This window comes from Taudactylus pleione, unplaced genomic scaffold (genome assembly GCF_031769625.1).
Source record: "Taudactylus pleione unplaced genomic scaffold, aTauple2 ptg000189l, whole genome shotgun sequence".
NCBI classification, from domain to species: Eukaryota; Metazoa; Chordata; class Amphibia; order Anura; family Myobatrachidae; genus Taudactylus; species Taudactylus pleione.
Window position 1 is genome coordinate 4,794,808 of NW_028284591.1, and position 72,089 is coordinate 4,866,896.

Sequence of the window (72,089 nt, forward strand, 5' to 3'; positions counted from 1 at the left end):
CTCCCCTTCCATGGAGGCATACCCCGCGTGTCCACTAGCCCACCAGGGATTATAGCGGCAGCGGGAGCCGGCATCCCGGGGGATTAATTGCTAGCCGGGGGAGGAAGCCTTCACTGTCTAGCGGCTCCTCCCCTCAGCTCAGCGCGCCATTCAATGCTACAGTCTGGCGTCGCTGAGCTGCTTCCTCTGCGGGCCACACTTCTTCTGAGGTCTCCAGCAGCCATTATCTCTCGGTGGTGCTGCAGAACTCCTAGGATAGTAGTGAGCCCAGTCCCCCTGCGTACCTGGCCATTTTGGGTGAGTGTACACAGCGCTATAGCCTTCCCAGACACTGAATCTGGGCAGTTGAATGTAGCGACATTGTGCAGTATATTATATGTCATGCTTATGTATGTATATATATTTTTCTGCATTGTATGTGACTTATGCTAGTGCTGACTGTCTGCTTTTTCTCTCACCTGTCAGTGTATATCTATCCCTTTTCTTTGTCTGCCCTAATACAGGTGTACCTGGGGTGGTTCTGAGGCCTCACATATATATACTTGTTAATATTTGTGAGGTTTGTCACATACTGTTGCGTGCTGCACGTTGCCATATTTTAGATGGAACTGTGAGTTGCAAACGCTGATAATGGGTCCCTGCAGCTAATCTTAGCGTCAGTCAGAACCGGTATGGCGCTGCTTAATATTTCCATCAAGATAGTCAAGTATGTCTGACCAGGAGATTGCACACGATACTGCACCCATTATTGCTATCCTGCAAGTCATAGCCTGCAGGTAGTAGTGCGGAGGATTTTAACTCAGAAAGGTTTATGTATGCGGCGCCATCTGGTGCCGGGCCCCTTGCACGACCCCCTTAAAGGGCGGTTTATTTCTCAGGATCCTCTCCTTTGAGGATCGCCGGGCAGGCCCCATTGTCGTCACTCGCTTGGAGTTACTTCACCATACTGCCCTTTTCAACTCGGGGTATCTCGCAATTTCTTGCAATTTACCCCTATGTCACAGACTATCGCTCCCTGCCGGGGTTTTTCACAGTACATGAATTACCTCCGATACCACATCGGTCTGTCGTTCCCCTTGCAGGGAATACCACAACGGCCACCCTGGTGGATGTCGTTTTCTACGAAATACTAAATGGCGTGATATACGCCCTGTGGTTACTTCCCAGTGGCTCTGCCGTGAACTGGATGGTGTATTCGGCTCTTTTCCTCTCACATGGGGGGAGCCGATTTCAAGTATTATTATCCCTGCTTTGGGGCTGGTAGCCAGGTTCATTCTGGATATAGAGAATGTCGATCCTGCACCTGTATCATACATTTCCCGTTTCTGCCCATCGGGTGGATCTCATGGCGGGAGTCTGGCTGTCGCCGGATACGAGGAGTCACAAAGGCCTCCTGTTTCCCATTCCCTGAGGGTCCTCACAAGTAATGGAAATCTCCTTCTGGGGTGGATTTGTATGTTATTCGTCGGGTTACAGGCATTAATCCGCCTCCCATCCCGGCCTGGACGGATTTTACGGATCCGTAGGTGGTAACTTTGCCTGAAATCAATGTACTCGTTTTCAGGGCCTGTTGCCCGTCCTACCATGGCCATCGCATGGTGATGCTTTTGTAACGTTTTTCCCCTCCAACAAGTCTGGGGATCAAATATCTTTTGCCGTTCACATAAAATATGCAGTGGTCATATGTGGGATTACCTACATTGGATGCCGGTCTTCTAACTTTCAGGGTTTTGGCTGCGACTGTATCCGCCGCAATACCCTAAGGCTGCGTTATAGGAAAGCAGAGGTGCAGACTCCTTCCATGGGGAAGATCTTGTTTGGTCCTGACCTTGACAAGATTGTTGCAACCTTGGCAGTATCACTAATGGAGAGATACCGCCTTTAGCTACTCCCACTACTTTCGGACTAACTCTGTTAAGTCTTTTTGTCCTCAGGGTTAGCCTAAAGGCCTGTTTTTTCCTAGGCTGTCGGCCTCCACGGGGGCCACCATATCCAGTACGAGCAGTCCTGGACTTCCGGACGACTCTGCTTCTACGCCTGAGGATAAACCTTCAGCCTGACGGGACAGGTCTACATCTGGGGGATTCCAGAGTGAGGTACTGATTCTCAACGGCCTCTCATTGCTCAGGTGGCCTCCTCACAGGCGTTGTTACACGGGCCCTTCTTCAGACCCGATCAGGGCCTTACAATCCCAGAAAGCTATACAGTCTTTGCGTTAAGCAGAACTATTTCGGCCAGCCTCACTATCTCAGCGAGGGACTGGTTGTTCTACTTTCTTTCTGGGGCAGTGACCGACTGGTCCTCATTTGCCTATACTCTGTCTCAAATCCCTGAATCAGATTCCAAGGGTACCTGGACTCAGGTGGAATCCTCCATGCTCCATCATCCGATGTTTGGAACCTGGGGATTTTATGGTATATCTGAGTGTTCAGGATACGTACCTACGGGTACATACAGAGCCCTCTCATCAGCATGGGTTCAGGTTTGCTGTGCCACAGCAACACTTGTAAGTTTCGGGCTCTGCCTTTTGGGACTATCTTCAACTCCACCGGGGTTTACCAACTTTATGGATTTTCTGACAGTTCACCTGTTCAGTGTATCTGAATGCTCCTTTCTCTGGACGGCCTCCTGCTTTTAGCAGGATCACCAAGGTACTTTACCGCCAGGTCAGGATAACCGTGGCTTCTTCTCGGCACAGATAATTCATCAATGGAGAAAAAGTCCTCCCTGCATCCCTCACAGGGTTTTCGTCATCTGGGAGCACTGCTGGAATCTCAGAATCTGAGAATTTTTCTGGCGTAAGACAAGATCTCCACTCTTCAACTTGGAGTGTGTGGATGTCTACGCAGTCGACATGTCATTACTCTTTGTGATGCGTAGTCTACCAGAGTGTCTACCTTTTGGTAGGGTGGAATGTGCTCAGTTCCATTCCAGGCCTTGCCATAATTGACTCCTCTCCAGATGGATCGAGTTTTTTCCATCGGGTCGCTGTTCGAACGATGATGCTTTATCCGGAGGCGTGTCGGTCTCTGTCCGGGTGGCTATGGCCATCTCGTCCAGGGTATTCTTTGCTACAGACAGTGTCTGGTCTGCATTCGTTTCGGGGCAGTTGGACGTCTGTCGCTTCCACCCTGCCACTTAACTTGTTGGTACTTTAGGCTGTCTTGGGACTTCACTCTGGCCTAACCCATATGTCAGGGTAAACCTGAATAGTTTCAGTCCGACAGTGTCACAACAGTGGCTTCCATCTAGGCAACACTGGTAGTTGGGTGGCAATGACAGGAATGTCATACATTCTGACATAGTCCAAGGGTCTTCTCCTGGCCAACTCTGCAGTGTTCATTCCCGGAGCTCTCCATTGGGAAGCAGGCTTCCTCAGCCGTCACGACGTGCATCCCGGCGACTAGTCTCTTCTCCAAGAGAGGTTTCATCTCCTGGTGCGCAGAGGGGGCCTCCCTGAGGTGATTGATCCTCATGGCCTTCTGACTCTATCACAAATTACCAGTGTTACAGTCCAGCTCTAGGAGTACTGAAGCTACCTTCAGTGACTCTTTGTCAGTGAAGTGGTCCTTCCACTTTGTGTACCTGTGTCGTCTGGTCTCCCTTCTTCCTCGAGGTCTTCGGAAGTTTAATTTGAGATGGAGGGGCTTTCCTTCTGGGGGCTCCAGTTCGTCCCAGACATAACTGGTACTAAGATTTTCGGAGTCTCCTCATCGATGCTCCGTTCCTACTGCTTCACTATCTGGACCTGTTGTCTCAGGGTCCTTGTTTTTCCCTGGACCTGGATCATTTGTCTTTGACTGCACCCCTACTGTGGTCCTAGGGCTTCCCTGGCTCTGTCTTCATTGAGATGTTTAGAGCAGATAGGCCAGACTTTGCTGGGATCTGCCACGGACTGTGGCATACATAATTCTTATGGTATCGTACCTGTCGATACGATCCTCCGGTGTCCAGGATTTCCAGATATTCTGGCATTCCTTCCGGCTGGCTTGGGTTTCACCCTCGGCCTGGCCTTCCTGACAGTGCGGATCTCTACACTGTCGGTATGGTTAAGATATGGAATTGCTCCACTCTGGTATCCAGTTCATCCTTTGGAGTGTTTTCTGGATTATGTCTCCATTTGTCCTCCTTAGGGACTCCTTGGGAGTTAGTAGTGGTTTCTTTGTTCCCTCGGGGACAGTCAATGGAACCGCTGGTTGTGATAGCCATTACATGGTCTATTGTTTAAGCTCTCTCTCTCTCAGGGTGTTTATATCAACCAGGAGAGTGTCTGAATTGGGAGCTTTCTCATGTGGCTCCCTCTTCTGGAGGGCATCATGTCAGGGTGTGAGTTGCTCTCGCCCTGTGTTTCTTCTTAGAGTGGTTTTTAAGATCCATATTATTCTGGAACTTATGGTACGGCCATTCAGTCCCCAGTCCTCTCGGCTGGGGTGGTCTCATTGACTGTGGTCCGGCCTCTTTGGCTTTATGTGATCCATTCGGGTCCCTTATGGAAATTGGACTTCTTATTGGTGGTCTGAGATTTCTGGTTTTCACAGGAAAGGATGGCCGGCCTATAATGAAATGTTGGCTGGATGGCCTCGTATGTCTTCCTCAGGGACCTACCCATGGGTAGGCCTTTCTGTTGTTGATGCTTGTTTTTTCTCGGGCCATGTAACCCTCGTGGGCGGCTCGCTGTGGCGCCTTGGCTGTTTTGCCTTACTAGGTGACCACGTGGTCTTCTGTCCACACCTTTTTAAGGTTCTAGGCATTGGTTTCCTTTGCCTCTCAGGATGCTTCCTTTTTGGCGACGGATTCTCCTCTCAGCACAGGAGCGTCCCCACCCTTGGTTGAACTGCTTTGGGACATCCCCAAGGTCAACCCTGTGGATCCCCTATGGACCCTGAAGTAGAAAACAAGAGATATGGTAAGAACTTACCTTTGTTATCTCTGTTTCTACGAAGTCCATAGGGTCCACAGGGCGCCCGCCCTGACGCACCTGGCTTCATATGGGCTGTGTTACTGGTCAAAGGTAAGTTCTTACCATATCTCTTGTTTTATTAGTTATTTGTAGCACTGTCCAGTCATATACTACATTGTATAAGAATTTTGTACTGTATTTTTGTCATTGGCTACAGTACCGCAGTGAAGCTCCACCTCCTGTCACAAACTAGATTAAGTTATGATTTATGTATTTCTCCATTGGGCATAGTGCTGAAATAAGTGCTACAGTAAGTGAGTACAGGCTTATTCAGCACCTGTGTTACCCACTTAGCACTCCAGCTGACAACACTATTGATGATCGGGAATGTCAAATCATACATCAGAATACTTTGAGGAGGTGCTGCGTCTGGTGTGTCGTTTCGAGCAAAAGGTTGATATTGAATCGGCCTTTCGCTAGCTTCTGTTCCATCCCGATTTCTTCCGTCTCATTCGTTTTCGACTTGCTTACCCTTGGCCTGCGCCTGCGCGGTGTCTTGTGGATTTTTTGAGAAATTACGCACTTTCTTGCGCTGGTGGATACATGCAGGCACGTGCTACAGCATTGCCACCCGTTACTGACACTGACGAGTATGGGAGGAAGCTTACTTTGCAGGGAAGTAATTTCTCCATTAAAGCGCTGGTTCATATTTTTGGTGTGCCCATTGCTCATGATCAGACTGAGGGTCCCTCGACCTGTCTTTTTATATTTCAGCATCAAGATAGATATGGTGGCTGCATATTGCTAGCTGATAGCTGCCAAGGTGCAGTGCCTCATGGAGCTGGTTAGCTGCTGTTTGATGGTAAAGAAGGTGGCACTACGTAAGGTCCAGTTTATACTAAGGTTACTGAGTGTTGGTGTAGCATCATCCATGTAGGTCTGGTGTTTTCAACATCCTAACATAAGCTGCTCTTAATCAAAGACAACCTGGTGGCTGGGATGAGATGACAGTATAGTTTCCCTTTATATGTGCACCTACAGTATACAGCTGATGGCATTAATGACAAGTAAAAGAAAAATGTGTATTACTTTGCACCTGTCAATGCACGGGGAGAGTACACCAGCTGAGATAACAAACAATGTATTGCTGGATATTTAAATGCCTATATGGCAATTTCAAGCGCAGAAGCAATGAGTTTGGGAATGAAATTACGATGGGGTGGGGATGTGAATATATGGGCAATTTGTGCAATGAAATAATAAAGCTTACGCCAATCTACTGGATGTTGGATTGTGGGTCACTATAGGGCAGATGAAGTAGGGGAATTGGTATGTGTCCGGCTGTTCAAATCCCGACAGCGGCTGGCCGACATGGCTGAAACTCCTGATCGTCCCCGTAAGTATCAACTAACCTAACCTAACCCCCCTAACCCTAACCCTCCTTAGGGGTGCCTAACACTAACCTTCCCCCCAGTGACTAACCCTAATCCCTCCTCTAAGTGCCTAAACCTAACCCCCCCTTCCTCGGCGCCTAAACCTAAGTCCCCCGGGGGGGTGCCTAACCCTAAGTCCCCCCTGGGGGTGCCTAACCCCCCCTCCCTCTAGCCTAACCCTAACCTCCCATGGGAGTGCCTAACCCTAAGTCCTCCCCGGGAACCCTAAACCTAACCCCTCTCCCCCCCGCGGCTGTCCGCAGCGGCGCCCGGCATTACTTCGTTCGGGATGCCGGGTGCCGGTCTCCCGGCGTCAGTAAAATGACAGGCGTCTACAATTAGACGCCTGTCATTTAACCCTCGCCGGGATTAAGCAGTCGGGAAGCCGGCTGTCGGGCTTACGTCCGCCGGCTTCCCGACTGCATACTGAAGTAGGATTTAAACTAATAATAATAATAAGAAGAAGAAGAAAAAAATCACATTACGCTTCTGTATACTAAGAGGATGATGCTTTAATTGCACATATGCCTTGTTTGCATCATTGCGGAGCGTACGCCTACTACTCGTACCTACACAAGGATTGATTCCAATCATCATCACCTGTCTTTGGTGCAATAGAGATGTCTGAACACATGCCCATTGTCGCTTCCAGGCAACCCTCCATAGTCCCCAATTCCATCGACACACCCTCATTGTACATTGCCTAAGTACGAACGCCCCATTACAGCCCAGTTATAGTCGTTCAGTCAGTGGATATGTGATTGAAGTGACTCTGCAATGTCTGTACTTGCTTACACTTAGTTAAGGAGCATGCCTTGGGGGCAAACACGCAAGATACCCTCTGAAAATGGGCTTATGTTGCAAACAGTGCACAGAACAGAAGGGAAGATGAATGGTGAAATAGGCAGGCCACGGATAATCACAGCACAATGTCACAATGGCCAATAGTAACATCCACAAACCCACAAATCCCAGGAAGAGTGGATGCTAGGAGGGCTTTAAAGCTGTAGACATTGACCCAGAGGCGTAACTCCCAGAGACACTGGAGGCGCCTGCCTCCCGGCGCCAAGCCCTGTAGGGGCTCCTAGATCTATAGCATGTACAGCAGCACTTGTTTGGTTCACAGAGGCAAACGAGTGTGACCACAGATCTTCCACTGCAGCGGTGCACCTGCTGGTGCTGGGAGCCCCTTTAACACCTTGATAAGAAGTCTACCGCCTGATAACCCTCACCCTATGCTTTAGCAAGCGATGGTGCAGCTGCCACTGCTGCTGGACAGTGAGATGGGATCCGAGACACCTGTCTGATCTCCTATCCCAGTATTTACACACACCATATTTGTTTTCCCTTTCTTTTGGGGGGGGGGGCACCAAACTCTAACTTGCCTTCGGGCGACTAGGATAAATTTATTCCCCTGCATTGACCATTTGTTGATACTTGCTGAGTCGTTTCTTTGCAGCCACTGTGATGGAGCTTAAATTAATTTGGTAAGTCTGCCTGAATTCATTCACTGATTTGCGAATTACAAATTGCTAAAATGTGTCCGAATTTCAGAAATAGTTGAATTGAGTCACCTTCCTCTACTAAGCTCACTAAGAAGACGGACAACTCAGACTAACTCTACGCAATTCAGCCGAGCTGTACGCATTTCACCTCTCTCATAACTCCACCACTTATTAGCTGAACTAGTTACTTATTTTTGTCATTCTGGGCCCGATTCAGAGATTTACGGAACTTTGATGTTTTTGAAAATCTCACTGCACATGTGCAGATCTGGTCCTGAGACATCGGTCGCAGTGCCTCGTAAGCCTCAGCAAGATTGACATGCTGCTGGCGTTTGGGGGTGGGAGCAGGAAGCATTCCAGAAATTAGGGGCTCGTCGGCCCTGTTTCCTGGGCGTGCCAAAGCCAGTGGCTGTGTCCTTGGATGCAGTTTCACTGGCCGGGCAACATGGTTTGCTAGACATACTGAGTAACCTGAGGTTTATCCAGATGTCTGATGGCCACTCAATGGTCATGCACAGGGCCGGATTATAGGGGGGTGAAGGGGGCGGTCGTCCTGGGGCCCCCACTCATAGGGGGCCCCCACACACAGTACTCAACCCCCGGCAACTACTAATAACTAAAAAAATGGAGCACAGCATTTAACTGTCTCCGTTACAGTCCTCGGCAGCTCAGCTGTTCACTTACAGCAGCCGCCGAGGAGCTTCCCTGCAGTTACAGTCTCGTGAGATTATGATGCCAAATCTCGCGAAACTGTAACTGGAGCCCAGGCTGCCTGCAGTGCGTGTCTGATAGAGATGGTGTGAGGCAGAGCAGCTGGCTCGGATGCCTATTGCTAACTCAGCCTCAGCGTTTCACCGGGCTTGGAGTAGAGCGCAGTGAGTCTGTGTGCATGTATAGAAATGTGTGTATATATATATTTGCATTTGAAACCAATTTTATATATACATATATATATGTATATACATACACACTTCATTACTGTATAAATATATATATATATATTTGCATTTAAATTTTTATATATTATATTTGCATTTAAATATATATATATATATATATATATATATATAATACTTCATGTGTGTGTATACACACACATATATATATTAGGGGTGAGCGGGTTCGGATTTCTGAAATCCGAACCCCCCCGAGCCCCCCCGATCCGAGTCCGATCCGAATCAGGCTCGACTTTTCCCGCCTGACTCGGATCTGAAATCGAGGCAAAACGTCATCATCCCGCCTTCCGAGTCTCGCGGGTTTTGGATCCTATATAAGGTACCCACGTCGGCGCCATTTTCTCACTCGGCTGTGGACAGTGAAGAGGGAGGGTGGGAGTTAGGGCTGTGTAGTGTAGTGTAGTGTAGTGCTGCTGTTGTCCACTACTTCAAAGTCCATAGGGGCTGGCTGTGTTGTGCTGTGCTGCTGTTGTTAATAGGGGCTGTGTCCACTACTTCAAAGTCCATAGGGGCTGGCTGGACTGTGTTGTGCAGTCAGTTCTCCATAGGGGCTGTGTCCACTCCAAAGTCCTGTGCAGTGTCCCAGTCCTAAAGAGGTGCTGTAGTGTTGTCCAGGGGGTGCTCTGTCCATCAGGGGTGCTCCCCCCAAGTGCTAAAAAAATAATATATTTTCTGTGTTTGTGAATTGTGTGTGCAGTAGCCGCACGTGCATCAACAAAGTAGTGCCAAGCGTGCGCCTGTGTCATAAGTAAATGGCCGGCTGGCTTGAACGTTAAGGGTGCTGTAACCCCCGAAAGTACACTCCAGTCCAAACCAAAAAAAAAATTATTTTCTGTGTTTGTGAATTGTGTGCGCAGTAGCCGCACGTGCATCAACAAAGTAGTGCCAAGCGTGCGCCTGTGTCATAAGTAAAGGGCCGGCTGGCTTGACCGTTAAGGGTGCTGTAACCCCCGAAAGTACACTCCAGTCCAAACCAAAAAAAAAATTATTTTCTGTGTTTGTGAATTGTGTGCGCAGTAGCCGCACGTGCATCAACAAAGTAGTGCCAAGCGTGCGGCTGTGTCATAAGTATAGGGCCGGCTGGCTTGACCGTTAAGGGTGCTGTAACCCCCGAAAGTACACTCCAGTCCAAACCAAAAAAAAAATTATTTTCTGTGTTTGTGAATTGTGTGCGCAGTAGCCGCACGTGCATCAACAAAGTAGTGCCAAGCGTGCGCCTGTGTCATAAGTAAAGGGCCGGCTGGCTTGACCGTTAAAGGGTGCTGTAACCCCCAAAGTACACTCCAGTCCAAACCAAAAAAAAATTTATTTTCTGTGTTTGTGAATTGTGTGCGCAGTAGCCGCACGTGCATCAACAAAGTAGTGCCAAGCGTGCGCCTGTGTCATAAGTAAAGGGCCGGCTGGCTTGACCGTTAAAGGGTGCTGTAACCCCCGAAAGTACACTCCAGTCCAAACCAAAAAAAAATTATTTTCTGTGTTTGTGAATTGTGTGCGCAGTAGCCGCACGTGCATCAACAAAGTAGTGCCAAGCGTGCGCCTGTGTCATAAGTAAAGGGCCGGCTGGCTTGACCGTTAAGGGTGCTGTAACCCCCGAAAGTACACTCCAGTCCAAACCTAAAAAAAATTTATTTTCTGTGTTTGTGAATTGTGTGCGCAGTAGCCGCACGTGCATCAACAAAGTAGTGCCAAGCGTGCGCCTGTGTCATAAGTAAAGGGCCGGCTGGCTTGACCGTTAAGGGTGCTGTAACCCCCGAAAGTACACTCCAGTCCAAACCAAAAAAAAAATTATTTTCTGTGTTTGTGAATTGTGTGCACTGTGGCTGCACGTGCATCAACAAAGGAGCAGCGCCAAGCGTGCGCCTGTGTCCCATAAGTAAAGAGCCGGCTGGCTCATTTCTTAAAGGGTGGTGTAACACACAAAGTGCACTACTCTCCAGCAAAAATAAAATAATATTTTCTGTGTTTGTGTGCGCTTTAGCCGCACGTATATATATCAATATAACATAAATGGAGGACCAAACTTTCTCCGATAAAAATAAAATAGGGAAAGATCAAGAACCTCTTCCTCCTAGTGCTGTTGCTGCTGCTGGGAGTTGTTCATCATCCCAGAGAGGAAGTAGGAACATCACTACGTTTAGTAAACAATTGACCCTCCAACAGTCCTTAGCGATGAGGATGAAGTACGACAGCAGTCATCCTGAAGCAAAACGTATAACTGAGGCCTTGACTGCTATGTTGGTGTTAGACGTGCGTCCGGTATCCGACATTAGTGCAGTGGGATTTAGACAATTGATGGAGGTAGTGTGTCCTCGGTTCCAAATCCCGTCTAGATTCCACCTGCATCCTCAAAGCAGCAGCGACAAGCGTGCGTCTGTCTGTTAAAGGGTGGTGACACCCTCAAAGTGTGCTACACAAACAATTAAAATATTGTTCTTTTTTTTTCTGTCTTTGTGAATTGTGTGGGCTGTAGCCGCACCTGCATCCTTAAAGCAGCAGCGACAAGCGTGCGTCTGTCTGTTAAAGGGTGGTGACACCCTCAAAGTGTGCTACACAAACAATTAAAATATTGTTCTTTTTTTTTTGGTCTTTGTGAAATGTGTGGGCTGTAGCCGCACCTGCATCCTTAAAGCAGCAGCAACAAGCGTGCCTCTGTCTGTTAAAGGGTGGTGTAACTCTCAAAGTGCTCCAAAAAATAAAAAACTATTTTTTTAATGTGTTTGTGACTTGTGTGCGATGTAGCCGCACCTGCATCTTTAAAGCAGCAGCGACAAGCATGCGTCTGTCTGTTAAAGGGTGGTGACACCCTCAAAGTGTTCTACACAAACAATTAAAATATTGTTCTTTTTTTTTCGGTCTTTGTGAAATGTGTGGGCTGTAGCCGCACCTGCATCCTTAAAGCAGCAGCGACAAGCGTGCGTCTGTCTGTTAAAGGGTGGTGTAACTCTCAAAGTGTTCCAAAAAATAAAAAACTATTTTTTTAATGTGTTTGTGACTTGTGTGCGATGTAGCCACACTTGCATCCTCAAAGCAGCAGCGACAAGCGTGCGTCTGTCTGTTAAAGGGTGGTGACACCCTCAAAGTGTGCTACAGAAACATTTAAAATATTGTTCTTTTTTTTTCTGTCTATGTGAATTGTGTGGGCTGTAGCCGCACCTGCATCCTTAAAGCAGCAGCGACAAGCGTGCGTCTGTCTGTTAAAGGGTGGTGACACCTCAAAGTGTTCTACACAAACAATTAAAATATTGTTCTTTTTTTTTCGGTCTTTGTGAAATGTGTGGGCTGTAGCCGCACCTGCATCCTTAAAGCAGCAGCGACAAGCGTGCGTCTGTCTGTTAAAGGGTGGTGACACCTCAAAGTGTTCTACACAAACAATTAAAATATTCTTCTTCTTTTTTCTGTCTTTGTGAATTGTGTGGGCTGTAGCCGCACTTGCATCCTCAAAGCAGCAGCGACAAGCGTGCGTCTGTCTGTTAAAGGGTGGTGTAACCCTCAAAGTGTGCTCCACAAACAATAAAAATATTCTTTTTTTTTTCTGTCTTTGTGAATTGTGTGGGCTGTAGCCGCACTTGAATCCTCAAAGCAGCAGCGACAAGCGTGCGTCTGTCTGTTAAAGGATTACATCGGTGACAGCATCCAAGTAGGCATGTCAGACAGTCCGTACCTGTACTGGCAGGAAAAAGAAGCAATTTGGAGGTCCCTGTACAAACTGGCTCTATTTTACCTGAGTTGCCCCCCCTCCAGTGTGTACTCTGAAAGAGTGTTTAGTGCAGCCGGGAACCTTGTCAGCGAAAGGCGTAGGAGGTTGCTTCCACAAAATGTGGAGAAGATGATGTTCATAAAATGAATTATCAACTCTTCCAGGGAGACCAGCCTCCAGAACGTACAGAGGGACCTGTGGTTCCAGCAGGGACGAATTAATACTCTGTGAGGATGAGGATGTACACACTGAAGAGGGTGAGGAATCGGTGGATGAGGAGGATGAGGATGACATCTTGCCTCCGTAGAGCCAGTTTGTGCAGGGACACATTAATTGCCAGCTTGTTTTGTGGGGGCCCAAACGAACCAATCATTTCAGCCACAGTTGTGTGGCAGACCCTGGCGCTGAAATGATTGATTTGTTAAAGTGTGCATGTCCTGTTTATACAACATAAGGGTGGGTGGGAGGGCCCAAGGACAATTCCATCTTGCACTTCTTTTTTTTCTTTGCATTATGTACAGTTTGGGGCCTAGTTTTTCTAACTGCCATCCTGTCTGCCACTGCAGTGTCACTCCTAGATGGGTCACGTGTTTGTGCCGCCCACTCGTGTCGCTTAGCATAGTCATCCAGCTACCTCGGTGCAACCTTTTGGACATGAAAACACTATTGTGAGGTGTGAGGTGTTCAGAATAGACTGGAAATGAGTGGAAATTAAGGTTATTGAGGTTAATAATAGCATAGGAGCAGAGAAACCAACAAATTCTGTGATTTTAGCTGTTTTTATGCTTTTTTTAAAAAAAATACAGATCCAAAACACAAAACCCAGAACCCAAAACACGGAAGGGTGGTTTTGGCAAAACCAATCCAGATCCAAAACACGAAGAAAGATCCAGATCCAAAACCAAAACACAAAACACGAAAAGTGGCCGGTGCACACCCCTAATATATATATATATATATATATATATATATATATTTGCACTTGAATTGTATTTATTGCATTTCCTTTAAAATTTAGTACTGTATACTGGGATTGTACGTTCAAATATATATATATATATATATATATATATATGGCTATATATATATATATATATATATATATATATACATAGATATAGATATACACACAAAGACATTATACTTTTTTTATAACATCGCCAATATATTACTTTGATCATTTTATTGATAGGGGCCCCCACCAGTTTGTTGCCCAGGGGCCCCCACAAACCTTAATCCGGCCCTGGTCATGCAGAGGATCCGGTGTTGCATCTTTGGTCACAGCCAGGGGATCAGAGAAGCCAGGAGTGGTTGTCTTTTAACACAAGATGCTTCCTGTTAATTTAGCATATTTATGCACAGGCAGAGCACCAAAGACATAGTGGCTGAGCCCACGGACACCGAGAGAGGGGGGGAATGGGTAGTAATCACGGGCTGGCTGCAGGAACCCGGCGGGGACACGGGTCTGACGCCACCACCCCCTCCCTCTTAACTCACAGCAGCCTAGCACACTGTGTGCTGGGCTGCAGTGGGAGACCTTCTTGGGGGGAACCCTGCACTGGAGTCTAAACTGAGGTACCTGTCAATCATCCCTATTTTTACATCCAATCTGTCTGTGTGGGAAATGAACCAATGATGGCCAGGTTTGACCCACCACCTGTTTACTACAGTGCAAGTTAGACCCCTTAAGAAAGTTTTTTTTATATCTTATACTGTTGATTGTGATTGTATTTAAGTGACAAATATTTTTACCATACCCCATGGAATAAATGTTTTCTGAGAACCCGGAAGCTTACTGCATGATCCATTGAATCCAAAGATACCTTTATAAGCCTGGAATTACAAGTCCCCGTGTGAGTACTGGTACGCATCTACATTGTCTGAAAACTGAGATTTATGTAAGAGAAGGTTGATAATCTTCACAGGAAAGATACCATTATGTACTTTTGCCTCGCACCCTTTAAGCGTAAGTGAGGTGTGTTACTGTATCTGGATTACTGTTTTCAAATCAATTTATATAACCAAATAATAAAGAAAATTCTTGACGGGAAGGTTTATCCTCCTCTAAAGTGAAATATACTGTGATAGGTGCATCTCCCCTCTAAATTCAGTGAGTCAGGGTGCGCTTACCATTTACGCCTTATCAATATAATATTTAGATGAATACAAAATTTGTCCAGGAAAAACTACATATTGTATTATGTACTTTCTCCCATATGTACATGAAGACTCCCATTGGACAACTGAGTGTAAAGTAAAGGCAAAGCATTCGACTAATACGTATAAGTATTTTATTATTTTTGTTTGCACAAAAGGCAGCGCCATTATCCCTTACCACCTTTGTTTATTTTGCAGTGGGAGACTGCTCACTGCTGCTGAGTCTCCTCTGCCTTTGGGGGGGAGCGATAACACTGATTGCACCCCCTGGCCTTGCGCCAGGCTGAGGGGCTCACATCGCTGCCCTCCCTGCATGCAAAAAGTTTTTTGTTCCCTAAGGAGGCGTGGCCACACCTCCCGCGATTAGGCCTCCCTCCCAGGGCCCAAACTGCGCCCCTGGCTGTGCCTTTAGCGTCCACCTCTGAATGAGGCCCTCTATAAATTACACTCAAGTCTGTAATGACAGGTACACTGAGGAAAGAGGCTGTGTCCCAAATTTTGTGCTCACGTTTGTACTATTTTGAATGTTCGGAGGGTCCATAGGTCTGGGGGAGGGTTCGGTGGCTTTTAACAACATATGCACAAGTATATAATATCTGTGGTGTTTGTAGCGACTATTTGTGTATAAAGGCTTTGCGGGGGTAGGGTGTGGTTCGGCTTCCTCCTAGCCTCATCAGATAGCCATCGGTGTGTAATTTATCTGTACTGAGACATCGTGTATTGCCAGAGAACATTCACGAGGCTTCTGTCTCCCCTGATAGAATGTTAGAAGGGGGAGATAGCATTGAGCAGCTCGTTAATCCGCCTGATATATGGGCTGGAGCACTTAACGACTTAACAAAAAAAAATGTAGGCATTTGTTGTGTCTCTTAATTGGAAAACCTCAGCAATTTCTTCCATCATGGCAATGAAACACAATAAGCAACACTAATCAGCTGACTAACAAAAACTACACATGCGTAGAGTTTTGTGTTATACAGCGTCACAGCCAAATATACAAGTGACATTTTAAATAGTGCGGAATCTACGCAGGCTCATGATGGAGAGTAAACGTAATAGGACGGATATAGATGCAATACTCTGTATTTACCTAATGACGCCAAGCATAGGACAATAGACTAGTCACTATTCATGCAGTATCTTATATGTAGCACTAGGCTATAACTATATGACACGTGACTCAACTGTTATTGTTCAGTTGGTTTCGAAGCTCACTAACTTGTGGGGAATGGTTGCATTTCGGAGACAGGGCCTGATTTATTACAGATCACAGTTGCTAATACATATGCAATCGGCCAATTGTTGCGTACTGCGCATTCGGATGCATCACAGCGCGTATGCGAGAACCGGCCACTGTGATCGGGACTGCGATCACAATGACTACGCAGACCCATCACAGAGTGATTGACAGGAAGTGCCATTTGTGGGTGGTGACGGGGGGGTGATCAGCGAAATGCAGGCGTGCCAGTGTGTTTGAACGCCGTTACAGGGCCGTGCATAAATTATCCACTGCGATGCCGTACGCAGCCTGAGGCCTGATAGCGTGAGATGTAGTTAGCAATTTCTGAGTAAGGTCTGACCTTGCAAGTGTGCGCGAGGCTGCGATGGTACTCGATTGCACCGATGGTTTCGCAGTCTTGCTAAACATTACGGATGTGTGTTAGTTCAAGTGGGCATCCCTATGTTGTGCTGCGATGGCATAGCGATCATAATGGATTAGCATATTATCGCAGTTGCATTCGCAGTTGTCCGTAATGAATCAGGCCCACAGTTTCTTATACATGTTACCCACTGGTATTTAAAGTAAAACCACATGAAAATGGAATTGAAAAAAAATATATATTGTATCCATTGGCGTCGCACAGACCTTTCTACAAAAAGAAACTTGTTAAAGGTGATTCCAAAGGAGATTTCAGTATCCATATGCAGCCAGATTAGTGCATCTATCTACAATTTCGCACTTTTGGAGATTGTTCATATTTGGCAATAACAACTTCTAACGGGTAATACCTATAGCTGCCTCTATAGCTGGCAAACCCCAACTTTGAGCACTGATCCACCAGTCAGCTGATCAATACACTGAAACTTTCATTGACAGCACAGAACAGCAGCACTGGCACATTGGGACGGGCTCCCTTGAGATAAGCCGCAGACAAACCGTTGGATGCACATTGGGACGTGCTCCCTTAATACCATCTTTCATGTAAGCCAACATATTGGGACCTGCTCCCCTAAAAAATACTTTGCAGGTGAGCCGTCTATCAGTGGTTACTAAAGGCCCCCATACATGGTGCGATATAGCAGCCGATCCAACGGATTGGTAAGATATCGTTGCTGTATTGTACCATGTGTGGACATGATATCTGCAAGTGCGCACTCCCGTGAGATCGTACATCTCACCTCCAGATCTTACTGCATGTTCACTTGATCTGGGGATGTGATGTACAATCCCATGCAGCGCTATGCGGGTTGGGGAGGGGGATGCTGGCATATCGGGTGGTCAGCCACCCGATCGCTCCATGTGTGGGGACCGCCCGATAAGTCATCCGTCGGAACGCAAGTAGCATTGTAAGGTGCATATCGCATCATGTATGGGGGCCTTAAGGGCTCGGGGCCAGATTCGGAGTTGAACGCTATACCTGTGTTTTCGCAACGAGCAATTATCGCCCGTCTGTGCTATGCATGCATCAAAGTTCATTACCCTACTCACGGGCAGTATTTACTCGCAGTGTGATTGACAATCAGTGAGCGTTTGGGGGAGGTAACAGGGAGTGAGGGGTAAAAACGCAGACATGTGGTGACCTTTTATAGGTGTGTGTCCATGCTGGGTCTGTGATCCCATACTCAAGAAATATGGCTTTGGCGACTAAGTACCCGCAGCCATTCTGCGGGACCATAGGCTTACTCAGGACTGAGACAGCAGAATGATCTGCGAGTGATGCTGCATCTTTGTAAGCAGATGTTTGGCTCTGCAACACAGCATGAGGGTGGCTCAATACAGCCCCGGCGTCTGCGACATTTGCCTATTTTCGCATTGCCATTTGTGTATTACATTTGCAGCAACGGCATTAGCGCACAACTCGCTTTGGCCTCGTGCATTGAAACAGATTCAGCACAGATTCAGATTGACCCTTCACAGAGATCTTTAAATTCAGCTTCTGTTGAGCTGTTTTTCCTGCTTCGCTCCTTGCAGTGTGAGACAACTTCACTTCCTCACAGACAAATTCAGCTGCATTGCAAGTTCCATCCTGGCAGCATAATTGTACTGTTTCACATACAAGAGTATTACTCTTCACTATTAACTTTCTTCAAGGCTTTGCTGTCTACTGTAAAATTGTTTGACCTGGTCACATTCACATCGCTCTGACCACATGGCGACACCACAGACTCATCCATGGAAGTAATCAATATCTCTGAAGGCTTCTGTATATTTTGCATACTATCGCAATTGAACTGCATGCGTAATCGCTATTGCATTTGCAGATGCGATCCGTAATGAATCAGGCCCTACATGTATATATATATATATATATATATATATATATATATATGTACATATATACACTGCATATGTGTGTATATATATATATATATATATATATATATAGTATATATACACAATATATATATTGTTGTGAGGGAGTTGTCTCTCACCTGAATTGCCCACATTCTGGTGTGATAAGCTCCCTCCAAGTGAGTCTGGAGTGAACCCTGTCCAGTTTAGTTTGCAGCAAGGGAGGTATGGAACTCCATGTTTTCACAGTTACACAGGCCCAGCTGCCACTCATCACTGAGCAGCACAGGAAGGGTTTAAAACTCTCAGACACCTGTTGCTCATTGCTCCTGATGCCGGACAAGCTGGCCAGGCGATAAGCCGGGGGTGGTGGTTAGCATTAGGGTGCCAGGACCTGGAAGGCCCACAGATATTGTAACTGCTGACTGTTAAGCACAAGGAGTGCTTGGACATTTACTTTTATGTTTGTTTTCTTATTTTCTGTTATATGCCTGTATGTATCCAGGCCTATGCTCATGTATGCTAAGGTGTAGTGTTTTCTGCTATTAAAAGCCTCTGCTTTACCAAGTACCAGCCTGTCTGGAGTCCTCATTTCTATACCCCGAATACATGTGTGTGGTTATATATATATATATATATATATATATATATATATATATATTAGGGGTGTGCACCGGCCACTTTTCGTGTTTTGGTTTTGGATCTGGATCTTTCTTCGTGTTTTGGATCTGGATTGGTTTTGCCAAAACCACCCTTCCGTGTTTTGGGTTCTGGGTTTTGTGTTTTGGATCTGTATTTTTTTTAAAAAAAGCATAAAAACAGCTAAAATCACAGAATTTGTAGGTTTTTCTGCTCCTATGCTATTATTAACCTCAATAACCTTAATTTCCACTCATTTCCAGTCTATTCTGAACACCTCACACCTCACAATAGTGTTTTTATGTCCAAAAGGTTGCACCGAGGTAGCTGGATGACTATGCTAAGCGACACGAGTGGGCGGCACAAACACGTGACCCATCTAGGCGTGATACTGCAGTGGCAGACAGGATGGCAGTTTGAAAAACTAGGCCCCAAACTGTACATAATGCAAAGAAAAAAAAGAGGTGCAAGATGGAATTGTCCTTGGGCCCTCCCACCCACCCTTATGTTGTATAAACAGGACATGCACACTTTAACAAACCAATCAATTCAGCGCCAGGGTCTGCCACACAACTGTGGCTGAAATGATTGGTTCGTTTGGGCCCCCACAAAACAAGCTGGCAATTAATCTGTCCCTACACAAACTGGCTCTACGGAGGCAAGATGTCATCCTCATCCTCCTCATCCACCGATTCCTCACCCTCTTCAGTGTGTACATCCTCATCCTCACAAAGTATTAACTCGTCCCCACTTGAATCCACCACCACAGGTCCCTCTGTACCTTCTGGAGGCTGGTCTCCCTAGAAGAGCTGATAATTCATTTTGATGAACATCATCTTCTCCACATTCTGTGGAAGCAACCTCCTACGCCTTTCGCTGACAAGCTTCCCGGCTGCACTAAACACTCTTTCGGAGTACACACTGGAGGGGGGGCAACTCAGGTAAAATAGAGCCAGTTTGTACAGGGGCCTCCAAATTGCCTCTTTTTCCTGCCAGTACAGGTATGGACTGTCTGACATGCCTACTTGGATGCTGTCACCAATGTAATCCTCCACCATTCTGTCAATGGTGACAGTATCATATGCAGTGACAGTAGACATGTCAGAAATTGTTGCCAGGTCCTTCAGTCCGGACCAGATGTCCAAACTTGGTCCTGCCTGCCCTGCATCACCGCCAGCGGGTTGCTTAGGATACCTAAGTTTTTTCCTGGCAGCCCCAGTTGCGGGAGAAAATGAAGAAGGAGCTGTTGACGCGTCACGTTCCGCTTCAGCTGATAGTGTGTTCACCAGCAGGTCTTTGCACCTCTGCAGGCTTGTGTCAGCCGGAAAGAGAGACACTACATAGGCTTTAAACCTAGGATCGAGCACGGTGGCCAAAATGTAGTGGTCTGATTTCAACAGATTGACCACCCTGGAATCCTGGCAAAGCAAATGAAGGGCTTCATCCACAAGTCCCACATGCCGAGCGGAATCGCTCCGTTTTAGCTCCTCCTTCACTTTCTCCAGCTGCTTCTGCAAAAGCCTGATGAGGGGAATGACCTGACTCAAGCTGGCAGTGTCTGAACTGACTTCACGTGTGGCAAGTTCGAAGGGCTGGAGAACCTTGCACAACACGGAAATCATTCTCTACTGCACTTGAGTCAGGTGCATACCCCCTCCTTTGCCTATGTCATAGGTGGATGTATTGGCTTGAATGGCCTTTTGCTGCTCCTCCATCCTCTGAAGCATATAGAGGGTTGAGTTCCACCGCGTCACAACCTCTTGCTTCAGGTGATGGCGGGGCAGGTTTAAGAGTGTTTGCTGGCGCTCCAGTCTTCGGCACGCAGTCGCTGAATGGCGAAAGTGGCCAGAAATTTTTCGGGCCACCCAAAGCGTCTCCTGCACGCCCCTGTCGCTTTTCAGAAAATTCTGCACCACCAAGTTTATTGTGTGAGCAAAACATGGGACGTGCTGGAATTTGCCCAGATGTAATGCCCGCACAATATTGGTGGCGTTGTCAGATATCACAAATCCCCAGGAGAGTCTAAGTGGGGTAAGCCACTGGGCGATAATTTCCCTCAGTTTCTCTAAGAGGTTGTCGGCGGTGTGCCTCTTACTGAAACCGGTGATACACAGCGTAGCCTGCCTTGGAACGAGCTGGCGTTTCTGAGAGGCTGCGACTGGTGACGCTGCTGCTGTTGCTGCGTAAGGTGATACATCTACCCAGTGGGCTGTCACAGTCATATAGTCCTTAGTCTGCCCTGTTCCACTTGTCCACATGTCCGTGGTTAAGTGGACATTGGGTACAACGGCATTTTTCAGGACACTGAGGACACGTTTTCTGACGTTTCTGTACAGTCTCGGTATCGCCTGCCTAGTGAAGTGGAATCTAGACGGGATTTGGAACCGGGGACACACTACCTCCATCAATTGTCTAAATCCCACTGCACTAATGGCGGATACCGGACGCACGTCTAACACCAACATAGCAGTCAAGGCCTCAGTTATACGTTTTGCTTCAGGATGACTGCTGTCGTACTTCATCCTCCTCGCTAAGGACTGTTGGAGGGTCAATTGTTTAGTAAAAGTAGTGGTGTTCCTACTTCCTCTCTGGGATGATGAAGGACTCCCAGCAGCAGCAACAGCAGCAGCGGCAGCAGGAGGCGTAGCAATGCAGGATCCTCCGGAGGAATCCCCGATAGGAGAGTCAGTCATGCCAGTGACATGGCCTGCAGGACTACTTCCGATCCTGACTAAGGAGGAAATTGACGAGGAGGGAGTTGACGGTGTGGTTTGCAGGCGCTTGGATACAACAGGACAACGGGATTTAGGTGTCCCTGGACTGCTTACGGTCTTAGCCAAAGTTTCTGAACTTGACAGTAACTTATTATGAACGCGCTGCAGGTGCCGTATAAGGGAGGATGTTCCTAGGTGGTTAACGTCCCTACCCCTACTTATTCCACCTTTACATAAGGTACATATGGCAAGACAGTTGTTGTCCGGATTTGGATAGAAATATTGCCAGACCAAAGAGGTGGAATGTTTGGTCTTCTGCCCAGGCATGACCGTGATGGGCTTTTTCATCCCACGGACAACAACTGTCTCCCCCGGAGCCTGATTTAAACAAACCACATCACCATCAGAATCCTCCTCGCCAACTTCCTCCTCAGCGCCAGCTACACCAGTATCCTCATCCTGTTGTACTTCAACAGTGACATCTTCAATTTGCATATCAGCAAGTGGACTGTGGGTGCTCCTTTCAGCACTTTCAGGGGGTATGCAAATGGTGGAAAGAGCCACCTCTTCCCGTCCAGTGCTGGGAAGGTCAGGCATCGCAACCACCACCACACTTGGACTCTCCTTGGGGATTTGTGATATCTTCTTAGAAAGCACAGTTCTTCACTGTGCTTTTGCCAGCTTAACTCTTTTGATTTTTTTAGTGGGAGGAGGGCTTCCATCGTCATGTGAAGCTGAACCACTAGTCATGAACATACTAGGGATCGACCTTAGCCGTTCCTTGCCACTCCGTGTCTTAAATGGCATATTGGCAAGTTTACGTTTCTCTTCAGCTGATTTAAATGTTTTTTTCAAGGTCATTTTCCTGAACTTTGTCATTTGGGATTGTATGTGCCCTCTATTATGACATTGGGCATCGGCCTTGGCAGACGACGTTGATGGCATGTTATCGTCTATGTCATGACTAGTGGCAGCAGCTTCAGCACTAGGAGGAAGTAGTTCTTGATCTTTCTCTATTTTATTTTTATCGGAGAAAGTTTGGTCCTCCATTTATGTTATATCGATTTGATATATTCGTGCGGCTAAACACAGAAAATATTTTTTTATTTTTGCTGGAGAGTAGTGCACTTTGTGGGTTACACCAGCCTTTAAGAAATGAGCCAGCCGGCTCTTTACTTATGGGACACAGGCGCACGCTTGGCGCTGCTCCTTTGTTGATGCACGTGCGGCTACTGTGCACACAATTCACAAACACAGAAAATAATTTTTTTTTTGGTTTGGACTGGAGTGTACTTTGGGGGTTACAGCACCCTTTAACGGTCAAGCCAGCCGGCCCTTTACTTATGACACAGGCGCACGCTTGGCACTACTTTGTTGATGCACGTGCGGCTACTGCGCACACAATTCACAAACACAGAAAATATTTTTTGTTTTGGTTTGGACTGGAGTGTACTTTGGGAGTTACAGCACCCTTTAACGGTCAAGCCAGCTGGCCCTTTACTTATGACACAGGCGCACGCTTGGCACTACTTTGTTGATGCACGTGCGGCTACTGCGCACACAATTCACAAACACAGAAAATATTTTTTTTTTGGTTTGGACTGGAGTGTACTTTGGGGGTTACAGCACCCTTTAACGGTCAAGCCAGCCGGCCCTCTACTTATGACACAGGCACACGCTTGGCACTACTTTGTTGATGCACGTGCGGCTACTGCGCACACAATTCACAAACACACAAAAAATATTATTTTTTTAGCACTTGGGGGGAGCACCCCTGATGGACAGAGCACCCCTTGGACAACACTACAGCACCCCTTTAGGACTGGGACACTGCACAGGACTTTGGAGTGGACACAGCCCCTATGGAGAACTGACTGCACAACACAGTCCAGCCAGCCCCTATGGACTTTGAAGTAGTGGACACAGCCCCTATTAACAACAGCAGCACAGCACAACACAGCCAGCCCCTATGGACTTTGAAGTAGTGGACAACAGCAGCACAGCGCAGCACAGCACAGCACAACACTACTCTGCACTACACTACACTACACTACACAGCCCAGCCAGCCCTAACTCCCACCCTCCCTCTTCACTGTCCACAGCCGAGTGAGAAAATGGCGCCGACGCAGGTACCTTATATAGGATCCAAAACCCGCGAGACTCGGAAGGCGGGATGATGACGTTTTGCCTCGATTTCAGATCCGAGTCAGGCGGGAAAAGTCGAGCCTGACTCGGATCTGCCTCGGATCGGGGGGGCTCGGGGGGGTTCGGATTTCAGAAATCTGAACCTGCTCACCCCTAATATATATATATATATATATATATATAATTTTACAATTATTTCATTGGGATAGGTCTAGAGAAGATTGCCCTGTTACCTGATTGCAGAGCTCAGTTGAATTACAGACAGCTGCCCAGCTGCCCAGATAAGCAAAGCACTTCAGAAGAAAAGGGCTACAAAGTAGATTAATGTAGGTTCTTCCACCATGGTTGTCTCCTCAATAGATAAAGTCATTAGCATCCCATCTTTGGTAGGGTTGTGTATGGAAATATTGGATATATCCAGTCTACTGTGGCTACAGGAAGACACATCATTGACTTTAGGAGAGGGGTAATTGTTGGGTTAAGGTTGGATGAGATAGAGTGGTGGAAACTGCTGAACATGATGATGTTTCATGTGGAACAGTGGATTTGGTGTTACTGGCATGCTGGCATGGAAGTCTGAGGGAAACACAGGGACTGTCATGCTTCTGGGTCTGGTGTAATGGGTTTACATGGCTAGGATTGAAACAATCATTAACAGGACCATAAAGTCTAACAAAGTTCTCCTTAGGCAGCCCTGCAAGGGGTATGGACTCAGCTGTGCCCAGCACACAGCTTGGCACCCCCTGAATTGGTTCCGAGTATGATATTACAATGTAGACAGCAAGCCAGGTCCTGTAACAAAGAAGGAATTCCAAAGCCAAAGGGTTATTACAGAAATAAGCCTGGGTCAAAATGTAGGGATCAGGATATGCCAGTGGTTAATGCAGGAAAAAGGTCATGGACAAGTCAGGTCAATAATAATGATCTGATACACTGGAGGCTACTAGTGTGAAGGCTATTACTCTGGCAACTACCTGTAGCCAGTGTAAAGGTTAAATAGGCAGCCTGATAAGAACAGCCCACCTCCAGTGACAGCAATGATCACATAACTGCAGATATAAGGAGAAGAGAGAACCAGATGTTGCCCATATAGAGGAGATTGAAAAAGAGCTACAAAAAAAACAATAAAGTCAGACAGCAGAACTAGGTTCTAGGTAATAGCAGCATCTAACATCTAACCCAGTAAGTGTTTGATAAAGTTCTGAAATGCCTGACAGCGTCTAATCTGCTGGCATTCTTTGCCAGGGACCCCCGTAAGGAAGTTTGAGCTTTGCAGCGTCCGACGGGCAGGTCGCGAACCCCTGGCTGGGTCACTCAGTACGAGTGCAGGAACAGAGAATGAGACAGTCCCCGGTGTTGTTATGCAGGTGTCACTGATGTGGTTTCTTTTAGTTGTGTTCTCAGGCTGGGGTTTGGACTAGCTCTTTTCAACTCAGTTGCCCTCTGGAGGAGACTAGGTCTAATGAAGTTCCTATGCATGAAGAGGATACTGGAGTGTCTAAGAGCGGGTTAGTAGTTTGGGCACTGCTGTGAGCGACCAGGAAGTCACAAGGTGAATGGAGGTAGCACAGGCTACTTGGTGTGGAAGATTAGCCATGAGGTGAACGGTGGTAGCGCAGGCTACTTGGTGCGGCAGATTAGCCGTGAGGTGAATGGTGGTAGTGTGGGAGCTACTTGTCGTGGCCTGGGAGCCGTAAATGGTTGGTGGTAGCGTGGAAGCTACTTGTCGTGGCTTGGGAGCCGTAGATGGTTGGTGGTAGCGTGGAAGCTACTTGTCACGGCTTGGGAGCTGTAGATGGTTGGTGGTAGCGTGGAAGCTACTTGTCGCGGCTTGGGAGCCGTAGATGGTTGGTGGTAGCATGGAAGCTACTTGTTGCGGCTTGGGAGCCGTAGATGGTTGGTGGTAGCATGGAAGCTACTTGTTGCGGCTTTGGAGCCGTAGATGGTTGGTGGTAGCGTGGAAGCTACTTGTTGCGACTTGCGAGCTGTAGATGCTTGGTGGTATTGTGGAAGCTACTTGTTGCGGCTGTCAGCAGAGAAGTCAGCAAACACTTTCAGAGCGCAGTGTGGAGGCTCACTTAGACAGGCTAAGGGGACTTGTTGCACTGGCAACTAGTGAGAGCGGAGAAGATCCTTTTAAAGGGAGTGCTGGATGCTGACTGGCTGGATGAGAGGGAGAAGCAAGTCTATAGGAGGAAATTGCGTCACATGGGCAATCCAAGATGGCCACGCCCATGGACCGGAGACCCACGAGTTAGACGCCGGGCCTGAGGCTGAGGACAGGATGCAGAAGTCGCTGGGAAGCAGAGGGAGTGATCGCCTGCAGGAACTGACCAGCGGGGAAGCAGGAAGCCGTGCCACAGCGCTCTGAGAGGTAACTGCCGGGGATTGATTCTGGGGTCTCTTTAGTGAGTTGTGACAGTACCCCCCCTTGATGAGTGGCCTCTGGACACTTTTTAGGTTTATGAGGGAACTTCTTGTGGAAGATCTTGACCAGGCGGGGTGCATGCACATCAGAAGCATTACCCAGATTCTTTCCTCTGGACCAAAACCCTTCCAGTCGATGAGATATTGCAGACGATTGTATCGAAAATGAGAGTCTAGGATACTGTCAACCTCAAATTCCTGTCCTTGTCTGGTTTGAACACTAGCAGCCTCAGGAGGATCCTTCTGGAATCTGTTGAGGACCAATGGTTTCAGGAGAGAGATATGGAAGGAATTAGGGATGTGGAGGTATGGAGGTAGTCTTAGTTTGTAAGCTACTGGATTCAGGACCTTGGTAAATGGAAATGGCCCAAATTTCATTGAGGGAACCTGTCTGAGGTTTCGAGTGGCGAGCCAGACCATATTTCCATATTGAAGACTAGGCACCGCTCATCTCTTGCGATCAGCAAATCTTTTATATTGAGCAGATGTTTTAACGATGGCTGAGCGAACCTTCTTCCAAATTTCAGAAAACTGTTGGAGAGAAATCTGGGCAGCTGGTACATCCAGTGTCGGAAGAAGTGGAAAATCTGAAACTCGAGGATGATGACCAAACACTGTAAGAAAAGGAGTGGAATTGGTGGATGTGTGGTAATGATTGTTGTGAGCGAATTCAGCCCATGGGAGGAGCTCCATCCAATCATCTTGGGAAGAGGAGATAAAGGTGCGAAGAAACTGCTCCAGGTCTTGTTTAACCCTTTCGGTTTGCCCGTTGGTCTGGGGATGATATGCGGTAGAGAAGTTAAGTTTCACTCGAAGTGCTGAACAGAGTGACCTCCAAAATTTAGCTACGAACTGTACTCCTCTGTCAGAGACGATTTCTTGCGGGACACCAGGAAGTCTGAAGATCTCCTTAATGAAATTTTGAGTGAGTAATAGAGCAGATAAAAGTCCAGTGAGAGGCACGAAATGGGCCATTTTGGAGAATCTGTCCACGATAACCCAGACTTTGTTGTGGCCTTGAGATGGAGGGAGGTCAGTGATGAAATCCATGGATAAGTGTGTCCATGGCTGTGAAGGAATGGCTAATGGCTGGAGTTGCTTGGACGAAGCTTGCCGAGGTACTTTGTGCTGAGCACACTTAACACATGAGGAGACGTAAGAAGCAACATCTGTTTTCATGGAAGGGCACCAATAAGATCGCTGGATAAATTAAATTGTTTTCTCAATGCCATAGTGTCCGGAGAATGAGATGCGTGAGCCCATTGCAACAACTTCTTACAAAGGTGGGGTTCCACAAATGTCTTTCCAATGGGAGGTGTCATAGCGAAATTGGTAGCGGCAAACGAAGTTGGATTCAGGATGGGATGTACTTGTTCAGCAAGCTGTTTAGAGCCACTCTCCATGGAATGGGAAAGAGCGTTGGCTTTACAGTTTTGTGAACCAGGGCGATAGGAGAGTTTGTAGTTGAATCGGGAAAAGAACATCGCCAATCTAGCTTGCCTCGGGTTTAAACAATTAGCAGATTTCAAATAAAGTAAGTTTTTGTGGTCTGTGTAGATGGTGATAAGATACTGAGCCCCTTCTAGAAGATATCGCCAATCTTTGAGAGCCAATTTTATGGCGAGTAACTCCTGGTCTCCAATGGAGTAATTCCTCTCAGCAGGCAAAAACTTCTGGGAGTAGAATCCACAGGGTGAAGTTTCTCGTCCTCGAAGCATTGAGAGAAAACTGCTCCAACTCCCTCAGGCGAGACATCAACCTCCAGAATGAAGGGTCGTGTTAAATCTGGTTGTTTCAAGAATGGAGTGGAAATGAAGGCCTTTTTCAGGAGTTGAAAGGCAGAAGTGGCCTCGACTGACCAAGTGGTTTGGTCCGCCCCCTTGCAGGTGAGAGCTGTGATAGGAGCTACCAGGGTGGAGAAACCTTTAATAAACTTGCGGTAATAGTTAGCAAAATCTAAAAATCGTTTAATGGATTTCAGGGATGTAGGGATAGTCCAATCGAGGATAGATTGAAGCTTTGCAGGATCCATTTGAAGATTAGACCCGGAGATGATGTACCCCAGGAATGGTACACTAGATACTTCGAAAACACATTTTTCTAACTTACAGTAAAGTTGATTGGAGCGCAACCTTTGAAGAACCTCCTTCACTTGATTCCGATGACTTGCCAAATCTTGAGAGAAGTTCAAAATATCGTCTAAGTAGATGACCACACTTTTATACAGAAGATCCCGGAAGATCTTGTTGACAAAGAATTGGAAAACAGCTGGGGCATTACAGAGGCCGAAGGGCATGACGAGGTACTCGTAATGCCCATCTCTGGTGTTGAAAGCTGTTTTCCATTCGTCACCAGGACAGATACGAATTAAGTTGTAGACTCCTCTTAAATCAAGCTTTGTGAAGATTGTGGCTCCTTTGACTCTGTCGAACAGCTCAGTTATGAGAGTTAGAGGATACCGATTTTTTTATAGTTACGTCATTGAGTCCGCGGTAGTGAATGCATGGACGTAATCCTACGTCTTTTTTTTTTACGAAGAAAAATCCAGCCCCTGCTGGAGAAGAAGAAGAATGAATTAACCTTTTTTTAGATTTTCTTCAATGTATTCGGACATAGCTTGGGTTTCAGGGAGTGAGAGCGGATAGGTGCGACCCATAGGAGGGTTCTTCCCAGGAATTAGATCTATGGGACAGTCCCAATTGTGATGAGGAGGTAGCAGATCCACCTTTTGCTTACTGAATACATCTGAGAAATCTGAATAGGATTCAGGCAGGCCCACAGGAAGTTGCAGGTCAGAGGACCGAACTGGAACCACCCAATGTAGACAATCCTTGAAGCAATTAGTTATCCAGGAGATAATTTGCATGGTTGACCAGTCAATTTGTGGAGAATGTCTCTGTAGCCATGGTAGGCTGAGAACTAGAGAATGAGAGGCTTTGGGAATCACTAGGAAAGATAGTTCCTCAGAGTGGAGAACCCCCATGGTAAGTTTAAGTGGTTTGGTTCGTTGGGTGATGGTTCCACTATTAATTCGACTACCATTGATGGCAGTTAAGGTCACCACTCGAGTTAGGATTTCAACAGGAATCCGATATTTATGAACAAAGTCTGTAGTCATAAAATTTTCTGCAGCTCCAGAATCGAGAAGGGCTAGAACGACAGTAGGACCCCGCGGAAGTGTCACTTGAGCTTGAATGGTGGAATCTGACTTCCTAGGTGATTCAATGGCTACTCTTAACCTCTTTGCGATAAGTTAGGAGGGGTCGTTTCCCAGACAGATGGGACAAGCTTTAATTAAATGTTGAGATGAACTGCAATACATGCAAAGATTCTGTCTCTGCCTTTTCAGTCACTACTCCGTGGATAAGTGGGAACGATTGACCTGCATAGGTTCCTCTCCCACAGGTGGTGAATGGAATCGGGGAGCAGGTCGAAGTTTACTTTGGTCAAATCTGCCCCTCTCTAAAGCGTGTTCTCTATGCCAGAGGTCCACCTTGTTACAAAGGGAAATTGATTCATCCAATTTGGGAGGAAGATCTCGAGAAGCCAAGTCATCTTTAAGCCTTTCTGAAAGCCCACTCCAGAAAGCTGCAATGAGAGCGTCCTCATTCCAATTAAGTTCTGAAGACAAGGTTAACATGTTTGATAACATACTGTCCGACCGTTTTACTGCCTTGTCGAAGACGAAGAATATCTGTTGAGGCAGTCGAGACTCTACCAGACTCGTCAAATATTCTATGAAACATGGCAATGAATTCGGAGTAGTTAGAGAGTAGCGGATCGGATTTTTCCCAGAGTGGAGAAACCCAGTCGAGGGCTGGTCCGGAAAGTAGAGAGATTATGTAAGCTACTCGAGTTCTGGCAGTTTTGAAGTTGGCTGGTTGAAGTTCAAAATTAATTTTGCACTGATTTAGAAAACCCCTGCATAACTTGGGGTTGCCGTCAAACTTGCTGGGTAATGCGAGTTGGAGATGAGGAATAGGTGGTATTGAAGGTGAAGGCATCATGGAGGAGGAACTTGAAGCCTGGGCACTGACTAGTATTGGATTTGATAACAGAGACTGAATGCTGTCCAAGCGTGAAGACATATCCTGAATGAATTGGATGAGTTGGACTTGAGAAGTCTCCTGTCTTTCCAGGCGAGAAAGGACATTTTGAGAAGAATCCATACTAGATCCCTGACTACTTGCTGTCCATCTGGCCAGTGCAAACTGTCACAGATGTGGTTTCTTTTAGTTGTGTTCCCGGGCTGGGGTTAGGACTAGCTCTATTCAGCTCAGTTGCCCTCTGGAGGAGACTAGGTCTAATGAAGTTCCTATGCATGAAGAGGGTATTGGAGTGACTGAGGGCTGGTTAGTAGTTCGGGCACTGCTGTGAGCGACCAGGAAGTCGGAAGGTGAATGGAGGTAGCATAGGCTACTTGGTGTGGCAGATTAGCCGTGAGGTGAACGGTGGTAGCGCAGGCTACTTGGTGCAGCAGATTAGCCATGAGGTGAATGGTGGTAGCACAGGCTACTTGGTGTGGCAGATTAGCCGTGAGGTGAATGGTGGTAGCGTGGAAGCTACTTGTCGCGGCCTGGGAGCCGTAGATGGTTGGTGGTAGCGTGGAAGCTACTTGTCGCGGCTTGGGAGCTGTAGATGGTTGGTGGTAGCATGGAAGCTACTTGTCGCGGCTTGGGAGCCGTAGATGGTTGGTGGTAGCGTGGAAGCTACTTGTCGCGGCTTGGGAGCTATAGATGGTTGGTGGTAGTGTGGAAGCTACTTGTTGTGGCTTGGGAGCCGTAGATGGTTGGTGGTAGCATGGAAGCTACTTGTTACGGCTTGGGAGCCATAGATGGTTGGTGGTAGCGTGGAAGCTACTTGTTGCGGCTTGGGAGCCATAGATGGTTGATGATAGCATGGAAGCTACTTGTTGCGGCTGTCAGCAGAGAAGTCAGCAAACACTTTCAGAGCACAGTGTGGAAGCTCACTTAGACAGGCTAAGGGGACTTGTTGCACTGGCAACGAGTGAGAGCAGTGAAGATCCTTTTAAAGGGAGTGCTGGATGCTTGCTGGCTGGACGATAGGGAGAAGCAAGTCTATTGGAGGAAATCGCGTCACATGGGCAATCCAAGATGGCTGTGCTCATGGACCGGAGACCCACGGTGGACTCATGAGTGAGAAGCCTGAGGCTGAGGACAGGATGCAGAAGCCACCGGGGAGCAGAGGGAGTGATCGCTTGCAGGAACTGACCAGCGGGGAAGCAGGAAGCCGCTCCGCAGCGCTCTGAGAGGTAAGTGCCGGGGTCTGATTCTGGGGTCTCTATGGTGAGTTGTGACAGCAGGACACTAGCTGAATGATGGCAGGACCAGCAATACAGGATACTAAGGGGCATATTCAATTGGGTGCGAGAAAAGCAAAAAACCCGCACCCGCGAGGTTTTTCCTGCAGGTGCAGGTTTTTTGCTATTCTGTTAGGTGCGTTTTTTTTCTATTTTGCGCACCGGGAGGATTTTATTCTCACACCTCCAGAGCAAGTGTGATTTTTTTCTAAAATCTCTAATTTTAGGAAAAATCAGTGGGACTTGCTCTGGGACCCCGGCGGAACCCCTCCTAATTACTAATTAAGGTTTTGTAAATTTCCAATTAGTTTAATTAGTCAGTAATTACTCACCTTCTGAAGTGCTGTTTTCTGCATCCAGCGTCGGGACCTGGAATCCAGAAGCAGTGGTGAATATGTAGTGTGTGTGAGTGTGTAAGAGTGAGTTTGTGTGTGTGCATGAGTGTGTGTGAGACCCCCGGTGTATGTGTGGGACCCCCCAGTGTCAGTGTGGCCCCCTGGAATGGCTGCTGGGAGAACTACATCTCCCAGCAATCATTGCCCCTCCCACCAGCCCGTGGAGCCTCCCAGCTGCCCCCGGGACTCCCAGCAGCCCCCTCTCTAGTGAGAAGATAGAGGGGAGGCCACTGGGAGCTGTGGAGACCACCGGAGACCCCCGAGCAGGTAAGAGCAGAATAATTATTTTCTTTTCAGAGCTGAAAACCCCGTGACCACTTTCTTTAAAATGGATACCGCGGGTATTGGGAGCGTGCATAACCACGGTATTCCAAAATTGGGCATGAGGTTTTTTACCTCGCTAAACCTCGCGCCCAATTGAATATACCCCTAAGCAAGTTTGTAACAGGCCAGCTCCTCAGGATTCTAGCTGGATGATGGCAGGACCAGTAATGCTGGAACAAATCTGGATCATAGCAGGACAGATACTTTGGATTCTAGCTGGAAGATGGCAGGACCAGCAAAGCAGGAACAAATCTAAATTGTAGCAGGCCAGCTATTCAGGATGCACGTACTGGAACCAACAGGACCATTGGCAAACAGAGGAACACAGGCACCAGGAACATGGACCAGAGGCTCACACTGCAAGGAATAAGTTATAACCGGCAGGGTAAAGCAGGGCTAGTTGACATATAAAGGACAAGCCCCCCAATGAATTAAATATCGTGCAACTGGAGCGCTGCACATCAGCACTTAGGGCCTGATTCAGACCTGGACGCAAGCGTCCACTCGCTCGCTCGCTGTGAGTGATGTTTTTCCATCTGTGCATGTGTATGGTTCTAAATATGCATGCGTCAACCAGTCTGTGTGATGTGAATTCGTACGCTCGTAAAACAATGAGTGAGTGCTACTTTGAGTGACAGCGCCATTTGTGGGTGGTGCTTGTGAACGGGGGAGTGGTGCTGCGAACGCAGGCATGCCCGACCGTCAGAACGGAGTTTATTGGGTGTACATAATTAGCAAAGTAGCGTCACTGAACATGTGACATGGATGATTTTTCCCTGAACTGCTCGCACTGCTTGCGGGAGGCTAGGTCTACCTTAAGTGCTGCGATGGCTCCCGATGGTCCCAATTAATCCTACATTTCCCAGAGGTGATGTTTGTTGCGAACAGCAAGGGGCGTCTTTAAACACTTGCGAGCGCAGTAAGCCCTCGCCCGCTAAGACATAGAGGCGTCCTTACACCGCAAAGAGCAAGCGCATGTTTTGCATAGTCTGCCCCTTTTTGAGAGCGAGCGGCCACAAATAGCATCCGGGTCTGAATCAGGTCCTTAGTGCCTAGCAGCCCAGAAACCTCCGCAGCCCCCAGGTGTCCTTTTTCCTAGCAACCGGTGGGGAGCCGCCAGCCAGAAGTGACCTGGTGTCCCAGTCTCCTAGCGATGACTGGAACATTCAGCACAGACAAGCCGTGGTGGCGTGCAACAGTTATCCAAATCCTAGTTCATCCATTATATTTTGCCATTGGACTGAGGGTAATAGCCTTGACAGAAGGTTTCAAATAAGATCAAAGAATAAACTCCTGAGTTTCTTTTGCCCCAGAATGACCTGAAAATTGGGAGGTGTGTCCCCACTTTAGAGTTTTGAGATGGAATTTTTAGATGGTTTTACCCGCTGGAACTTTCTGAGTAACAGATATCATACAAGATCGAGCCAATATTGGTTTATGCTCTACTGGAGGTTCCATATCTTGAAAGTCAAGGAAACATGACAAATGATCCGCTTTCTTGGTGTCCCCCCCCCCCCTCAGTTGAAATATGATTAATGAATTGACACAGTTAACAAAAAGAGACCAATGGGCAGCCTGAAGATACAGGAGGTTTTTATTATCAGCATAGACCATTACTGGATGTTTTCATGGTTGTGGCATTCAAACCAAAATAATCCATACATGGTCAGAGTTCCATGTCCTTCTGATTCATGAACACAAAGCCTGCACCAGCTGGAGATTAAAACATCCTAATAAAACCTCTTTTTAAATTCTTTATAATATGTTCTGTCATGGCTTCAGTCCTTGGCAAGGATAGTGGAATAAAGCTGGCCACACACTGGACCTACTTACATCCAACCAGCCAACTTGTTGATTGGTTGGAATGAAAATCTGGTAACATATGGGAGTAACATCAGCAATTTGCTCCTAAATGCCAGAAAACAGATGAAAATGGTTGTTCAGACAAGTTTGTTATATGTTTGATCTAAACTATTTGTTCAAACAACAGTTTTGGTCTATTTTCCAGCATTTGGGAGCAAATTTCTAATTGTCTACCTTACCAGAGTTTCATCCCAACCAATCAACTAGTTTCCTGGTTGGACAGATAATCTTTAGATGTGTGGCTAGCTTTACTCTTACTCTTTTTTGCTGAAAATGTCCAGGAAGGAAGAATGCTGAGGTGATAATTTCAATTTGGAAGCAGCTAAGAGTAACCTGATGTTCCTTAATAACATCAGAGATGATAGACAACTGGACTGATAGGAGGAACTCAAAGACAAAACTTCCAGCTTGCCAGTTGAGTGAGGAGGAATACATCCGTTTACCAAGGTAAACATAGGATGATAGGGTGGATAGCAGTAGGAATGACTAGAAATGTCTTTAATTCTTGACTGCTGTTAGAAATAGAGAAGATGACAAAGGAAGCTTGAATTTAGCCACTAGTGAATAGGTGATAAAGTTTTCATCTGCAACAGAATTGATTAAAGCAGATACAGGAAAGAAATCCTGCGCACCATGGAGCAAAACTTTCAAAAACGAGTCAATAGATCAATTTTAGGAGCTTTGAGTGTACCTAACATGGCCACCTCACCACCAGTTATGCTTTTCCACTTCCTGAACGCTTGTAGAACAAAGCCCTCAGATTATAGAAACTTCTACTGGTTTTATATTTGGTACATATCAATGTAACACTGTCACAGTTTGGCAAAGTCTTAAAGTGCATGCTTGTGATTGTCCAGTTATATCAAGGTTCTGAAAAACAGATTCCAATATACTGTATAAATGTTTTACTGTTAATTCCAATATCTGTGTGATAAAAAGTCTATTTCATGAATCTCACATTCAATGTCAAAACATTGTATAAAAAATAGGGAGAGTAAATTGAGTCACTCCCTCTGCAGACCCGAACTGCAATCCTTAATGTCCAAGCACATAGAGTGGTTTCTTTTGAGGTAGGTTACTTAGTGGATTATGTGTATTTTCTGCAAAGATTCTGTAGGACCACCATTTCCCTTTGGCTCAAAACGTGTTCCTCTTATTCCCCTCCTTGTATTTATCCTTCACCCACACTCTTTCCTACACTTGCCACATTGATGTTATCTTCTATCCATGCTCCCACCACCCTTAACCCAGCATTATATTGTGACCCAACTATTCTCGTACTGAGGAGCTAAATTTCCTATGAACATTTCAGGCTCCACTCTTTTGAATTTGCTATGTTATATTACTTTATTGTTTTTATATTGCTATACATTTTGTTACTTTGCCTGACTTGATTGAGTCGCTTAACCTGTATATGACTTCTGATGGTGTGTACATCCTAAGCTGTTAGTAGGACTATTCTTCTAACTGAAAAACTTTATGTACAAAATAACACTCATTCGATGCTCTTTATTATGTTTTATGTAATGTTAGATTATACAATAAAAAAAATGTTTTACAAACAAAATGTGAGAGGGAGAATATTTATAATTTAATATTTTCAACTTATTGAGAACTGGACTGATGCAGAATGAGTACTATGACAGTTTGGGTAATGTATATTGCAAGATTTCAGAATGAGCATGCCCAGAACCGTGGGTGCATACATATACACCCATGCCGATTTACATAGTTCTGCCTCTTGCATAGTTCTGCTGCTTGCACCTGAAAAGGCAGGGCAGAGCAGGGGTGTTCTAAAGGGGATGTAGTTATTATCCCGGCTGTCGGGATGCCCGCGCTCAGAATGCCGGTGCAGGAATCCTGGCACCAGTCAGAATCCTGGCACTGGCATCCTTACAGTAAGTATTGGGGTTAGGGTTAGGTACTAGGGGAGGTTAGGCACTAAGGGGGAGGGTTAGGTTTAGGTTGGAGGGAGGGAGGTTTAGGGTTAGGCTACGGGTAGGGTTAGATTTAGGCTGCGGGGAGGGAGAGTTAGAGGGTAGGGTTAGGAAACTTACCTCTTTCTGTCAAGATTGTGACCCTGTCAGGATTCTGGCATCGTGATTCTGACCGACAAGATCCTGAGCTCAGGCATCCCGTACCCAACCCGTTCTAAAGTAGATGGTAGAGGAAGGATGTGTTCATGCAATTGTGATCACAGACAGACCAGGACAGAAGCACATATACATATGAGAAAGCTATATTACTTGTGGGTGGTCTGGACCAGGAGAAAATTAACTGATTATGATGATGATGACGACAGTGACGGCAGTTGTTAGTACTAGTGAACCACTTGCGATTGGCTGATTATGAACGCAAAGCTGATGCTGATAGGTGCTTTCTTCATTGTCCAGGCGTATATTTTGCTCTTGTGTGAGCATTTTAGTCGTTTTTTTTTTCTGGGAATTGTAGTTCTCCAAAAACCTGAGAACTACCTGTGGTCTAATGTATCAAACCAGCTAACCTCTCTATAGTGTCTTGCAGTTTCCCTAATATTATCAAGGTGGGGGGGATACATAGCCGCACTCTTTGGAGACAATATTACTTTGTTGAGATATCGACATGTCTGACATTTTCCAATGACAGACGCAGAATGAAGAATGTGTATGAGGAGATAAAGCCTGGGCTGCATGTATAGTGTTCCAGTGAGTCAGCGAGGCTAATTTAATTACAAAATGTCATATCTATATGGTGTCACTTGTAAACAATTTTTTTTTCATTCATTCATTCATAAATTCTGTGTATTCTAACAGTAGCTAAACTGCATCTATTAGGGCTGTGTCATTCAAGCAAACATTTGCCATCCAGCTTGATGAGCATTTGGTGAAAGATGTCAGGTTTTATACAGGTGATTGCAATCTGACCTTACTAAGGAAGTGGACAGAAGAGTAAGATTTATTATTGCGGGGGGAGGGAGGGAATAGTAATAAGAATTGAGTGACATGGATTATAGGTGATATTGCCATAAATGACTCAGATGGGGTATTGTAGACACCAGGTCACTTGCTGTTTGAGGTCAGTGAGGGTCTTGTGGGGGAGGTGGCAAACTGATACATTCTGGCACCAGACCTTCCTCCTTCACTTATAAAGGCTCTGTGAGTGGTAGGTACAAGAATAACACAGATTCCATTGGGGATATAAGGATATCTCCAAACAGGCGTCATCCAGTCAGCCCAAGTGAAGCTTTTATAGACTCCGCATTCGGCTACAAGGACAGAGCCCAGCTTCAGCACCTCTGACAGCTCCTGTACCAGCTTCAGAACCTTGGACAGCGACTGTGCACCGGCTCAACATCAAAGGACAGCACCTTGCCCAGTCTCAGCCGGACAGCTCCTGTAACAAGATTCAGCACCCCGGAGAGCTCCTGCGCCCAGATTCAGCGCCCCAGACAGCGCCTGTGCCCAGATTCAGCACCTCGGACAGCTTCAGTGTCTACACTCAGCACCTCGGACAGCAACAGCACCGCACCCACAATGGAAGGAGCCCTCGCTTTCTGGAGATACCGCACCCTCTTCTCCCTCATTCTCTGCACCCTGATCCTCTTCAAGGTCCATTCCCAGGCTGCCCCTTCCCAGCAGCACCCAGACACAGCCCCCGCCTCTAAAATATATCCCCGGGGCAGCCACTGGGCTGTAGGTAAGTGCATAGTCTCTACATCAGGGAATAGTTCTGGCTTATTCCGTTTATTAAATTAGTGGTTTAAGGAATGTTTAGGCAATTTGCAGCTCAATAGTTGTGTTGGAACTACAAGTTCCAGCAGGTTCTGTTTGCTGACAGGTACAGTTCCTCAGCTTCTGGAGAGCCACAGGTTGCCTGCCTCCCTGGAGGAAGGAAATGTAGAAAAGATGTAAAAGTACATTTAAGCGTTGTATATAGCACTAACTGCAATAATGATCATATTAATGAATCTTACACGCTTTTCTGATGCTGATTTGCGCAAAATGCCTTCACTACCAGGAATTATGTGTCTGTGTAGACAGACTCCCGGGGTCAGGCTTTGCAGAGACGTATGTAAATGTGAGACGAATTGCACACCGATATTTGTCATATGGCAAAGTCTTTACGGTAAAGGTCTGAATTTAGAAACAAATTATCACGTGAATTAAAATGCACACACACACAGGGGATAATGTCAGCAGATTGCACAGCTTGGGACATTGTACTGCATGTTCTGTAGTCTGTACCATAGCTTTATAAAGAGGTTCTGCAGTCGAGGAATGCACTGGCTACTGAGGCACATGTAGGCGGACTGTACAGAAACACGCTGGAGAACAAATGCCTATAAATGGAGATGTTTGTGAATATCCCATTTAAATAGGACAAACTAATTTAGTTCATACCGAAAACAAAATAGTTAAATAGTTCATGAAATACAAATGATTACGTTTTTGTTTGTTTGCTTGTTTTATTTTGATTATTTTGTTGTTGTTTTTTTGCATTAATGACACAAATTAATTACTGTATTTAAAAATACAAATGATTACGTATTTGTTTTATTGCTTGTTTTGGGTATTTTGTGGGTTTTTTGCATTAATGACAATATATTAATTACTGTAATTACTATATTTGGAGACGTTACCGATCCACCTGAATATAGTATAATGGTATTTAATGAATACATTATATATATATATACCATATAAAGGAAACGAAAGAGACATAAGAGTGAGTAATTGGCGGTGACAGTTCAGTGGACTGGTTACAACTGAATAAAATAAAATTAATATAGTTTTTTAAAATGCCAAAGTGAAATGTTACTGTCCAGTATCTAAAAAGTGGATGAAAATAAGAGAAGTACATTTACGATACCCAATTATTGAAGTTAAAATAAACATTTGAAGTAATCTATTCCTTCTATAATAGATCTTTTACTTAATTTTGTTTGTTTCTTCGTGAATTTATTTATTTTCAATAATTGGTTTGTTGCCATTTCTATTTCCTATAACTATAATTAGGGCTGAGTGTGTTTTTTATGTGCATGCATAACAAATAACAAACACTCTCAAATACAGTAGGTGCTATAATATACTGTAGGCAAACAAGAGCTGTAAACATGGATTGAATACTTATATCAATATTGCCAAATGTCTGTAGCAACCACAATGTCATTAATTACTTATATAAGGCGTGCAGTAGTAAAATACATTCGCAGATTTGTCTCGCACAAATAACCAATATATCTATGTTTTATATGTCCTATAAAGCCAGCTACAATGTAAGAACAAAGGGGCACTATCATCCGATCAGCATTGTTACTCTGACAGATGTTTTTGGCAGCACAATCAGCGTATGAAAGAAAGAGCATATATATATATATATATATATATATATATATATATATATATATACAGCCAGCAAATACAGCCAGCAAAGAAAGTGTATTGCTTGATGGAGGAAATGAGGAGGGTGCACTATGCAATATACAATAATAGTAATAGTGTCTCGAGCATAGGACGGGAATACTTTCAGTGTAGTGAATAAATAACTATCTTTAGAGGACTGAATTTAGCCACTGAAACCTGAGACTTGTTTGCTTATTAAATAGCCTCGTTTAGCCGTTACCGTAAAAAATATAAAATAAACATATATTGTATATACAATATTTGCATTCACTACTATAACGGATTTCTGCAGCTATTGCCCCTTGCAGCCTGTGACTCTGGTAGCTGAGGATGGGGAATCTGGTCGCTACCTACAGGCACCTTTGTGTCCCCTGTATCTTTTTCGGCTGTCAGTAATAACTCATGGATGCTCATTGCAGCCTAGACTTATTACATAGCAGCTAAAGCTGTCTGTGACCTCTAATATCCTACATATCACTGATGTCTCCCAAATAACTGCTTGTATCACCCTCCTTCAGGTCTAATATGAGTCACCACAGTAAGGGGACGATGTGATGGTGCTTGTGTCATATGTCTACATTGAGTAGTTTGTCATATCATTATTAGCATCTTACTAGAGCTGTGTGTATTTTATGCTCCCAAACTCAGCAAATGGAGTTCCCCTGAAAATTGCTGGTGTTAGAATAAATTGTTACACTGTTCCCTGTAAACTAAGCCATCTGGTTGATAGAGTAAAACTGAACTAGACAGGAAAAAGCCATCAGTATTTGAGGATGGCCCTTTTAATTGTTTCCTTTCTAGATTACTCAGTTTAGAAGGGACATTTTTTTGTTGCTTGTGTATGGCACTGCCAAAAAACCTTCCAGGTTCCTCCTTCTCCGCCCATCCAAGCTCATTAAAATTAGAAATGAGCTGAGGATGGGGAATCTGGCCGCTACCTAAGGGCACCTTTGTGCCCCCTGTATCTTTTTCGGCTGTCAGCTATAACTCACTTTTACTTGGTTCTTTTCGCTAAATTAGCGCAAGTTCAGATTTATCTTATTGGCTACCCAAAACACCTGAGAGACAAATAGCCCATAAGATGGCAGCTTTCAGATCCGAACATAACCGAGTATCTCATCTTTATTTGAAATATGAGGTCCATAGACAATTTTGGTATTTGGTGATCTCCTGCAGCAGATGTGTTGCACCAATATTTAAAGCACAGTGCTACCAATGTTGGTCCTTAAGCACCCTTCCCCTTAGCATTTCAGGTTTTAAAGATAACTATTATTATTATTAATAATAATAATAATCTTTATTTATAGGGCACCACAAGTGTTCTGCAGCGCTGTTCAGAGAGCAAAACAATAAGACAGTACAGGGTAAAACAGTAGAGTACAATACAGTGGACAAGTAACAATTAGCACTACAAATCTCAACACAGTCACTGAGGCAAGTTGTGCAATGGAAATATTCAGCGTAAGCTGAAACCCGTAGCTATTGGCATGGTCTAGGTCATAGGAGAGCAGTACAGGGGCAGAGAGCAGAATGTAGCTGGTGTACAAGAGAAGTAGGTAATGAGAACAGGAGAGAGGAGGGCCCTGGTCATATAGCTTACAGTCTGAAGGGAAGGGGGAGACAAACAGAAGACATAAGGAGTGAGCCAGTGTTAGGGGAGCTAAGGGCAGGAGCAGGAGTGAAAGAATTGGAGAGAGCAAGAGGGTGAGGTAGACTACGTGGTGACATGGTTAAGTTGCGGATGGTTTAGAGAGATATAGTATAAAAATACATTGTTTACTTGTGACTTACAGGTGTTTTAAGTTTGATTAGACCAACCATGTCTAAGGAGGGATATCCTTAAAATGTGGCCTCTTAGGAGGTTTTCAGAACAGGAGATGGAAACGATTGAAATAGACCAGGGAAGGAGATGTGTGGCACTCCAGCTGCTGTGGAGCTACACATCCCAGCATGCCCTGTCACTATTTTAGTAAACCCTAACAGCAAAACTGTGACAGGGTATGCTGGTATCTGTAGTTCCACAGCAGTTGGAGTGCCACATGTTGGCTACCCCCTGAAATAAATGATGACCTGATCTACCCATCATAAAAAAAAGGTATCTCCAACCAGTCGTGTTTTTTTGGTTTCTTTAATCATTCATAGGTGAGCTCATCTATTTTGCTGGGTCAGTAATTATCCCACCTGTTTCCACAGACAGAAATCCTGAAAACATGTCCTGTTTGGGGCACTTGATATTGTAGTTGAAAACTCCTCTAGTACACAAAGGGAGATGTGATATACAAAAACACAAAGAAAAGTGTTCTACACTGCACTTTCATTTTGATGGGGTAACTGCGAGTTAATATAAGTTAATTAACCTGATTTGACTTGTCTCTCTCTTCTGTTCCTCTCAAGGTCACCTAATGGGTAAAAAGAGTATAGAGGAATATCCTTATATGTACGATGGAGACAGGACCTCGGCCACTGGGTACTCCGAGGGAGACAAGCCCATGGATGGGTATCAGCAATGGAAAGAGGCGCTTCTCAGTTTATTGAGGATGTTAGAGGCCAGTGACAGCAGAAACACCCAGCCAGCGAGAGACACAAAGTTATATAACAGGAAGCTCTGGGACTCCGAGGAGAATAACAACTACAAAGAGGTGATTGATGGTATAATGTATAGTCACTAATCGCTTTATGTCACTGTGTAGCGAAGACCATAATTAATGTGTATGATGTATGGTGGCCAATGGAACCTTGCACATTATGCTACCAGAAAACTGGGGGCAAAAAAAGTTGAGTTGAAAATCAGTGTAGTGGATGGGAGGAATTATATTCAGTGTTACGTGCCATAGTCATCACAGCCATATTACTATCTATTACAGTACACAATCTTACCACATTTTGCCTAACATCTCTGCAGGGGGGTGCAAGGGAAAATTAGCAAAATGTTACTGGTCACAAAGTACTGTCTCTGACCATCTCGGTGGCCTTCGCAATAAATAAAATCTCCCCAATGAGTCTAAAATAATTCTATTAGTAAATTCCTTGAAATCAATGTTTTTGTGCAATTCTGGCAATTCGGAAGTGTCACCTGCAACTTTAAACACCGTATTACCCCATGTTATAATTATTTCTCTTAAGCCGGGTACATACCTATACAATTATCGGACCGATCTAGCTATTTCCGACCTGTTCGCTCCTACAAACCTGTTTCATCACCAGAGAACAGGTCATGTCTGAAGATCTGATCTAGTGTACTTCCTAAAATTGGACACACCAGGAAGTGTATATGCACAACCAACCATTCTGTCTGATGCTTTGGCAGCAGCGTAGCCTGATGTCTGTAAAGTGTGTTTGGAGTCACCATCTTTTCAGCAGATGGTTGTGTGAGATCAGGATTGCACATTGCAATGTAGATGGTAAAGGCTTGTACGCATGAATCTACAAGTGGAATTGTAAATGCCACTGCATCTAAAGCATGATTGTATAGATGTGTACTCAGATTTAGAGGTTATGGGAAACTTGAAAAATGTTGAATAATCACATGCATTCTATGTTATTTAAAATAGTATCATTGTGGTCTGTATTATTGCCATTTATGTTATACTTCTTTCACACTTGCTTCAATAACCGGGGTTGTTTCACGTGAACGGACAGCAACCCAGGTTACTGTGCAGCGTGAAAGGGCCAGGCTCAAATAACATGGGTCGAGCGACCTGGAATTTCAACCCTGGTAACAAGCAGGGTTGAACATGGGTTCAACCCGGCTCACGATGCAGTGTGAACGGGTAACCTGGGTGGATGCGGCCCAGGTCCCGTTCACTACATAGGAAGAGCTGGCACTTGGAGATGATCCCATCTACAAGCGCCAGCTTGGCACATGATGGCAGTGACGTCATTGACCCAATAAACTGGGTCAGGCCGCCAGTGAAAGGGGTCTCAGACGAGTAGCACCCAGGAATGACGTGTGAACAAAATTCCGGGTGTGACTCGGCATTAGGATGTGAAAGGGGTAAAATTCATGCATATAGCAGTACACAACATGACATAGGTATACTGTAGGATGAGGCACTGCTGACATGCTAATTCATCCTGATTAGAGCTCATCAGTGTAAGATAGAAATATGCTGTTCAGTATAATTTCAATCTGTCAAAGTCAATTAAGGTTATTTTAATAGACCTGAGGTGAATACTAGCAGTTTGCACAGGTCAGTCCTCATTAGGGTGAGCACCTGTCTGTAGGTAGATTTCTGTCTCAGCACTGTCATGATCTGAGTATTGACCTTAAAGACAGCCATGTGTGCAGTCTCAGGTTAGGTAACCTATGGAGTGAAATACTTATTTGCATTTGGCTACTACTAGTAGAGTTGGATTAGGACTTTGGGGGATGGGGGGGTTTAGCACACTTAAGAATGGGGGATCCCTATAGTCTACAATTAAGAGCATAGTATATGAAAGATACAGTAAGATAGATATTTAAAACCAGATTCTAAATAAAATAGATGTTTAAATAGATAAAAAAAATAATTAAAAGTAAAATATATAATAAACAATAGTATAAACCAACTATTTACTAATGGGTGTGTTTAACACTCTGAGGGAAGTAGCCCAAAAAAAAGCAATTTTCAGGGGATCCCTGCAAAAGCTAAATATGCCCAGGATGTAGGAACATGAAACTGTCAAATTTAACTAGATCCGGAAGAGACTATGGACTATTCTAACACAGATAACGCAGATCCCTATTTGTCACCCCTTACTGACGCATGCACAGTGCCATTATTCCTTACTGACACAAACACAGACTGACGGTAGAAACTTGCTTACTTCTAGCCCTTTGCCAGGACAGGGGATTTTTTGGAAGTTCTATCCCAGCTCTACAAAAATAATAAATTCATATGAAAATATTCATTTTTGCAATGTGAGTTGGGGCGTAATTATTACCTAAAGCTGCTTAAAAAATGCATTTGTGATACATTTTACTCTAAGTAATCCTTTGTATATATGATCAATGGAGTAATAGGATGTAGTCTAACAATTAGCTGTAAGGAACGCTTTGCACTACTAGTCCCAAACGTCAGCTATAATAAACCATAAACCTTAGGATGCACAAAATGAATATGCTGCTGGTAAATGGGATTTTCCTATCAAAAATACACAGATCAAATGCTAAAGGCAAGACACACTTCAGTAGCAGCCTTTCTTATGAAATTGTCACTGTCACATATTATTATGCTATCAGTTAGCTGCTACATGACCAAAGATATCGGTCGGTATGCAAGCTGCCCGGTATAAAAGCAGATGAATTGATGTTTTTATTTCTGGAGATCATTTGTGGAACATTTGTTCTGGATTTACCATGTGAAGATTACACACTCTTTGCCAGCTTTTATACAGGTACAGACTTAGGCCCTCATTCAGAGCCGTTCGCTATTTGCGGTCGTTCGTTTAAAAACAAGGGGTGGCTATTCAAATGATCCGTACGCACATTGCAGTCTGTTCACACCTCTAAGTCTGAACGAACGAGCAAAACATACGCTCGTTTATTTGTTAAAAACGCCCCCTGGCCGCACGCATCCTACGTCATGTCCGCTATTTATTAGATTAATCGAGTACATCGACCAGCGTATGAACTGCTCGCTATTCTTGTGGTTGGTGTTTGCTACCACAAATTTGCGAGCAGTTCTGGCTATAAAATAACCCAGTGACGTGGTCAATGACGCTGCTGTTTTAAATATACACACCCATAAAACGCCCGTTTTGACCTTTAAACACGCCTGCGTTCGGATCTCCACTCCCCATTTTCAAGCACCTTCCCCTGTTACCACCCACATACGCCTCATTCTGTCACTCAAAATAGCAGGCACTCGCTATATAGCGTACAAAGGATTTTCGGCCGCACTGACTGGTTCGCGCATGCGTACTAAAAAGCGTACGCATGCGCAGATGTGCAAACATCGCTCGGAACGAGCGTACTGCCGCTAACGAGCGGCTCTGAATGAGGGCCTTAGGCCCTAATTCAGGGCTCGCTCTGAATCAGGGCGTTCCTATTTTTTTTTATTCCGGCCTCCAGACCGCTCACACAGCTGTGGGTGACCACCCACAGCTTGTGCGAGCTGCCCGGCGATGGTCGCAATTATCGCGACCATCGGCATTGTGAGGAGACCCTTGTGGTAGGGTCTCAGCACTCGCAATTCCAAGTGGACTTCAAGCTCTAACAGAGCCGGAAGTCCACTACTGACATCACGAGTGATGCCAGTAGGGACGCCCACAAACGGCAGCCGTTCCTTCGGGAACGCCTCTGTTTGTTCAGCCACCCCCCCCTTCCCGCCTACAAAACGGGGCGAGCTGTCGATCAACATCAACAGCCGCCCCATTTTGCTGTGAGCCCCGTTGTGAGTGAAGGTCTCACTCGCTACGGGGCGAGCACACGCGCACTGCGCATGCCGTGTGCACTTAGCCACCATCGACCCGCTTGCGAGCGGGTCTGAATCAGGCCCTTATTCAAAAAGCTACTAACACATTCACCTCTGCTTGGTGCTGGACCACTAGCTGTCAGATTAGTGCCCCAGGGAAGGGATGGGGTGGGGGTATGTGGCTGAGGAAGCTGGCTCTGACTATTAGTGATGAGATTTGTGCGACCCCCTGACATTATTCACTTTGTGAGGTTTTCTCCTTAGTACCTCACATGCCAAGCAGAAGATACCTAAAGGCCCCCCTACACGGTGCGATACTTTTAATGATCTGGCCATTTTTGTCCAATTAGAACGACAAATCGTTTAAAAAGTGCTGTGTGTGAGCATGACAAAGATGCGCGCTCCCGCTGTTGTTGATCGTGGTCGCTGATCAATTGAACCTGCAAAAAGGTATCGACCTATCGTTCACAATTTGGCACACATCGTTCCGTGTCTATGCACGATGAATGATACGATGGACGATATGTTGTCACTTTTCTTGGCCACTCCCCTCCGCTATTTTGTTCCAGCATCGTGAGGATGTTTGCTGCAAATGATATATATCATCAACGATCTGCAGTTGTTTACAACTCCTTCTATATCGTTTGATCATTTGTACAATCGTTCCATGTGTGGGCACAATATCGTTTGTCCGGGAGTGTACAGGAATTCAAGGGAAATCACATAAAAATCGATGTTGTGTTTCTGGGGCACATTAACCGATATTTTAAAAAAATATCAAAAATATGTTAGTAAATGTGTGATGTAGCCCCAGAAGCAAAACATCGATGTTGATCCATTTTGATCGATTTTCATTTATTTTAAATCGATCAAAATCCAATTAAAATCGACCTTTAGTAAATATAACCTTTGTCTACACAATCAGGGAGTAACAGTGTGTCTGTTAGCGGTGCTCTTGCCCAACATCTATAGCTGACCCCTCTGATCCTCACAGAAGGATGAGATTCAATACTTGTGGTTACTCATAGTGACAACTGATGGATTTATACTGAGTAAGGATGAAAATGGTCTTTCTCGCCTTGTGTCTCCTGTGTGTGTGCGCCGTCATTTATATTTCTTACGGAAGATGTAATCGTTCATAATGGCTGCCCCTCTCCATTGTTGTTGTAGAACAAGTTATTGTATTAGGCGATTAGGGGGCCTATTAATCAAGCTTTTATTTCATAAAATGATGTAGAAACTGCCCTTTCTGCATAAATGTATGAATTGTAGCTATTTACTACTAATAGCACAATGCAGGAGGTTTCATAGGAATCTCTTGCAGAAGGCTAATTAGCACTGCAGATCGCAGCCCCCATTATTATTATTGGGGACTACGATCTGACCCCTATCTACCAAGTTTTGCCCCGTTAGTTTAACCATAGATGGTGTATACCACAGTAAGTCTATGGAGGCAATCTGGCAGAAGTGAGATCTTCCGCTCTCTCTCCTTCTGTCTCCAGCCGGTTCTGGAAACAAACAATGAACGCAGGGAAAGGAGGGACAAGATAGAAACTTTCACATATATCAAGGGTTTTATCAAGGTGCAGGAGGGAGACATTCTTCAGAAGAAGAGAAGTACTAGAACATAAGGACGTGCACTGAGACTGGGGGGAGGGAGAATCAAGGGAAATCTGAGGAAAAACTACTTCACAGAAAGGGTAGTAGCTCTGTAAAGCGCTGCGGAATATGGCCCTCATTCAGACCCACTCGCGAGCGGCTGTTGACTGACAGCACGCCCCCTTTGGTGGGCGTGCCGGGGGCGTGCCTGCCAGACGGAGGCGTTCCCAAGGGAACGCCTACCGTCTGAAGCCGGCCCCACTGACATCACTAGTGATGTCAGTGGGAGTGATTTTGGCTCTGATAGAGCCAAAATCACTCCTGGCCTTGCGGTTGAAAAACTTAACCGCAGGCTTCTGCTCGCAGTTTCGATGGTCGCGATGGTCAAGACCATCGCGACCATCAATCTGCACGCTCGTATATGCTGTGGGTGGTGACCCACAGCTATACGAGCGTCCAGGAGGACACTCCATATTAATGGAGGTGGGCCCTGATTCAGAGTGAGCGCTCTGGTCAGAGTGTCCAGCTCTGAATCAGGGCCTATGTGTGCACTATATAAATAACTGGTACTAATAATAATAATAACAGTAATAAGTGGAATAGCCTCTCATCAGACGTGGTAGAGGCTAACACAGTAGAGCAATTCAAACATGCTCGGGTTATGCATAAGGATATCCTTAATAAAGAACTAAGGATCGAATAGTGGGCTTGCTTCAGAGCCGGACGCTATTTGCGCTCTCGCTCGTTCAGAAAAAGTTGCCGGATATTTAAATAGAGTGCGTGCTCTTTGCGGTCTGTTGACGCCTCTATGTCTGAGCGAGCGAACGAAACATGCGCTCGCTACTTTGTAAAGACGCCCCTTGGCCGCTCGCATCATACGTCATCTCCGCTATTTATTTGATTAATCGAGTACATCGAAAGGCGTCTGAACTGCTCGCAGTGCTTGTGGTTGGATTTTAGTACTGCAATCATGCGAACAGTTCAGGCTAAGAAACAACCAAGTGACGTGGCCGATGACGCTGCTTTGTTAATTATGCACACCCTTAAAACGCCCGTTTTGACTGTTTGGCACGCCTGCGTTCGGATCACCACTCCCCGTTTTCAAGCACCTTCCCCTGTTACCACCTACAAACACCTCATCCTGTCACTCAAATTAGCAGGCAATCGCTATTTTGCGAGCGCTCGATTTCTGACCACAATGACTGGTTGGCGCATGCGCATTACGACCCATACGCATGCGCAGTTGTGCGAACATCGCTCGGAGCGACCGAGCGGCCGCTTACGAGCGGCTCTGAATCAGGCCCAGTGTCTCAGAAACTTTCGGGTTACCATAAAAAACGGCAGACTAGAGGGCCCAAATCGTTCTTATATGCCGTTTCGATGGCCACTACTGTGCCTCAACTATCAGGAATGCAGTCTCACAGTTCACAAGGTCCTGGGTTCATATCCTGCTGAACACACAGTGCTTTGTATAGTGGGACTGTGGAGCTGATTCAGAGCCGCTGGCACGATGTGTATGCAAATTGCGTAGGCAGTGCCATCGGACAGCAATACATTAGCACGCCCAGTATTTCTTAGAGAGCGATCACATAGTGTATGCAGACACCCACCAGCCTGTCTTAAGACGTCCACTTGTGCACGTCATGTCCAGGAAGTGTATGCAACCATCGTTACATTGGATGCTATCGCAGCACTTCAGGTTGACCATAACCTACCGCAAGCACTGCGAGCACTTCAGTGTAATAACAAGCCAGGTGACGTGTACTATGATGCTGTCTTATAATTATGCACACCTCTAACACGCCGTTGAGATGCTCAGGCACGCCTGCGTTTGCACTTCCACTCCCCCATTTTTACTGGCCACCCCGTTACCACCTACAAACGGCTTCCCCTGTCACTCACTCTACTGGGCTGTCTATGTGCAGCGAGCGAATGCATTGTGACTTTTTACTAAGGTATGCGCATGCGCACTGTGACACATACACACTGCATACCATCGGCAGCAGCGAGCATTTGCATCTTAGCGAGTGGGTGTGAATGAGCTCCTGTGATAGTATCCCTGACTTCCAACAGGGTTTGTTCCTGGAGCAAATGGCTAATTTTTTGGATTTGCTTCTAACTCTGAATCAGGCCCCCAATGAGCAATTAAACCTAAAATACAAGCTGATTTCTAGTCATATGGCAGCTTAATACACACTTCTTATTCCTTATGCCAGTAGTAGTATCAGTGTGCCCTTGTGCTGGTATACCAAGTGTCAGTGTGCCATTGTTCTAGTATACCAAGTGTCAGTGTGTCATTGTTCTAGAATCCCAAGTTTAACTGTATCATTGTCCTGCGACCCCAAATGTCAGTGTGCCATTGTTCTGGGACCCCAAGTGTCATTGTGTCATTGTTCTGGGACCCCAAGTGTCATTGTGTCATTGTTCTGGGACCCCAAGTGTCAGTGTGCCATTGTTCTGGGACCCCAAGTGTCATTGTGTCATGGTTCTGGGACCCCAAGTGGCAGTGTGCCATTGTTCTGGGACCCCAAGTGTCAGTGTGCCATTGTTCTGGGAACCCAAGTGTCATTGTGCCATTGTTCTGGGAACCCAAGTGTCATTGTGTCATTGTTCTGGGACCTCAAGTGTCAGTGTACCATTATCCTGGGACCCCAAGTGTCAGCGTGTCATTGTTCTGTGACCTCAAGTGTCAGTGTGCCATTGTTCTGGGACCCCCAAGTGTCAGTGTGCCATTGTTCTGGGACCCCAAGTGTCATTGTGTCATTGTTCTGGGACCCCAAATGTCACTGTATCATTGTCCTGTGACCCCAAATGTCAGTGTGCCATTGTTCTGGGACCCCAAGTATCAGTGTGCCATTGTTCTGGGACCCCAAGTGTCAGTATGCCATTGTTCTGGGACCGCAAATGTCACTGTGCCATTGTTCTCGGACTCCCAAGTTTCAGCGTGCCATTGTTCTGGGACCCCAAGTGTCATTGTGTCATTGTTCTAGATCCCAAATGTCAGTGTGCTATTATCCTGGGACACTCAGTATCAGTGTGCCATTGTTCTGGGACCCCCAATTGTCAGTATATCATTGTCCTGGGACCCCCAAGTGTCAGTGTGTCATTGTTCTGGGTCCACAGGTGTCAGTGTATCATTGTTCTGGGACCCTCAGTATCAGTCTGCCATTGTCCTGGGACCACCAAGTGTCAGTGTATCATTGTTCTGGGGCCCTCAGTATCAGTGTGCCATTGTCTTGGGACCCCCAAGTGTCAGTGTGTCATTGTTCTGGGACCACCAAGTGTCAGTGTGTCATTATCCCGGGACCCCCAAGTGTCAGTGTGTCATTATTCTGGGTCTACAGGTGTCAGCATGCCGTTGTCCTGGGATCCCCAAGTGTAAAGGTGCCATTGTTCTTGGACCCCCAAATGTCAGTGTGTCATTGTCCTGGGCCCCTAAGTGTCAGCATGCCCAGACATTACTGTGACCAAAATGAGACCCCAGCCCAAAGTTTGCTCATTTCTGCCATATACAACTTGCCTTTGACATTTCTAACTTTGCTGATCTTTGACACAATTGTATCAGAATTGCAGCTAGATAGCGTCACCAAATCACCCAACAACAAACAGTGCCACAAACGTGCCTAATGCTTTCCACAGAGTACAGCACGACATAATATTGGAGTGTGTGATAATATTGGTGTGTGAGTGCTGGTACATTTGTGCATAGTGCCAGCTGTAGTTGTTCTCCACATTGAACATATATATACTTTCATTGTATTCCCAGATGCTGGAATTCTTGTACCAAATGATGAAGGAGAACGCACAAAGCTGAGGCCACTGGGAGGACGCGGTTTGTACCATGGAAGAGCTTATGTTTCACAAGCATTCGATTGTACCAGATAACTGAGATTTTATTTATGTAAATGATACTTTTGTGTAAATGATATATACGTTTCCTTGTTACAATCTTATCAAACCCACATTTCCAATGCACGGAATTACTTGCCTGATCTGTAAATAATGGTCGAGGAAGGGTCTTCCAGTTACACGGTTATATTTTAGCACCTGGCAATTTCATCTTTTTAGTTTGTAGACACAGAATATTTTGACATTCACAATAAAAGCTGAAACAAATAAATTGCAGAGAGTGTCATTGCTCCTTGTTATCAGAACCAAGGGCCTGATTCAGAGCCGTTCGCTATTTGCGGTCGTTCGTTCAAAAACAAGGGGTGGCTATTCAAATGATTAGTTCGCAAATTGCAGTCTGTTCACACCTCTAAGTCTGAACGAGCGAGCAAAACATACGCTCGTTTATTTGTTAAAAACGCCCCCTGGCCGCTCGCACCATACGTCATGTCCGCTATTTATTAGATTAATCGAGTACATCGACCAGCGTTTGAACTGCTCGCTATTCTTGTGGTTGGTTTTTGCTACTACAAACTTGCGAGCAGTTCTGGCTATAAAATAACCCAGTGACGTGGTCAATGACGCTGCTGTATTAATTATGCACACCCATAAAACGCCCGTTTTGACCTTTAAGCACGCCTGCGTTCGGATTTCCACTCCCCATTTTCAAGCACCTTCCCCTGTTACCACCCACATACGCCTCATTCTGTCACTCAAAATAGCAGGCATTCGCTATATTGCGAGCACATGAATTTCGGCCGCACTGACTGGTTCGCGCATGCGTATAACGATCCGTACGCATGCGCAGATGTGCGAACATCGCTCGGAAAGAGCATACTGCCGCTAGCGAGAGGCTCTGAATGAGGGCCCAAGTGCGGCCGTTTGAAAGAAGCATAAACTGAGTTTCGTCATTGAAGGCGATGTCACTACATAAAGGAATGTTCTGCCTGTTGCCTTCACATTACGGTAACTGCACCAAAGCATATTTCCATGTGCCCGTACTCATTCTGGAAACTTCCCAATAAAATCAACCGGTGCCTGCATTCATGCCACTCTGATTTATGGAACCGGTAAAACTGTCCAACCTACTACCAGGTTAGCATCACCCAGAGGTAACACCGCCATTGCTATGGAGGCTGGAGGTGAATGGAGGCTCCTAGACACTGTAAGTCACCCATAGTTTTATTATTTTAAACACCACTCTTAAGCTTAACTTAACTAAATAAATAAGACACAGACAACTGTATAGAATTGGAAAAAGAGGTTGCAGCCAATTTATTTATATAAATTAGAATTTAATTAATTAATTAGTCCTGGTGGTGAAAAAGCAGTGCTACCTCGGTCTACAGCTTGTAATTAATTATTCGCTTTACCAAAATGGGGTGGAGTTATCCACCCCGCGCGCTAGCCATCCTGGGTAGTACCACCTCCTCTTAACTAGCTGGTCCCTCCCTAGGATGAAGACCTGGTTCTCCCCTAAAGTAGCCGACTCACCTCTCTCAAAGGGGTAATGCTAGCCAAGTTCAGCTGCGCTAAATGGAGCCGCCGAGGAGCACTGCTTTCCGCCTGCTACGCCTCACCTGCTGGAACAAGAAATACAATATATTCCAACGAAAAACGTATTGGTACAAACCAATTTCTCAGAACAAATAAATATTGGTACAAACCAATTTATGAATATGCCGGGTGGGTGGGGATCACAAACTGGAAAGAAGCAGTTGACTCCTCCTCCAGCCTTAATATATTAGTGCTAAACCCCATCTCAACGGGGCAGCTAATAGGCTAACAGAATGTGACTGACAACTGACCTCTACCAACTGTAAACTATCAACAAAAACCAGCTCTAACTAGTACTGTACGAAATAAAATACAGGGTGCTTATATCTTCTCAAGCTTATTAAAGCATTCGAATATTTTAAACCTTGCAACGGAAAATCTTGAGCGAAGTGAGAAGCTCTAGTAACTTAACATCCCTATTAAAAGGGCTGATCCAGAGGGAGCTGTAGCACTGCACAGTATCAACGAACAAAAGCAGTGTAGAATTATAACATGCAGTAACATTGATTTAATATAAAGACCTACAGTATAGTTTGGAATCTAACAAAGCTGCAACATTATACGCAGCTGCTGTGTGGCGTAATTCGTTGTGTCTTCAGATCTGACTACAGTACAGTGCAGGCCAATCATAAGATCCAGCGGCTGACACCATGCTTCTGGATGCGGCGGGGGAATGATATATCGGACGGTCATACACCAAACCGTGCAGCCTGATACATCGTCTAGTGTGTACCCGGCTTATCTGTTGCATGCAATTAAATCAAACTAGAGGTCAATTCAACTAGGTGTGAATTTCGGGTGATGCGCGCAATGTGGCATTGCAATGGTGTTGGAACACTGTAAACGGCACATTATATCGCACAGACTTACCCCTAAATAGTGTCATTTAGTTCATTGTCCTGTAGGGGTACATATTAAAATATGCAATTTAGGGGCAATACAGTTCTGGCATCACTCCTAATTGAATGAGTCCTAAAAGTGAAAAATGGGGAGTGATATAAATACACTTAACAGCTGTATAAACAAAACCACTTCAAATACCAATAATAGGCATTAAAACGGGATGCAGTCATATGACCATCGGCCGCAAGGCCGCCGGTCACAATCCCGACGCTGGACTGAACAAGGTAAGTACAGTCCACTCGTCCTCATAGCCGCTGGGGGGGGTTAGGTTTAGGGCACACCAGGGGGATTTAGGGTTAGGCACCCCCCACGGGAGGGTTAGGGTTAGGCTAGGGGAAGGGGGTTATGTTAGGGCTAGGTTAGGTTTAGGGAGTGGGGAGGGGGGGTTAGGTTTAGGCACCTCAGGGGGGAGGTTAGGGTTAGGCACTAAGGGGGGAGGTTAGGTTTAGACACCCCTAAAGGAGGGTTAGGGTTAGGAGGGGAGAGGGGAGGGTTAGGTAGTTTACTAACTTCCGTCGGGATCTCCGCTGTTCGGCCTGCCGGCGTCAGGATTTCGACCGCCGGGCTCACACCTGGTGGTCATTCAAGTCCTACCAACAGGTCATGATTTGTGGATATTGTTAATCACGCACACATAAGTTCATCTATGTTGCTGGGTCAGTAATTATCTCACCTGCTTCCACAGAGAGAAATCCTCATAACACGTCCTGTTAGGAACACTTGAGGGTTGAGGCTGAGAACCACTAAACCAAACACTGAGGGCCTGATTCAGAGCCGGATGCTCTTTAACCACTTCCTTCTGGTCCCTCTGCAAGCATGTTTGCCTTGTCAGCGTGTCCCGATCACTGCTGACCACAGTGATCGGGCACCGTCGGCAACCCCCTCCCGGCGCACTGTCATTGAAGCAGCAGCCATGGCTCATGTAGCCGCAGCTGTTGCTGTGACCTGATCACTGTGGCCAGCAGTGATCGGGCTGCCGGCCCCAGCAGCCTCGGCTCTGGTAGCCGTCGCTGCTGCTCTGTATCCGGGCCGCCAGCGGGAGACCCTCCCGCTGCGGCTCTGGCACTACAGTGATCACTAGGTGATCATTGTGTGGTGGAGGAGCAGCAGCAGCGGCTCTGGTAGCCGCCACCAGGGCCGCCAAGAGTCAAGGCGGGCCCCGGTAATAGGGGGCGTGGCCTAATCTCGGGAGGCGTGGCCACGCCCCCTTGCCAAAAAATAAATAAATAAAAAAGATCTGGCGCGCCGGGGAGGGGGGCGCTCTGAGCCCCCTCAGCCCGGCGCAAAGCCTGGGGAGGCGCGATCAGTGTGATCGCTCCCCCGCACAGGAATAGGAGACTGCTGTGGCTGCTGCTCAGCAGCCACGAGCAGTCTCCAACTGCAGCTCAGCACACGCTGTGTGCTGGGCTGCTGTGAGGGAGGGGGGCGGCTTCGGACCCGCTCCCCCCCCCTCTCGGCGCCCCTGGCCGCCGCTGCTGCTATGTATCTGGGCCACCAGCGGGACACGCTCCCGCTGTGGCTCCGGAACTACAATGCAACTCTGGCTGCTGCTTCTATGTACCCAGGCAGCCCCCCGCACACTCCCACCCCGGCCTCAGCTCCTCCTCCTCGTCCCCCATGATGCAAGTTTTCATAAGGGCCACAATAGTGTGTGTGTATATATGTATGTGTATATTAGGGGTGTACACCGGCCACTTTTCGTGTTTTGGTTTTGGATCTGGATCTTTCTTCGTGTTTTGGATCTGGATTGGTTTTGCCAAAACCACCCTTCCGTGTTTTGGGTTCTGGGTTTTGTGTTTTGGATCTGTATTTTTTTGAAAAAAAGCATAAAAACAGCTAAAATCACAGAATTTGTAGGTTTTTCTGCTCCTATGCTATTATTAACCTCAATAACCTTCATTTCCACTCATTTCCAGTCTATTCTGAACACCTCACACCTCACAATAGTGTTTTTATGTCCAAAAGGTTGCACCGAGGTAGCTGGATGACTATGCTAAGCGACACGAGTGGGCGGCACAAACACGTGGCCCATCTAGGAGTGACACTGCAGTGGCAGACAGGATGGCAGTTTGAAAAACTAGGCCCCAAACAGTACATAATTCAAAGAAAAAAAAGAGGTGCAAGATGGAATTGTCCTTGGGCCCTCCCACCCAGCCTTATGTTGTATAAACAGGACATGCACACTTTAACAAACCAAACATTTCAGCGCCAGGGTCTGCCACACGACTGTGGCTGAAATGATTGGTTCGTTTGGGCCCCCACAAAACAAGCTGGCAATTAATCTGTCCCTACACAAACTGGTTCTACGGAGGCAAGATGTCGTCCACATCCTCCTCATCCACCGATTCCTCACCCTCTTCATTGTTGTGTACATCCTCATCCTCACAGAGTATTAATTCGTCCCCGCTGGAATCCACAACCACAGGTCCCTCTGTACGTTCTGGAGGCTGGTCTCCCTGGAAGAGTTGATAATTCATTTTATGAACATCATCTTCTCCACATTTTGTGGAAGCAACCTCCTACGCCTTTCGCTGACAAGGTTCCCGGCTGCACTAAACACTCTTTCGGAGTACACACGGGAGGGGGGGCAACTCAGGTAAAATAGAGCCAGTTTGTACAGGGACCTCCAAATTGCTTCTTTTTCCTGCCAGTACAGGTACGGACTGTCTGACATGCCTACTTGGATGCTGTCACCGATGTAATCCTTTAACCGACAGACGCACGCTTGTCGCTGCTGCTTTAAGGATACAGGTGCGGCTACAGCCCACACATTTCACAAAGACAGAAAAAAAAAGAAATTTTTTTTTATTGTTTGTGGAGCGCACTTTGAGGGTTACACCACCCTTTAACAGACAGACGCACGCTTGTCGCTGCTGCTTTGAGGATGCAAGTGCAGCTACAACCCACACAATTCACAAAGACAGAAAAAACAAGAATTTTTTTATTGTTTGTGGAGCGCACTTTGAGGGTTACACCACCCTTTAACAGACAGACGCACGCTTGTCGCTGCTGCTTTGAGAACAGTATCATATGCAGTGCCAGTAGACTTGTCAGAAATTGTTGGCACGTCCTTCAGTCCGGACCAGATGTCCAAACCGGCCCTTGACTTATGACACAGGCGCACGCTTGGCGCTGCTACTGTGTTGATGCACGTGCGGCTACATCGCACACAAGTCACAAACACATAAAAAAAATAGTTTTTTATTTTTTGGAGCACTTTGAGGGTTACACCACCCTTTAACAGACAGACGCACGCTTGTCGCTGCTGCTTTGAGGATGCAGGTGGAATCTAGACGGGATTTGGAACTGGGGACACACTACTTCCATCAATTGTCTAAATCCCACTGCACTAATGGCGGATACCGGACGCACGTCTAACACCAACATAGCAGTCAAGGCCTCAGTTATACGTTTTGCTTCAGGATGACTGCTGTCGTACTTCATCCTCATCGCTAGGGACTGTTGGAGGGTCAATTGTTTAGTAAAAGTAGTGGTGTTCCTACTTCCTCTCTGGGATGATGAACAACTCCCAGCAGCAGCAACAGCACTAGGAGGAAGTGGTTCTTGATCTTTCCCTATTTTATTTTTAACGGAGAAAGTTTGGTCCTCCATTTATGTTATATTGATATATACGTGCGGCTAAGGCGCACACAAACACAGAAAATATTTTTTTATTTTTGCTGGAGAGTAGTGCACTTTGTGGGTTACACCACCCTTTAAGAAATGAGCCAGCCGGCTCTTTACTTATGGGACACAGGCGCACGCTTGGTGCTGCTCCTTTGTTGATGCACGTGCAGCCACAGTGCACACAATTCACAAACACAGAAAATATTGTTTTATTTGGTTTGGAGTGTACTTTGGGGGTTACAGCACCCTTTAACGGTCAAGCCAGCCGGCCCTTTACTTATGACACAGGCGCACGCTTGGCACTACTTTGTTGATGCACGTGAGGCTACTGCGCACACAATTCACAAACACAGAAAATATTTTTTTTGTTTGGTTTGGAGTGTACTTTGGGGGTTACAGCACCCTTTAATGGTCAAGCCAGCCGGCCCTTTACTTATGACACAGGCGCACGCTTGGCACTACTTTGTTGATGCATGTGCGGCTACTGCGCACACAATTCACAAACACAGAAAATATTTTTTTATTTGGTTTGGAGTGTACTTTGGGGGTTACAGCACCCTTTAACGGTCAAGCCAGCCGGCCCTTTACTTATGACACAGGCACACGCTTGGCACTACTTTGTTGATGCACGTGCGGCTACTGCGCACACAATTCACAAACACCGAAAATATTTTTTTATTTGGTTTGGAGTGTACTTTGGGGGTTACAGCACCCTTTAACGGTCAAGCCAGCCGGCCCTTTACTTATGACACAGGCGCACGCTTGGCCCTACTTTGTTGATGCACGTGCGGCTACTGCGCACACAATTCACAAACACAGAAAATATTTTTTTATTTGGTTTGGAGTGTACTTTGGGGGTTACAGCACCCTTTAATGGTCAAGCCAGCCGGCCCTTTACTTATGACACAGGCGCACGCTTGGCACTACTTTGTTGATGCTCGTGCGGCTACTGCGCACACAATTCACAAACACAGAAAATATTTTTTTATTTGGTTTGGAGTGTACTTTGGGGGTTACAGCACCCTTTAACAGTCAAGCCAGCCGGCCCTTTACTTATGACACAGGCGCACGCTTGGCACTACTTTGTTGATGCACGTGCGGCTACTGCGCACACAATTCACAAACACAGAAAATATTTTTTTATTTGGTTTGGAGTGTACTTTGGGGGTTACAGCACCCTTTAATGGTCAAGCCAGCCGGCCCTTTACTTATGACACAGGCGCACGCTTGGCACTACTTTGTTGATGCACGTGCGGCTACTGCGCACACAATTCACAAACACAGAGAAAATTTTTTTTTTTTTAGCACTTGGGGGGAGCACCCCTGACGGACAGAGCACCCCCTGGACAACACTACAGCACCCCTTTAGGACTGGGACACTGCACAGGACTTTGGAGTGGACACAGCCCCTATGGACAACTGACTGCACAACACAGTCCAGCCAGCCCCTATGGACTTTGAAGTAGTGGACACAGCCCCTATTGACAACAGCAGCACAGCACAACACAGCCAGCCCCTATGGACTTTGAAGTAGTGGACACAGCCCCTATGGACAACAGCAGCACAGCACAACACAGCCAGCCCCTATGGACTTTGAAGTAGTGGACACAGCCCCTATGGACAACAACAGCACAGCACAGCACAGCACAACACTACACTACACTACACAGCCCAGCCAGCCCTAACTCCCACCCTCCCTCTTCACTGTCCACAGCCGAGTGAGAAAATGGCGCCGACGCGGGTACCTTATATAGGATCCAAAACCCGCGACACCCGGAAGGCGGGATGATGACGTTTTGCCTCGATTTCAGATCCGAGTCAGGCGGGAAAAGTCGAGCCTGACTCGGATCGGCCTCGGATCGGGGTGGCTCGGGGGTGTTCGGATTTCAGAAATCCGAACCCGCTCACCCCTAGTGTATATATATATATCCATATATCTATATATAGATATATCCATATATATATATATATATAGATATATATATATGCATCTATGGAGAACGGATGGCACTCCTAGAGACTTGATGTATGCAGTAAAAAACGAGGCAGACAACTAAGTGTCAAATTCAACGTTTCATGATGTGAATCAATTCGTCAGGAACACCAAACATATATAAAACACATACCTTTATTGTCAGTAGTCACCAGTGTCAAACTCGTGTCTCCGCTGTCCAAGGCGCAATGACGTCATCACAATGCGCACGTAGCGCCGGCGTCATGACAGCCTCAAGGGGCAGGACCCGCAACGATGTGTAACACCGATCACCATGACAACAAGTCATAACTATGACAACGGCTGCAGATAATGAACCTGTGGAAACAACATATATATATATAAATGTGTATATATATGCGTGCATGTATATATATGTGTATGTATATATGTATGTATATATATATGCATATATATCTATATATATATATATATGTGTGTGTATATATATATATATATATATATATATATATGTGTGTGTGTATATATATATATATCTATATATATATATATATATATAGATATATATATGTGTGTATATATATCATATCGCAGAGCCTCTGATTAGGGATGGCAACCGACCATCGATGGTTTGCAAACCATTGATGGTCTGACTGAAAACAAGTGGTTTGCCATTGCTGGTGGCCATCAATGTTGCACCATCGATGGCAACCCTCAATCGATGTTAAAGAAACATTGGCAGATGTGGTCTACACAGATCTCCTCGAGAAATCGCTATACAATTGATGGTTTCTAACGATGGTTGAACCATCGATGGTACATTTGTCAATGGCCATCACTACAGTATAACATAAAAGTCGCTATTTTCATGGTATACTGTGTTTTAAAAAATTTTTTTTGCAAATAAAATAGTGATGGATAAGTTTAAAATTATTTTCTTGACCTAATTCAATCATAAAAGAAACCGACCACCCACCGCCCAGGGGTGGCGGGGATAGCCCCGGGCTATCAGCCTAGGCCAGGGGTGCCCTGGAGAGGGTGACCCCTTTATTGGGGGGTCCCCAACTCTCCAGGGATCCCTGGCCTGGGCTGACTAATGGTCAGGGCTGATGCTGCAGCTGGGGGGCCCGGTGAAAGGGCACCCCTGGCTGTGGCATCAGTCCCCCATTATAAAGGGTCCAGGGCTGCTTTTAAATATATGGGGTACCTCACGTCAATTTGTTTCTCTGTATATTTAAAACCAGCTCTGTCCCTGCTGCCTGGTGCTGGTTCTTAAATTACAGTGGAACCCTACACATTTTTTTCCCTGTAATGTTAAGATCCAGGACTAGCTGGCAAGTCCAAGGCTGGTTAGTGTTTTGGGGGGGAACCTCACATCATTTTTAATAAAAATTAACCCTATTTTTACCATTTACAGAAAGAAACACACAACTAACAATGATTTGTGTATGTTTCTGACCATCTCACAGCTCAGGGGGTTGAGAGTTTGAAAAGTGATTTTGACAGAGAGTTTGCTCCTATCTCACCCGAGCTTGTCATCCCGAATCTTGGTAAATTTGAGAGATGTATGTTTTAGGTGAAAAGTACTTCCGATTTGGCCCGATGGTGATTTGATTAGAGATTGCTGTCTCACCCGAGTATTTCCAGTGAGATGAGAGAAATCTCTCTCTAACTCACCCGACTTTACCTTTAGTAAATTTGCAAGCAGGAAAAGAATGAATGAATGAATCACCCGAGTTGGTCATCTCGACCTATCTCGAATCTTAGTAAATTTGACCCCTAGTGTATAAACAGACCATGATTGTGTTTGTTATAGAGCCATTTGTAGTCAGCATACAGAGCGAATAGGGTATAAACATTACCTGTGAATCAGAATACATGGATGTGATGGATCAAACATTTGATAGAGAAAAATAAGTCACATAGATGGTGTCAATTGTCCATTCTTACAGTTATTAATTTATATAGTGCCAATTTATTTCAAAGTGCTGCACAATCAAGAACTTTAATTTAGCTCAGTTTCCAGTGGAGTTTTTGATGTTATTTCCCCTATCAAGAGCGCACATACACCCAACAGCATACTGAGGCCTCCATTTATCAACGTTGGTAAACACCAGCGCAATTTTTCATTTAGTATAACTGTAATACAAAACAGAAAATGTAAGGGTATTTACCTATACTTACCCCTTCTGCGAGGTCCTGCGAAGTTCAGTGAAGTCTGTGAGGTCCTCCGCTAAGCCTAACGCTGCCAATGATGGGGCTCCAGTGTTATGCACATGTGCAATGGCCCATCTGTGCATGACAAGGGGACCCGACAGTGTCTGCAAGGCTTTGTCTAAGCCAGAGGCACCACCGGGGCTTCATAGCTGGCAACGGGGACAGTATCACTCTCGCCAACTAAAAGATGGCGAGAACGATGCTGTGGCAATGGGGGTAATCTTAGATTACAACTGCTTGTTAAGTTCAGAAAGAGTGGCATAACCCCTTTAGCGAGCGCTAATGGGGTTATGCTTCAATGATAAATGGGGGCCTGAGGGACAAGCTGTGAGGAGTTACCACCATATTACCTACAGATGGCAAGTGTCAGAGCACCATCACCACTGGTAACTGCAACATGAAAGAATCAGCCACAATACCAGCTACAGACAGCAGGTGTCAGTGCACCATCACCACTGGTAACTGCAACATGAAAGAATTATCTGCAATACCAGCTACAGACAGCAGGTGTCAGTGCACCATCACCACTTGTAACTGCAACGGAAAGAATTATCTGCAATACCAGCTACAGTCAGCAGGTGTCAGTGCACCATCACCAATGGTAACTGCAACATGAAAGAATCAGCCACAATACCAGTTACAGACAGCAGGTGTCAGTGCACCATCACCACTGGTAACTGCAACGTGAAAGAATTATCTGCAATACCAGCTACAGACAGCAGGTGTCAGTGTACCATCACCACTGGTAACTGCAACGTGAAAGAATTATCTGCAATACCAGCTAGAGACAGCAAGTGTCAGAGCACCATCACCACTGGTAACAGCAACATGAAAGAATCAGCCACAATACCAGCTACAGACAGCAGGTGTCAGTGCACCATCAGCACTGGTAACTGCAACATGCAAGAATCAGCCACAAAACCAGCTACAGATGGCAGGTGTCAGTGCTCCATCACCACTGGTAACTGCAACATGCAAGAATCTTCCACAATACCAGCTACAGATAGCAGGTGTCAGTGCACCATCAACACTGGTAACAGCAACATGCAAGAATCTGCTGCAATACCAGCTACAGATGGAAGGTGTCAGTGCACCATCAACACTGGTAATTGCAACATGCAAGGATCTGCTGCAATACCAGACACAGACAGCAGGTGTCAGTGTACCATCAACACTGGTAATTGCAACATGCAAGAATTTACTTCAATACCACCTACAGATGGTAGGTATCAGAGCACCATCAACACTGGTAATTGCAACATGCAAGAATCTGCCACAATACCAGCTACAGATGGCAGGTGTCAGTGCACCATCAACACTGGTAACTGCAACACGCAAGAATTTACTGCAATACCAGCTACAGACAGCAGGTGTCAGTGCACCATCAACACTGGTAACTGCAACATGCAAGAATCTGCCGATATACCAGACACAGACAGCAGGTGTCAGTGCACCATCAACACTGGTAACTGCAACATGCAAGAATCTGCCGCAATACCAGCTACAAACAGCAGGTGTCAGTGCACCATCAACACTGGTAAGTGCAACATGCAAGAATCTGCTCCAATACCAGCTACAGACGGCAGGTGTCAGTGCACCATCAACACTGGTAACAGCAACATGCAAGATTCTGCTGCAATACCAGCTACAGATGGCAGGTCTCAGGGCACCATCAACACTGGTAACTGCAACATGCAAGAATTATCTGCAATACCAGCTACAGACAGCAGGTGTCAGTGCATCATCAACACTGGGAACTGCAACACGCAAGAATTCACTGCAATACCAGCTACAGATGGCAGGTGTCAGAGCACCATCAATACTAGTAACTGCAACATGCAATAATCTGCCACAATAACAGCTACAGATGGCAGGTGTGAGTGCACCATCAACACTGGTAACTGCAATATGCAAGAATCTGCCGCAATACCAGACATAGACAGCAGGTGTCAGTGCACCATCAACACTGGTTACTGCAACATACAAGAATCTGCTGCAATACCAGCTACAGATGGCAGGTGTCAGTGCACCATCAACACTGGTAACTGCAACACGCATGAATTTACTGCAATACCAGCTACAGATGGCAGGTGTCAGTGGACCATCAACACTGGCAACTGCAACATGCAAGAATCTGCTGCAATACCAGCTAAAAATGTCAGGTGTCAGGGCAACATCACCAATGGTAACTGCAACATGCAAGAATTATCTGCAATACCAGCTACAGACAGCAGGTGTCAGTGCATCATCAACACTGGTAACTGCAACATGCAAGAATTCACTGCAATTCCAGCTACAGATGGCAGGTGTCAGAGCAACATCAACACTGGTAACTGCAACATGCAAGAATCTGCAGCAATACCAGCTACAGATGGCAGGTGTCAGTGCACCATCAACACTGGTAACTGCAACATGCAAAAATCTGCTGCAAAACCAGACACAGACAGCAGGTGTCAGTGCACCATCAACACTGGTAACTGCAGCATGCAAGAATCTGCCGCAATACCAGCTACAGATGGCAGGTGTCAGTGCACCATCAACACTGGTAACTACAACATGCAAGAATCTGCCACAATACCAGATACAGACAGCAGGTGTCAGTGCACCATCAACACTGGTAACTGCAACATGCAAGAATCTGCCGCATTACCAGACACAGACAGCAGGTGTCAGGGCACCATCAACACTGGTAAATGCAACATGCAAGAATCTGCTGCAATACCAGCTACAGATGGCAGGTGTCAGGGCACCATCACCACTGGTAACTGCAACATGCAAGAATTATCTGCAATACCAGCTACAGACAGCAGGTATCAGTGCATCATCAACACTGGTAACTGCAACACGCAAGAATCTGCTTCAATACCAGCTACAGATGGCAGGTGTGAGGGCACCATCAACACTGGTAACTGCAACATGCAAGAATCTGCCGCAATACCAGCTACAGATGGCAGGTGTCAGTGCACCATCAACACTGGTAACTGCAACGTGAAAGAATTATCTGCAATACCAGCTACAGACAGCAGGTGTCAGTGCACCATCACCACTGGTAACTGCAACATGCAAGAATCAGCCGCAAAACCAGCTACAGATGGCAGGTGTCAGTGCTCCATCAACACTGGTAACTGCAACATGCAAGAATCAGCTGCAATACTAACTACAGATGACAGGTGTCAGTGCTCCATCACCACTGGTAACTACAACATGCAAGAATCTGCCGCAATACAAGACACAGACAGCAGGTGTCAGTGCACCATCAACACTGGTAACTGCAACATGCAAGAATATACTGCAATACCAGCTACAGATGGCAGGTGTCAGAGCACCATCAACACTAGTAACTGCAGCATGCAAGAATTTACTGCAATACCAGTTACAGACAGCAGGTGTCAGTGCACCATCACCACTGGAAACTGCAACGTGAAAGAATTATCTGCAATACCAGCTACAGACAGCAGGTGTCAGTGTACCATCACCACTGGTAACTGCAACGTGAAAGAATTATCTGCAATACCAGCTACAGACAGCAAGTGTCAGAGCACCATCACCACTGGTAACTGCAACATGAAAGAATCAGCCACAATACCAGCTACAGACAGCAGGTGTCAGTGCACCATCAGCACTGGTAACTGCAACATGCAAGAATCAGCCACAAAACCAGCTACTGATGGCAGGTGTCAGTGCTCCATCACCACTGGTAACTGCAACAATAAAGAATCTTCCACAATACCAGCTACAGATGGCAGGTGTCAGTGCACCATCAACACTGGTAACTGAAACATGCAAGAATCTGCTGCAATACCAGACACAGACAGCAGGTGTCAGTGTATCATCAACACTGGTAACTGCAACATGCAAGAATCTGCTGCAATACCAGATACAGATGGCAGGTGTCAGTGCACCATCAACACTGGTAACTGCAACATGCAAGAATTTACTGCAATACCAGCTACAGATGGCAGGTGTCAGTGCACCATCAACACTGGTAACTGCAGCATGCAAGAATCTGCCGCAATACCAGCTACAGATGGCAGGTGTCAGTGCACCATCAACACTGGTAACTACAACATGCAAGAATCTGCCACAATACCAGATACAGACAGCAGGTGTCAGTGCACCATCAACACTGGTAACTGCAACATGCAAGAATCTGCTGCAATACCAGCTAAAAATGTCAGGTGTCAGGGCAACATCACCAATGGTAACTGCAGCATGCAAGAATTATCTGCAATACCAGCTACAGACAGCAGGTGTCAGTGCATCATCAACACTGGTAACTGCAACATGCAAGAAATCACTGCAGTTCCAGCTACAGATGGCAGGTGTCAGAGCAACATCAACACTGGTAACTGCAACATGCAAGAATCTGCAGCATTACCAGCTACAGATGGCAGGTGTCAGTGCACCATCAACACTGGTAACTGCAACATGCAAAAATCTGCTGCAATACCAGACACAGACAGCAGGTGTCAATGCACCATCAACACTGGTAACTGCAGCATGCAAGAATCTGCCGCAATACCAGCTACAGATGGCAGGTGTCAGTGCACCATCAACACTGGTAACTACAACATGCAAGAATCTACCACAATACCAGATACAGACAGCAGGTGTCAGTGCACCATCAACACTGGTAACTGCAACATGCAAGAATCTGCCGCATTACCAGACACAGACAGCAGGTGTCAGGGCACCATCAATACTGGTAAATGCAACATGCAAGAATCTGCTGCAATACCAGCTACAGATGGCAGGTGTCAGGGCACCATCACCACTGGTAACTGCAACATGCAAGAATTATCTGCAATACCAGCTACAGACAGCAGGTATCAGTGCATCATCAACACTGGTAACTGCAACACGCAAGAATCTGCTGCAATACCAGCTACAGATGGCAGGTGTGAGGGCACCATCAACACTGGTAACTGCAACATGCAAGAATCTGCCGCAATACCAGCTACAGATGGCAGGTGTCAGTGCACCATCAACACTGGTAACTGCAACGTGAAAGAATTATCTGCAATACCAGCTACAGACAGCAGGGGTCAGTGCACCATCACCACTGGTAACTGCAACATGCAAGAATCAGCCGTAAAACCAGCTACAGATGGCAGGTGTCAGTGCTCCATCAACACTGGTAACTGCAACATGCAAGAATCAGCCGCAATACTAACTACAGATGGCAGGTGTCAGAGCTCCATCACCACTGGTAACTACAACATGCAAGAATCTGCCGCAATACAAGACACAGACAGCAGGTGTCAGTGCACCATCAACACTGGTAACTGCAACATGCAAGAATATACTGCAATACCAGCTACAGATGGCAGGTGTCAGAGCACCATCAACACTAGTAACTGCAGCATGCAAGAATTTACTGCAATACCAGTTACAGACAGCAGGTGTCAGTGCACCATCACCACTGGTAACTGCAACGTGAAAGAATTATCTGCAATACCAGCAACAGACAGCAGGTGTCAGTGTACCATCACCACTGGTAACTGCAATGTGAAAGAATTATCTGCAATACCAGCTACAGACAGCAAGTGTCAGAGCACCATCACCACTGGTAACTGCAACATGAAAGAATCAGCCACAATACCAGCTACAGACAGCAGGTGTCAGTGCACCATCAGCACTGGTAACTGCAACATGCAAGAATCAGCGACAAAACCAGCTTCTGATGGCAGGTGTCAGTGCTCCATCACCACTGGTAACTGCAACATGAAAGAATCTTCCACAATACCAGCTACAGATGGCAGGTGTCAGTGCACCATCAACGCTGGTAACTGAAACATGCAAGAATCTGCTGCAATACCAGACACAGACAGCAGGTGTCAGTGTATCATCAACACTGGTAACTGCAACATGCAAGAATCTGCTGCAATACCAGATACAGATGGCAGGTGTCAGTGCACCATCAAAACTGGTAACTGCAACATGCAAGAATTTACTGCAATACCAGCTACAGATGGTAGGTATCAGAGCACCATCAACACTGGTAACTGCAACATGCAAGAATCTGCCACAATACCAGCTACAGATGGCAGGTGTCAGTGCACCATCAACACTGGTAACTGCAACACGCAAGAATTTACTGCAATACCAGCTGCAGACAGCAGGTGTCAGTGCACCATCAACAGTGGTAACTGCAACATGCAAGAATCTGCCGATATACCAGACACAGACAGCAGGTGTCAGTGCACCATCAACACTGGTAACTGCAACATGCAAGAATCTGCCGCAATACCAGCTACAAACAGCAGGTGTCAGTGCACCATCAACACTGGTAAGTGCAACATGCAAGAATCTGCTCCAATACCAGCTACAGACGGCAGGTGTCAGTGCACCATCAACACTGGTAACTGCAACATGCAAGAATCTGCCGCAATACCAGACACAGACAGCAGATGTCAGTGCACCATCAACACTGGTAACAGCAACATGCAAGATTCTGCTGCAATACCAGCTACAGATGGCAGGTCTCAGGGCACTATCACCACTGGTAACTGCAACATTCAACAATTATCTGCAATACCAGCTACAGACAGCAGGTGTCAGTGCATCATCAACACTGGGAACTGCAACACGCAAGAATCTGCCACAATACCAGCTACAGATGGCAGGTGTCAGTGCACCATCAACAGTGGTTACTGCAACATGCAAGAATCTGCTGCAATACCAGCTACAGATGGCAGGTGTCAGTCCACCATCAACACTGGTAACTGCAACACGCAAGAATTTACTGCAATACAAGCTACAGATGGCAAGTGTCAGAGCACCATCAACACTGGCAACTGCAACATGCAAGAATCTGCTGCAATACCAGCTAAAATTGTCAGGTGTCAGGGCACCATCACCAATGGTAACTGCAACATGCAAGAATTATCTGCAATTCCAGCTACAGATGGCAGGTGTCAGAGCAACATCAACACTGGTAACTGCAACATGCAAGAATCTGCAGCAGTACCAGCTACAGATGGCAGGTGTCAGTGCACCATCAACACTGGTAAATGCAACATGCAAAAATCTGCTGCAATACCAGACACAGACAGCAGGTGTCAGTGCACCATCAACAGTGGTAACTGCAACATGCAAGAATCTGCCGCAATACCAGCTACAGATGGCAGGTGTGAGTGCACCATCAACACTGGTAACTACAACATGCAAGAATCTGTCACAATACCAGATACAGACAGCAGGTGTCAGTGCACCATCAACACTGGTAACTGCAACACACAATTATCTGCTGCAATACCAGCTACAGATGGCAGGTGTCAGGGCACCATCACCAATGGTAACTGCAACATGCAAGAATTATCTGCAATACCAGCTACAGACAGCAGGTGTCAGTACATCATCAACACTGGTAACTGCAACATGCAAGAATTCACTGCAATTCCAGCTACAGATGGCAGGTGTCAGAGCAACATCAACACTGGTAACTGCAACATGCAAGAATCTGCAGCAATACCAGCTACAGATGGCAGGTGTCAGTGCACCATCAACACTGGTAACTGCAACATGCAAAAATCTGCTGCAATACCAGACACAGACAGCAGGTGTCAGTGCACCATTCACACTGGTAACTGCAGCATGCAAGAATCTGCCGCAATACCAGCTACAGATGGCAGGTGTCAGTGCACCATCAACACTGCTAACTACAACATGCAAGAATCTGCCACAATACCAGATACAGACAGCAGGTGTCAGTGCACCATCAACACTGGTAACTGCAACATGCAAGAATCTGCCGCATTACCAGACACAGACAGCAGGTGTCAGGGCACCATCAACACTGGTAAATGCAACATGCAAGAATCTGCTGCAATACCAGCTACAGATGGCAGGTGTCAGGGCACCATCACCACTGGTAACTGCAATATGCAAGAATTATCTGCAATACCAGCTACAAACAGCAGGTATTAGTGCATCATCAACACTGGTAACAGCAACACGCAAGAATCTGCTGCAATACCAGCTACAGATGGCTGGTGTGAGGGCACCATCAACACTGGTAACTGCAACATGCAAGAATCTGCCGCAATACCAGCTACAGATGGCAGGTGTCAGTGCACCATCAACACTGGTGACTGCAACGTGAAATAATTATCTGCAATATCAGCTACAGACAGCAGGTGTCAGTGCACCATCACCACTGGTAACTGCAACATGCAAGAATCAGCCGCAAAACCAGCTACAGATGGCAGGTGTCAGTGCTCCATCAACACTGGTAACTGCAACATGCAAGAATCATCCCCAATACTAACTACAAATGGCAGGTGTCAGTGCTCCATCACCACTGGTAACTACAACATGCAAGAATCTGCGGCAATACAAGACACAGACAGCAGGTGTCAGTGCACCATCAACACTGGTAACTGCAACATGCAAAAATGTACTGCAATACCAGCTACAGATGGCAGGTGTCAGAGCACCATCAACACTAGTAACTGCAGCATGCAAGAATTTACTGCAATACCAGTTACAGACAGCAGATGTCAGTGCACCATCACCACTGGTAACTGCAACGTGAAAGAATTATCTGCAATACCAGCTACAGACAGCAAGTGTCAGTGTACCATCACCACTGGTAACTGCAACGTGAAAGAATTATCTGCAATACCAGCTACAGACAGCAAGTGTCAGAGCACCATCACCACTGGTAACTGCAACATGAAAGAATCAGCCACAATACCAGCTACAGACAGCAGGTGTCAGTGTATCATCAACACTGGTAACTGCAAGATGCAAGAATCTGCTGCAATACCAGATACAGATGGCAGGTGTCAGTGCACCATCAACACTGGTAACTGCAACATGCAAGAATTTACTGTAATACCAGCTACAGATGGAAGGTATCAGACCACCATCAACACTGGTAACTGCAACATGCAAGAATCTGCCACAAAACCAGCTACAGATGGCAGGTGTCAGTGCTCCATCACCACTGGTAACTGCAACATGAAAGAATCTTCCACAATACCAGCTACAGATGGCAGGTGTCAGTGCACCATCAACACTGGTAACTGAAACATGCAAGAATCTGCTGCAATACCAGACACAGACAGCAGGTGTCAGTGTATCATCAACACTGGTAACTGCAACATGCAAGAATCTGCTGCAATACCAGATACAGATGGCAGGTGTCAGTGCACCATCAACACTGGTAACTGCAACATGCAAGAATTTACTGCAATACCAGCTACAGATGGAAGGTATCAGACCACCATCAACACTGGTAACTGCAACATGCAAGAATCTGCCACAATACCAGCTACAGATGGCAGGTGTCAGTGCACCATCAACACTGGTAACTGCAACACGCAAGAATTTACTGCAATACCAGCTACAGACAGCAGGTGTCAGTGCACCATCAACACTGGTAACTGCAACATGCAAGAATCTGCCGATATACCAGACACAGACAGCAGGTGTCAGTGCACCATCAACACTGGTAAGTGCAACATGCAAGAATCTGCTCCAATACCAGCTACAGACGGCAGGTGTCAGTACACCATCAACACTGGTAACTGCAACATGCAAGAATCTGCCGAAATACCATACACAGACAGCAGGTGTCAGTGCACCATCAACACTGGTAACAGCAACATGCAAGATTCTGCTGCAATACCAGCTACAGATGGCAGGTCTCAGGGCACCATCACCACTGGTAACTGCAACATTCAAGAATTATCTGCAATACCAGCTACAGACAGCAGGTGTCAGTGCATCATCAACACTGGGAACTGCAACACGCAAGAATCTGCCACAATACCAGCTACATATGGCAGGTGTCAGTGCACCATCAACAGTGGTTACTGCAACATGCAAGAATCTGCTGCAATACCAGCTACAGATGGCAGGTGTCAGTGCACCATCAACACTGGTAACTGCAACACGCAAGAATTTACTGCAATACAAGCTACAGATGGCAAGTGTCAGAGCACCATCAACACTGGCAACTGCAACATGCAAGAATCTGCTGCAATACCAGCTAAAAATGTCAGGTGTCAGGGCACCATCACCAATGGTAACTGCAACATGCAAGAATTATCTGCAATACCAGCTACAGACAGCAGGTGTCAGTGCATCATCAACACTGGTAACTGCAACATGCAAGAATTCACTGCAATTCCAGCTACAGATGGCAGGTGTCAGAGCAACATCAACACTGGTAACTGCAACATGCAAGAATCTGCAGCAATACCAGCTACAGATGGCAGGTGTCAGTGCACCATCAACACTGGTAAATGCAACATGCAAAAATCTGCTGCAATACCAGACACAGACAGCAGGTGTCAGTGCACCATCAACAGTGGTAACTGCAGCATGCAAGAATCTGCCGCAATACCAGCTACAGATGGCAGGTGTGAGTGCACCATCAACACTGGTAACTACAACATGCAAGAATCTGTCACAATACCAGATACAGACAGCAGGTGTCAGTGCACCATCAACACTGGTAACTGCAACACGCAAGAATCTGCTGCAATACCAGCTACAGATGGCAGGTGTCAGGGCACCATCACCAATGGTAACTGCAACATGCAAGAATTATCTGCAATACCAGCTACAG

General features: G+C 46.1%; 1 protein-coding gene across 1 annotated transcript; it reads left to right on the plus strand.

Moving 5' to 3' along the window:
* The first annotated feature begins 37,162 nt into the window (after nt 1–37,162).
* On the plus strand, nt 37,163–51,455 carry GRP (gastrin releasing peptide). The gene is made up of 3 exons (XM_088476532.1): nt 37,163–37,664; nt 41,765–42,009; nt 51,131–51,455. The coding sequence occupies exons 1-3, from the start codon at nt 37,502–37,504 to the stop codon at nt 51,176–51,178; spliced, it is 456 nt and encodes a 151-aa protein (XP_088332658.1). The 5' UTR covers nt 37,163–37,501; the 3' UTR covers nt 51,179–51,455.
* The last annotated feature ends 20,634 nt before the right edge of the window (nt 51,456–72,089 follow it).

Coding starts and splice junctions, on each gene's coding strand:
- GRP (XM_088476532.1), top strand. CDS start 37,502: ATGGAAGGAGCCCTCGCTTTCTGGAGATACCGCACCCTCTTCTCCCTC. Junction 37,665..41,764: donor GGGCAGCCACTGGGCTGTAG/GTAAGTGCATAG, acceptor GTTCCTCTCAAG/GTCACCTAATGGGTAAAAAG. Junction 42,010..51,130: donor AGAATAACAACTACAAAGAG/GTGATTGATGGT, acceptor TTGTATTCCCAG/ATGCTGGAATTCTTGTACCA.